At 47.3% G+C, this 72,089-nt stretch overlaps 1 protein-coding gene across 1 annotated transcript; it reads right to left on the minus strand.

The window, feature by feature from the left end:
- Nucleotides 1-13,183: 13,183 nt before the first annotated feature.
- Nucleotides 13,184-58,252, minus strand: MED31 (mediator complex subunit 31). The gene is made up of 4 exons (XM_086954542.1): nucleotides 58,138-58,252; nucleotides 33,194-33,268; nucleotides 32,188-32,284; nucleotides 13,184-15,414 (listed from the first exon to the last, which is right to left on the minus strand). The coding sequence occupies exons 1-4, from the start codon at nucleotides 58,160-58,162 to the stop codon at nucleotides 15,219-15,221; spliced, it is 393 nt and encodes a 130-aa protein (XP_086810668.1). The 5' UTR covers nucleotides 58,163-58,252; the 3' UTR covers nucleotides 13,184-15,218.
- Nucleotides 58,253-72,089: the final 13,837 nt, after the last annotated feature.

A 72,089-nucleotide genomic window follows, 5' to 3' on the forward strand; every position in this document is an offset into this window, starting at 1 on the left:
ACCATCGTTGTAAAAAACCCTCATATACGGACACAGGCTTTGGGCGGTATATGTTGATTCCTTTGTATACCGTAACAGCATGATCATTGGGTCTTTTCCTTTGTTCGGTATGCTGACCTCCGCATGGAGGAAGACCAACCGGGGAACCACGATTAGAGTAACAAGTTGTTCTTACAGAGTACCGTAAGAGGTCCTTCCGGCTCGTTGGTGTCTTGAAGTAGCAATATATACCAGGTTCGGAGGTAGAGATACCATAGATCTGACCTTAAACAACAAGGGTGGTGAGTACAAAAACCCCCCTTCTTTCACCTAAAGAGCCACAAAAGAGCTCTTAACCCACTGGTCCTGACAAAATCCTCTAGAGGTCCCAAGAGGCTGAAACATGTTGACCACGATCACCAGTGCGATAGACCAGTAACTGGGTCTATACACGCACAACTTTGTTTTTAGTTTCCCCATCATAGAACTCAGGACTAAAGTACACGAGACTTGGTGTTAGGAATTTTGTTTCACATTTTTTAGCACGGGCACGCCCTTCTTTTTATTCCTGGCCACTACTGTCAACCCAGTTGGTCTTCCTCCATGCGGAGGTCAGCATACTGAACAAAGGAAAAGACCCAATGATCATGCGGTTACAAAGGCGGAGAATCAACATATACCGCCCAACGTTTGTGTCCATATATGAGGGTTTTTTTACAACAATGGTCTCCCACGTTAACTAAGACCCAGGTGACACAGGAAAAGTGGTCCATTCTCCCCCCTACTTGATCTTTTTACGGTAATGGGCATATTTATTATGTACTGACTTTGGGCACACAGCTGTGAGCCCATCTATGTATGCACTTGCTAAGCGAATGGGTATAAAACGGTCTGGAATCATATGCAGGGTGAGAGGGGGCGGTGTTGGGTCAGTTTTGGAGGATTTCTGGGCGAGACCAGGAGTTTTGTGCATCTTGGTGCCAATAGTGGGTGGTTGTTGGACGTGGACGTGAGGGTAGGGTTAGGCCAGCACCAGCATAAGAGGTGATGCTATGGTGATGGGACCTCTATCGCTCTGGGACGGGTCAGTCCTGATTGTGCCTTGAATCGGAGGGTGTGGTATTCTGTTTTGACTCTATGAAAGTTAAGTATTGGTGCCAATCTAGAGGATCAATGACTGTGGGTAAGTTTGCAATAATGTCTTGGGTCAGCTCGTGCTCTGCCACTAGCGCCCTCCGAAAGTCGGAGAGCCAGGCAAGTGTTCAGGCACCAGTGCCGACTTCCATGACCTAGCCAGCCTACGTTTGGCAAGGCCGAGTGCTAGGTCTAGAAATTTGTTGATGTTTTTGCAGCCTGATTGCGCTTCATTATGCCTAACGTGAAGCGAGGAACCTGTGCCGTAATTGTTGTGTCTGTGGCCTCAGATAGTGAGACAGCTACCTCATTCCAGTATGCCATTAGTTGGGGGCATGTCCATACGATATGAATGAACATGTCTTCAATTACAGGATGTGAAGTTAATGTTTTTCAGGCAGCCACAGAGCAGTTTTAACTTGCATTTTAACGTGGATGTTTTTATCTGTATTTTATTCCTGTTCTTTTATGGGTTTTTTAAAGAAACCGAATAAAGATTGTTGACTGACTGACTGACATACTACAGCCTTTCCTTTCACACTCCCTCTACCCTAGAAACATTGTCACATAATTCACTTTACTTTTCTTTCTCTGACTGCAAAGTGAGAGGCCTTTGTAAACACCAACCCCCATTTTACATAAAAAATCAGTAATTTGTCAGAAGATAGAGCCTGACATTTTACCTCGGTCTTTGAAGCTCAGGAAATATGACAAGATAAATACAGAATTTAATGACATCTTTATTTATTGCTTGGTCTTTCGCAACCCACCAAAAGTCCAGTTGCAACCTACAATCTGTGAAACACTGTTCTAGCAATCAGTTCAACTCCTACGCACACAAACATCAAACAAAACACGTTAGACAAAGCTCCTAACAAACACTCAGCCCAGACTAGATGTGCCATGTTGTCTGGTATTAATTAGTGTCTAGCAATGGTGGCTGTCACCAGGAAAGCTCAACACAAAGAGTACATTAGAAAGACCATTGTACAAACAAATATCATAATCACATTGAACATATCCCGTTGGACACCATACACAAATCTAACAAATGCCTATGTAAAACACTCATGAACAGCATACACAGACAACCTCCCTCCGCCTGATAAGGGACAGATGCACCAACTTATACTAGCAGTGGTGTAGCCAATAGGTCTCACCTTTGGTACCTACTGGTTTCGCAAATGCCTTTTGGTGATGCTGAAGTGCATCAGTAAAAGAAAATAATGCTTTTAGCTGGTACGGTTCAGTATGGGCAAAAAAAAGTTGTGATAACATGGTCTTTGTAGGGAGCCACATCATTCTGTAGGTGTGCAAGTGCCATTACACATGCACACACCTACAGATTGATGCAGGTGCTACTTAGATCAGTCAATAAAATAAGAAATTATAAAAAGCAAAGATGCTTTTTTGCAGACGGCTGGCAGCAATTTGCTGCCTGGCCCTCATAATAAATATATATGTAAGAATATATTTAAACTAGGAGCAAAGGAGGTGGGGGAGCGGGTGGAGGGAGCATATAGGGGTAAGCATCAGGGAGTGGGAAACATGCGGGGGCACACAGAAAAAAGGCAGCGAATGGGAGAGCAGTCAAGGAAGACAGTAGCAGAGGCGTCAGTCAGATGCAGGAAGAAGTATACTGAAGAGGGAGCGAGCAGCAATGATAGAGAGAGCACATACATATACAATTTCCACACAGCACAGGTATGGGAATTTTAGGGGATTGTAGGGGTGAGAAGATACACAAAAGGGAGAGAGACAGAAAACACGTGCACGCTGTTGGAGTGCTTGACCAAAAAGAAAACAGTAGTTCCCTATAAGTGAGCAGTGGAAGTACAAAAGTCAGTGAATCAAGAGGATGTGCTCTCGGGGAGGGGCAAATGCAAGATGGACAAGGACAGCCATCCAATAAAAAGTAAGCAAATGAGTGACAATGAAGCCAACCAATGGACGCGGTCTAAGCTCCTGTAATTTCTAATGCCTACAAAATGTCTCTCTCAACCAAATATATTGTGCTGTTTGGTAAGCTTGTCCTAAAAATAAAATTACACATTGATAGACCTACGCCTCCTGAATAAAACAAACACAAAACAGAGAGATGCATCAAAGCAATATCCGTGGCATGTCATCAATAGCCAAATCAGAATCCGATGTGCAATGGAAACCGCTGAACTGCTGGAAAGTTACTCCTAGACTATAGAAAGTACTACTAGACCACACATACTAGTGAAAGGGCCATAAAAATACCAACATACATTTTAATAAAGTCTATTACATGCAGAAGGAATCCATTTTATGGTCTGCATTGTATACTCGGTGAATGGCATTAGAAATATTATCAATGCAGCACCGTGATGGGTAGCTTTAGGGAGGGAAGTAAAACTAAAAGACATCTAGCGCATAACACCGGAGCACTGACCCTCCGTTCCACTCCCCAAATTCATGTGGGTCTGACTGTTATCCCTGTTCACAGCAGCATCCCAAGAGAAATTGGAAGGACAGACACTGATAAGCAAAGAATTGTATTATGTTTGTACAAAAAGCGGCTACTTTCCCGCCTTTTAGGACATTCTCTGTATATACAATGTACATCACATTATTAACATAAGTTCTTCAACTCAATATGCAACAAGACATTTGTCTTCTCAATCTCATCATGCATAATCGAATGATCTATTTGCTTCAAAGGTCAGCGTCAGTTTCATTCACTCCCACGTCCAACATGATTTAACTGAGGCACTTTGGGCAGCTCAGCACTCATTTGCTAGAAGTGTTATTCTGCTGCTGCTGCTGTTCTGCCAGGGCCTGCTGCAGGCGCATTCTCTTCCGGGAGTAATGTTGCCAGTGAAGGATCTGCTGCTCGTCAATGAATTTGGCGCACTGGGCATTGACAAGCTCTTTCCGGAAGTGTTCGTACTGAAGGAGTTCCAGCATGTGCAAACACTGAGGGTACCTTGAAAGAAGAACATAAAACATCGTTGTGAATTTTAAAAAGTGGCAGCAGTGTTTCAAAGGTGTACCTTGAGGTATCTACAGACATTCTCCAGAAGGGCACAGTGGTAAAGGTACTATGTTGCCACGTGGTGTAAGAAGGGATTCTGGAATGTTTGGAGGTGGGGCAGCCCTTACAGTACTCTCGACAGTATGTGTAATTTTAAAAAAAAACGCACACTGCTGCACAAGTCACACCCTTAAAGACAGTTGGATTAATAGAGTTGTCCGCATTATTTAACAGTGGCTGCAGTCTGCGTATTCGTGTTCACATTTCCACCATCTTTGGTAGAGAAAAAGGGAAGGCCCAAACGGGGTCAACGCATAATAAAAGGGCCACAGTTTGTACTGGATTAACAGCTCATGGAGAAAGGGGCATTAGGATGCATGTAAACTTAGGAAAACTATTCATTAGAGGGAAATTCAAAACAGCTTCACTTTTAAAATGAGATTACTTAAAAAAGATTATTATTCTCAATAACTATATTAGTTACCATAACGTCTTACTTTGCAAACAAACAAAACAAGCATTTACAATGCAACGGTTTCGCCTTTGGAAAAGTTAGAGCTATTGGCATTGTAAATGACAAAAATTTTATTTATGTGTTGGTTTTAAAAACAGATAAATAAATGGCATTGTCATTTACATTGCCAATAGCTTAATCTCTCGCAAATGTGAGACCTATTGTACCGGACAGGACATAAAAATACAGCCCAGCAGACTCCCTTTGTTAGATGTTTTCGTTGTGCTGGAATTTGACTGTTATCCAAAAGAGAGTCAATCTCACACTTTTCACAAATTAAAAACGGCAATAAACATCCCTTACTGTAATGACTCCTGCCGGGACCCGTGGCCTGAGATTAGGAGCCGGAGGAGCCTGGCAACAATATCCAGCATTAATCCCTCGACGTCAGCGCCTCCGCCTGATCCTCAAGTGCGAGGCACATCTGGAAAGAAGAATCTCGGGCCATCTGCAGCTCTAATGGAACTTTTGGACCACAAATCTCCACTTAGCATTATGTACCCCTGACTGCTGCACGCGTGCTTCGAAATCACACACACATTGCTCTGTCTGCTCATCTGCTCGCTTACAGATACTTACATACCACAGTTTAAGTTAAAATACACTAGTCAGGAATGTTCAGAATTACATATACTGAGCAGAAGGACATAGGAGAACCGCGCCTCCTCATCCCCCCCAACATTAATTCTAGAAAATAATGTGAAATGCATTAAAGAGAACTGGACACTTGAGCATGCGAAGTTCACATACACGCCTTCCAAATGCCAACATTTGGCGTGACACCGCCAGGAAGTGCTTCCTTTCACTGAACTCAAACTGCATTCTGGGAGTTGTAGTTTCTTCCGCTAATACAAGAATCTAAGCACTCCTGAAGGTGTCGTACATGATTGGCCCGCTGGCATCTTTGCGCCCCCCCATACACACGACCCATTCACACACCAGAACACCCCAATCCTGCGACCCCAGAGACTCTGAGATCGGTGGAAGAGTCAAAGCAAGACCTAGAACGGTTCTAGCTCAGAACCCTAGCAAGGCCTGGCACGCATCCTTCAGTGGAAGGTCAAACATTTACACAGGAGGATCCTTCGCTGAGGCAAAGCGCCATGACTCGGCCCAACACAGGACTGGCGCTAGGAGGTCCTGCCAGACAACAGTAACTGGAAGCAGGGAGCATGCAGGCGAGCAGCATACCGAAAGCAAATTAACAAAGATTTACAAAGTAAAGCCAAACAAAATGTCTGTCTTCCCTGTTATTTTGACATATGCACTTAATACAATTTTCCAAAACATACTAAGTGTTCAAACCAATTCGATTGGCAGCTTCACAGGTGCGCATGGTCCGGAAGGCGACCAGCTACATAATGCAATAAGCTTCCATTCCTACGGCGGTTTGGCGCTATGCACATGTGACTACCGGGCATAGCCTTCTACCCTTTCCGCGCTGGACATCTATTGCCATTTAGCTAAAAAGTAAAGACATGAAAGGAGCGAGCCCAGTGGTGTAGCTTCCATTGGTGCGGCAGGTGCAGTGGCACCGGGGCCCAGAGGGCTGAGAGGCCCACTGATCCCTTATTATTGCTGTATTCAACAGAGGGCCCATTACACACTGGCTAAGCCTCTGAGCCACTCTATGTAACCTAACCACGCCTACCCCTGGATAGTGAATGAATGCGCTGTTGGCTGTACTATATAAGTGGTTGGAATTCATGGCTCGTGCTGTTCTGCAGACATCACATTAGCTCCTGCGTCACGGGGTGGGAGGGTCTGCGACAGAGACAATCCACGGATGCAGCCTCCTACCCTGGGGCAGGAAGCCTGACCAGCCCCAAGCCCTGGGGCAGGAATTTTTATTTATTTATTTACAGGCTTGTATCGCGCTGGCTTCGACTCCCGAAGGAGTATCTCCGCGCCTTTGACTTCTGCCATATTGAATTCAGGGGAACGCTGACTGTCTAATAACTGAACAAGAATGTTTTCAACATTTTCCTGAAAGGGAGGTGATCTGTACATAGCCTAAGAGTGTTAGGAAGACTGTTCCAGAGGGACGGACCTGCTATTGAGAGGGCTTTGCTACCCTGTCTGGCCTTCTTAGCTCTAGGTACATATAGAAGGCCTTGTGCGCTCGACCTAAGTGACCAGGAGGGTTTATAGGGGATACATTTAGTTGACAAATATGCAGGTCCCATTCCGTTGAGATTTTTATGTATGGTACAGCATACCTTGAATTTGGCCCTCTGTCTGACCGATAGCCAGTGGAGTTTTGTCAGTAAGGGCTTTGAAGGTGTACGGGGAGGAACATTCAAGACCAGGTGGGCAGCCATATTCTGGACCACCTGCAGTCTTGTCATGACTCCCTCGTTGGCAGATAGCAGCAAGCCGTTACAGTTGTCTAGACGACTCATGACTAAAGCTTGTACCAGCATCCTCCTGCTGGCATCTGGTAGGAGGGGGAAGATTTTACGCAGCATGCCGATTATATGGAAGCAGGATCCCACCACCTGGTTGGCATGTTGTTTGAGGGTAAGTCTTGGTCTAATCGGACCCCCAGATTCTTGACAGTTAGTTTAGGCTCCGGTACTGGGCCAAGATCTTGTGGCCACCAGTCCGGAGTCCAAAGTCGTTTTACCTCACCAAACAACAGGACTTCCGTCTTTCCAACATTGCATTGCAAATAGTTGGAGGACATCCAGTGTGCCACTGCTTTCATGCCCAGGGAGAAGGAGTTCCTAACCTCGGGAGTAAAGGTCTTAAAAGGAAAGAGGAGTTGAGTATCATCCGCATAGGATATTGGAACAAATCCATATGCTCTCAAGATGTTAGCCAGGGGTGCCACATATATGTTGAAAAGAGTTGGGCTCAAACATGAGCCCTGTGGCAACCCCTTGGAGATTTCAACCTCCTCTGACCGAAAACTACCCATGGTTACTTGCTGGGTCCGATTGGTTAGAAAGCTTCTCAACCATGCAAGGGCCTCGTGTTTCAGGCCGATGTTATGTAGCCTGGCCATGAGGATAGAGAGTGATACAGTGCCAAACGCCGCAGACAGATCTAGTAGTACCAGGATAACGGAGAAGCCCCTATCCTGGTACATATGCAGATCGTCTGCGACTGACATTAGGGCGGTCTCCGTACTATGTTTGGGCCTAAAGCCGGATTGTGAGAGGTCCAACACCCAGGAAGGGGAGTAAAGATATCGGTCTGAGATTACTAAGCTCGTTCCAGGGGATAGTGGTATTTTTCCTAAGCGGTTTAACCAGTGCCTTTTTCCATCCACGTTGTACTTGCCCGGTGATTAGCGAGAGGTTTATTAGTCTCTGGATGGTGGGTCCCAGATCCATAGCTAGAGTGGGCATAACACGTGCGGGGATAATATCCGTGGGGCAATCACTCTTTATTTGGGACGTGAGTGCCAATATTTCCTCAATCTGAATAGGGGAAAATGCAGAGAAGGAGTTCTCAAGAAGAAGTGGTATATCAAAGTTTAGGGTAGAGTCGTTGTCATTTTTACAGGTAGAATTAGAGTGTAGGATTTTATCGTAAATGGGGTCGATTTTTTGAGTAAAGAAGTGGGAGATATCGTCACATAATTGCTGTGAGGCCACTTCTGGACTTTCACAGGCTATAGGCTTAGTGAAAGTCAGTAGAATCTGATATAGTGTCTTGGAGTTGTTGCCGGCCGCCAATAGCTGTGAAGCTATGTGGTTTTTCCGTGCTAAGTGAATGTCTTTATGGTATGCTCTCAGAGATTTTTTGTATAATTGTTTGTCGCTATCTAGGCGTGAAGCCCTCCATTTCTTTTCTAATTTTCGTGTGGCTTGTTTAAATAGTCTTAGGTTTTCCGAAAACCAAATCTCCTGTTTGGGTGCGGGTTTGGGTTTGAAAGTTTTTAACGGAATGATTAGGGCGGAGGAGTGCCGCCCCACTGCTCTCTTGCAGTGCGAGAAGCAGAAACATAAAATGGTATTTTTAATACCATTTTAGGTTTCTGCTCCTCTCACTGCGAGAAGGCAGCAGACAGGGGTATGCCTGGTTGGGGGCGGGAGGGAATGCCTAGTTTGGAGGGGGGGACGCGGGGGGGGGAGAGGAGTGGCTTGCACCACTGAGTACTCTGTTTGGTCGGCCCTGGGGCCGACCAAAGCTGTCATGTGTACTCTGCATTTACTCTATGTAGGCTGCATACAGCCTACATAGAGAAAATGGCCTCCCTACAGGTGCCCAGCTGGGCGCTGAACGAGACTCCGCACCAATCACAACGCTGCCATTGCAGCTGCTTACAGGAGGGGAGGGAGCATGCCTGTTCCTGTTTCACTTCAGGAAAATACAGAGCGCGGAACACGGTGAGGTAGGTTTTCTTCTATTATTTTAACCCCACCCCCGCGAGTATTGCAAGCTGTGAACACCAAAAACAGTTCCGGCACGGCATGGACTGAAAAGTCAATGCTGAGCAGAAACTTGGGTGCATGCACACGGGGATACATGTTGTGCTCCCTTTGCATGCAACCCCATGCAAAGGAGGCGCAGGGGGCTCTGCAGCCACCTTTGTTTCCTCTTCACCACAGTGTTCATGGAGCAGGTACCTCCATGACACCACCGGCAGAGAGGAGAGTCGTAATATGCTTGGGTGGACCACGGTGGTGCCAACAAGCATATTGCAGCCTCCTGACTGCTGCAACACTGCCAGAGAACGGTGGTTCCGTAGTGGCTGTGACGCAGCTGTTCATTCCGACTGCGCTGCTGCGGTGCCCCCACAAGTCTGGCAGTCCATGGACCACCAGACTTTTAAACGGCCCCTTAGTGTTATAGACCCATCTCTCAGATCAGGTGCCAGCTAAGATTGTGGGCCAAAATTTAATGAATAGATTAGTGGATTGGGCCACAGAACAGAATGTTCCATCTGATACTCAGTACGGTTTCCGCCAGGGTCTAGGCACCATTGATCAGGGTCTGAGTTTGTATTGGCTTATTGCTAAATACACTATTGCCAAAAAAGCGGCGTTGCATGTTGCATTGTTGGATCTTAGCACAGCTTCACATAGTCTGTAGGGAGAAGCTCTAGTCTATCATGCTGGAGATGGGGGCCGCCCTTTTTTGTGTGATTTATATAATAATACGACAGCTTCAGGGAGATTCGCGGATGGCTTGCACTGCACGGAACATAATCTGGGAGTCTGCGAAGGTGGAATTTTGGTTTCTTTTTTGTTTACTTTATCAACTGCCTTGAGAAGTCACTGATTGAAGTAGGTAAAGCTCTTCCAAAAGTTGGTTCCTGTCAGACTCCTTAACTGTTTTACGCAGACGATGGTATACTAATTTCTCGACCTGCCTTTGCCTTAGATGTTTTGTTCAGCCATTTTGTGGAATTTATGAGCTGACTCAATTAAAACATTAATTTTACCAAGTCCGTTGTCTCAATGTTGGACTCTCTTGGTATCTGCTAGAACACATGTTCTCCAAGAGCTTTGCTTCCATGTTCGCCTTTGCCTCTAAGATGGGCCATAAGCCCATCAAGGCTATGACTGATAATTGCAGAGCCAAATGTGTTGCCATAGCATCTTATGGCAGCAACATATTGGGGGTACACCAATGCGTCTTTGCTGCAAGTCATTGAAAACAAGTTTTTAAGAAACCTACTTTCTCTTCCCCAGAGTAACCCTTCATAATTGTCCATGAGGAACGTGGAATTGAGTATCTAGAAGATACCGTGGTGGCAAGGACCTTACTACACTGGATCTCTGTGTGGGTTCACCCAGCTAAGCATTTGAATCGCTCTATTTTAAAACACTGCTTAGCCCTTGATAGTGCAGCTAGTATTCCGTGGATCAGATACATTAAGGCTGGTTTACCTGGTTAGGGATTTCTGAAATGTACAGTCACCTTTAATCTCTAGTTGTGGAGGACTACACCTGGAACAAAAAAGCCCTGGCGGAATGGAGAGCCAATGAGAGAGCTTCTCTGGCCAAGGAAAAATCATCCGTAAGACCATATTTACCACTACAGACTACTGTAACTATAGAACCGTTCTTCAGGTTTAATATGTCTGTCTGTTACCGTTTTCTTTTGACATGCTTTCATCTGAATTTAAAACATAATTTATTAGCAGTTCCTCGTGGTAGCTCCTACGGTTCTACCCCAATCTCCTGTAGTTGTAATAATTATTCAGCGCAGAATACAAAGAACTTTATTATGTTTTGCACTTCCTACAATAGTCTAAGAAGGTCTTTCATCATACTGTGGTTTACAGATAAGCATTTTGCACAAATTCTCCCTTTATTACTTAATATTGTTACCTGTCAGTTTACCAGTCTTAATCTAGCTTTATTTTTATCAGGTGCTGTCAGTGTGAAAAGTGTTATTTGATACATGATATGAAGTATTTTTTAAAATACAGTTTATTACATTTCAATATGGTTAACACAGATCCTAGGACAGTGGGAGTTAGGCGTGTAATATTTTGGCCGTTTAGAGAAAAAAACTGTACATATAAGCAAAGTAGTATTCTGATATTAGTGCTGTATTGGTATCCTGTGATTTCAGAACTTTCCGTTTACATAACAATAAACGTTTCAACATCTGTCTTTTACGGTAATGCAACTCAAAATATCAATGAAGGGGGAAAGGGAAGCTGTGATCCATTCGGCTTCCAATGGCTAGTACAAAGGTCAAGTAGGGGGAGAATGGACCACTTGTCCTGTGTCACCAGGGTCTTAGTTTTTGTGGGAGACCATCGTTGTAAAAAACCCTCATATACGGACACAGGCTTTGGGCGGTATATGTTGATTCCTTTGTATACCGTAACAGCATGATCATTGGGTCTTTTCCTTTGTTCGGTATGCTGACCTCCGCATGGAGGAAGACCAACCGGGGAACCACGATTAGAGTAACAAGTTGTTCTTACAGAGTACCGTAAGAGGTCCTTCCGGCTCGTTGGTGTCTTGAAGTAGCAATATATACCAGGTTCGGAGGTAGAGATACCATAGATCTGACCTTAAACAACAAGGGTGGTGAGTACAAAAACCCCCCTTCTTTCACCTAAAGAGCCACAAAAGAGCTCTTAACCCACTGGTCCTGACAAAATCCTCTAGAGGTCCCAAGAGGCTGAAACATGTTGACCACGATCACCAGTGCGATAGACCAGTAACTGGGTCTATACACGCACAACTTTGTTTTTAGTTTCCCCATCATAGAACTCAGGACTAAAGTACACGAGACTTGGTGTTAGGAATTTTGTTTCACATTTTTTAGCACGGGCACGCCCTTCTTTTTATTCCTGGCCACTACTGTCAACCCAGTTGGTCTTCCTCCATGCGGAGGTCAGCATACTGAACAAAGGAAAAGACCCAATGATCATGCGGTTACAAAGGCGGAGAATCAACATATACCGCCCAACGTTTGTGTCCATATATGAGGGTTTTTTTACAACAATGGTCTCCCACGTTAACTAAGACCCAGGTGACACAGGAAAAGTGGTCCATTCTCCCCCCTACTTGATCTTTTTACGGTAATGGGCATATTTATTATGTACTGACTTTGGGCCCACAGCTGTGAGCCCATCTATGTATGCACTTGCTAAGCGAATGGGTATAAAACGGTCTGGAATCATATGCAGGGTGAGAGGGGGCGGTGTTGGGTCAGTTTTGGAGGATTTCTGGGCGAGACCAGGAGTTTTGTGCATCTTGGTGCCAATAGTGGGTGGTTGTTGGACGTGGACGTGAGGGTAGGGTTGGGCCAGCACCAGCATAAGAGGTGATGCTATGGTGATGGGACCTCTATCGCTCTGGGACGGGTCAGTCCTGATTGTGCCTTGAATCGGAGGGTGTGGTATTCTGTTTTGACTCTATGAAAGTTAAGTATTGGTGCCAATCTAGAGGATCAATGACTGTGGGTAAGTTTGCAATAATGTCTTGGGTCAGCTCGTGCTCTGCCACTAGCGCCCTCCGAAAGTCGGAGAGCCAGGCAAGTGTTCAGGCACCAGTGCCGACTTCCATGACCTAGCCAGCCTACGTTTGGCAAGGCCGAGTGCTAGGTCTAGAAATTTGTTGATGTTTTTGCAGCCTGATTGCGCTTCATTATGCCTAACGTGAAGCGAGGAACCTGTGCCGTAATTGTTGTGTCTGTGGCCTCAGATAGTGAGACAGCTACCTCATTCCAGTATGCCATTAGTTGGGGGCATGTCCATACGATATGAATGAACATGTCTTCAATTACAGGATGTGAAGTTAATGTTTTTCAGGCAGCCACAGAGCAGTTTTAACTTGCATTTTAACGTGGATGTTTTTATCTGTATTTTATTCCTGTTCTTTTATGGGTTTTTTAAAGAAACCGAATAAAGATTGTTGACTGACTGACTGACATACTATAGCCTTTCCTTTCACACTCCCTCTACCCTAGAAACATTGTCACATAATTCACTTTACTTTTCTTTCTCTGACTGCAAAGTGAGAGGCCTTTGTAAACACCAACCCCCATTTTACATAAAAAAGCAGTAATTTGTCAGAAGATAGAGCCTGACATTTTACCTCGGTCTTTGAAGCTCAGGAAATATGACAAGATAAATACAGAATTTAATGACATCTTTATTTATTGCTTGGTCTTTCGCAACCCACCAAAAGTCCAGTTGCAACCTACAATCTGTGAAACACTGTTCTAGCAATCAGTTCAACTCCTACGCACACAAACATCAAACAAAACACGTTAGACAAAGCTCCTAACAAACACTCAGCCCAGACTAGATGTGCCATGTTGTCTGGTATTAATTAGTGTCTAGCAATGGTGGCTGTCACCAGGAAAGCTCAACACAAAGAGTACATTAGAAAGACCATTGTACAAACAAATATCATAATCACATTGAACATATCCCGTTGGACACCATACACAAATCTAACAAATGCCTATGTAAAACACTCATGAACAGCATACACAGACAACCTCCCTCCGCCTGATAAGGGACAGATGCACCAACTTATACTAGCAGTGGTGTAGCCAATAGGTCTCACCTTTGGTACCTACTGGTTTCGCAAATGCCTTTTGGTGATGCTGAAGTGCATCAGTAAAAGAAAATAATGCTTTTAGCTGGTACGGTTCAGTATGGGCAAAAAAAAGTTGTGATAACATGGTCTTTGTAGGGAGCCACATCATTCTGTAGGTGTGCAAGTGCCATTACACATGCACACACCTACAGATTGATGCAGGTGCTACTTAGATCAGTCAATAAAATAAGAAATTATAAAAAGCAAAGATGCTTTTTTGCAGACGGCTGGCAGCAATTTGCTGCCTGGCCCTCATAATAAATATATATGTAAGAATATATTTAAACTAGGAGCAAAGGAGGTGGGGGAGCGGGTGGAGGGAGCATATAGGGGTAAGCATCAGGGAGTGGGAAACATGCGGGGGCACACAGAAAAAAGGCAGCGAATGGGAGAGCAGTCAAGGAAGACAGTAGCAGAGGCGTCAGTCAGATGCAGGAAGAAGTATACTGAAGAGGGAGCGAGCAGCAATGATAGAGAGAGCACATACATATACAATTTCCACACAGCACAGGTATGGGAATTTTAGGGGATTGTAGGGGTGAGAAGATACACAAAAGGGAGAGAGACAGAAAACACGTGCACGCTGTTGGAGTGCTTGACCAAAAAGAAAACAGTAGTTCCCTATAAGTGAGCAGTGGAAGTACACAAGTCAGTGAATCAAGAGGATGTGCTCTCGGGGAGGGACAAATGCAAGATGGACAAGGACAGCCATCCAATAAAAAGTAAGCAAATGAGTGACAATGAAGCCAACCAATGGACGCGGTCTAAGCTCCTGTAATTTCTAATGCCTACAAAATGTCTCTCTCAACCAAATATATTGTGCTGTTTGGTAAGCTTGTCCTAAAAATAAAATTACACATTGATAGACCTACGCCTCCTGAATAAAACAAACACAAAACAGAGAGATGCATCAAAGCAATATCCGTGGCATGTCATCAATAGCCAAATCAGAATCCGATGTGCAATGGAAACCGCTGAACTGCTGGAAAGTTACTCCTAGACTATAGAAAGTACTACTAGACCACACATACTAGTGAAAGGGCCATAAAAATACCAACATACATTTTAATAAAGTCTATTACATGCAGAAGGAATCCATTTTATGGTCTGCATTGTATACTCGGTGAATGGCATTAGAAATATTATCAATGCAGCACCGTGATGGGTAGCTTTAGGGAGGGAAGTAAAACTAAAAGACATCTAGCGCATAACACCGGAGCACTGACCCTCCGTTCCACTCCCCAAATTCATGTGGGTCTGACTGTTATCCCTGTTCACAGCAGCATCCCAAGAGAAATTGGAAGGACAGACACTGATAAGCAAAGAATTGTATTATGTTTGTACAAAAAGCGGCTACTTTCCCGCCTTTTAGGACATTCTCTGTATATACAATGTACATCACATTATTAACATAAGTTCTTCAACTCAATATGCAACAAGACATTTGTCTTCTCAATCTCATCATGCATAATCGAATGATCTATTTGCTTCAAAGGTCAGCGTCAGTTTCATTCACTCCCACGTCCAACATGATTTAACTGAGGCACTTTGGGCAGCTCAGCACTCATTTGCTAGAAGTGTTATTCTGCTGCTGCTGCTGTTCTGCCAGGGCCTGCTGCAGGCGCATTCTCTTCCGGGAGTAATGTTGCCAGTGAAGGATCTGCTGCTCGTCAATGAATTTGGCGCACTGGGCATTGACAAGCTCTTTCCGGAAGTGTTCGTACTGAAGGAGTTCCAGCATGTGCAAACACTGAGGGTACCTTGAAAGAAGAACATAAAACATCGTTGTGAATTTTAAAAAGTGGCAGCAGTGTTTCAAAGGTGTACCTTGAGGTATCTACAGACATTCTCCAGAAGGGCACAGTGGTAAAGGTACTATGTTGCCACGTGGTGTAAGAAGGGATTCTGGAATGTTTGGAGGTGGGGCAGCCCTTACAGTACTCTCGACAGTATGTGTAATTTAAAAAAAAAACGCACACTGCTGCACAAGTCACACCCTTAAAGACAGTTGGATTAATAGAGTTGTCCGCATTATTTAACAGTGGCTGCAGTCTGCGTATTCGTGTTCACATTTCCACCATCTTTGGTAGAGAAAAAGGGAAGGCCCAAACGGGGTCAACGCATAATAAAAGGGCCACAGTTTGTACTGGATTAACAGCTCATGGAGAAAGGGGCATTAGGATGCATGTAAACTTAGGAAAACTATTCATTAGAGGGAAATTCAAAACAGCTTCACTTTTAAAATGAGATTACTTAAAAAAGATTATTATTCTCAATAACTATATTAGTTACCATAACGTCTTACTTTGCAAACAAACAAAACAAGCATTTACAATGCAACGGTTTCGCCTTTGGAAAAGTTAGAGCTATTGGCATTGTAAATGACAAAAATTTTATTTATGTGTTGGTTTTAAAAACAGATAAATAAATGGCATTGTCATTTACATTGCCAATAGCTTAATCTCTCGCAAATGTGAGACCTATTGTACCGGACAGGACATAAAAATACAGCCCAGCAGACTCCCTTTGTTAGATGTTTTCGTTGTGCTGGAATTTGACTGTTATCCAAAAGAGAGTCAATCTCACACTTTTCACAAATTAAAAACGGCAATAAACATCCCTTACTGTAATGACTCCTGCCGGGACCCGTGGCCTGAGATTAGGAGCCGGAGGAGCCTGGCAACAATATCCAGCATTAATCCCTCGACGTCAGCGCCTCCGCCTGATCCTCAAGTGCGAGGCACATCTGGAAAGAAGAATCTCGGGCCATCTGCAGCTCTAATGGAACTTTTGGACCACAAATCTCCACTTAGCATTATGTACCCCTGACTGCTGCACGCGTGCTTCGAAATCACACACACATTGCTCTGTCTGCTCATCTGCTCGCTTACAGATACTTACATACCACAGTTTAAGTTAAAATACACTAGTCAGGAATGTTCAGAATTACATATACTGAGCAGAAGGACATAGGAGAACCGCGCCTCCTCATCCCCCCCAACATTAATTCTAGAAAATAATGTGAAATGCATTAAAGAGAACTGGACACTTGAGCATGCGAAGTTCACATACACGCCTTCCAAATGCCAACATTTGGCGTGACACCGTCAGGAAGTGCTTCCTTTCACTGAACTCAAACTGCATTCTGGGAGTTGTAGTTTCTTCCGCTAATACAAGAATTTAAGCACTCCTGAAGGTGTCGTACATGATTGGCCCGCTGGCATCTTTGCGCCCCCCCATACACACGACCCATTCACACACCAGAACACCCCAATCCTGCGACCCCAGAGACTCTGAGATCGGTGGAACAGTCAAAGCAAGACCTAGAACGGTTCTAGCTCAGAACCCTAGCAAGGCCTGGCACGCATCCTTCAGTGGAAGGTCAAACATTTACACAGGAGGATCCTTCGCTGAGGCAAAGCGCCATGACTCGGCCCAACACAGGACTGGCGCTAGGAGGTCCTGCCAGACAACAGTAACTGGAAGCAGGGAGCATGCAGGCGAGGAGCATACCGAAAGCAAATTAACAAAGATTTACAAAGTAAAGCCAAACAAAATGTCTGTCTTCCCTGTTATTTTGACATATGCACTTAATACAATTTTCCAAAACATACTAAGTGTTCAAACCAATTCGATTGGCAGCTTCACAGGTGCGCATGGTCCGGAAGGCGACCAGCTACATAATGCAATAAGCTTCCATTCCTACGGCGGTTTGGCGCTATGCACATGTGACTACCGGGCATAGCCTTCTACCCTTTCCGCGCTGGACATCTATTGCCATTTAGCTAAAAAGTAAAGACATGAAAGGAGCGAGCCCAGTGGTGTAGCTTCCATTGGTGCGGCAGGTGCAGTGGCACCGGGGCCCAGAGGGCTGAGAGGCCCACTGATCCCTTATTATTGCTGTATTCAACAGAGGGCCCATTACACACTGGCTAAGCCTCTGAGCCACTCTATGTAACCTAACCACGCCTACCCCTGGATAGTGAATGAATGCGCTGTTGGCTGTACTATATAAGTGGTTGGAATTCATGGCTCGTGCTGTTCTGCAGACATCACATTAGCTCCTGCGTCACGGGGTGGGAGGGTCTGCGACAGAGACAATCCACGGATGCAGCCTCCTACCCTGGGGCAGGAAGCCTGACCAGCCCCAAGCCCTGGGGCAGGAATTTTTATTTATTTATTTACAGGCTTGTATCGCGCTGGCTTCGACTCCCGAAGGAGTATCTCCGCGCCTTTGACTTCTGCCATATTGAATTCAGGGGAACGCTGACTGTCTAATAACTGAACAAGAATGTTTTCAACATTTTCCTGAAAGGGAGGTGATCTGTACATAGCCTAAGAGTGTTAGGAAGACTGTTCCAGAGGGACGGACCTGCTATTGAGAGGGCTTTGCTACCCTGTCTGGCCTTCTTAGCTCTAGGTACATATAGAAGGCCTTGTGCGCTCGACCTAAGTGACCAGGAGGGTTTATAGGGGATACATTTAGTTGACAAATATGCAGGTCCCATTCCGTTGAGATTTTTATGTATGGTACAGCATACCTTGAATTTGGCCCTCTGTCTGACCGATAGCCAGTGGAGTTTTGTCAGTAAGGGCTTTGAAGGTGTACGGGGAGGAACATTCAAGACCAGGTGGGCAGCCATATTCTGGACCACCTGCAGTCTTGTCATGACTCCCTCGTTGGCAGATAGCAGCAAGCCGTTACAGTTGTCTAGACGACTCATGACTAAAGCTTGTACCAGCATCCTCCTGCTGGCATCTGGTAGGAGGGGGAAGATTTTACGCAGCATGCCGATTATATGGAAGCAGGATCCCACCACCTGGTTGGCATGTTGTTTGAGGGTAAGTCTTGGTCTAATCGGACCCCCAGATTCTTGAAAGTTAGTTTAGGCTCCGGTACTGGGCCAAGATCTTGTGGCCACCAGTCCGGAGTCCAAAGTCGTTTTACCTCACCAAACAACAGGACTTCCGTCTTTCCAACATTGCATTGCAAATAGTTGGAGGACATCCAGTATGCCACTGCTTTCATGCCCAGGGAGAAGGAGTTCCTAACCTCGGGAGTAAAGGTCTTAAAAGGAAAGAGGAGTTGAGTATCATCCGCATAGGATATTGGAACGAATCCATATGCTCTCAAGATGTTAGCCAGGGGTGCCACATATATGTTGAAAAGAGTTGGGCTCAAACATGAGCCCTGTGGCAACCCCTTGGAGATTTCAACCTCCTCTGACCGAAAACTACCCATGGTTACTTGCTGGGTCCGATTGGTTAGAAAGCTTCTCAACCATGCAAGGGCCTCGTGTTTCAGGCCGATGTTATGTAGCCTGGCCATGAGGATAGAGAGTGATACAGTGCCAAACGCCGCAGACAGATCTAGTAGTACCAGGATAACGGAGAAGCCCCTATCCTGGTACATATGCAGATCGTCTGCGACTGACATTAGGGCGGTCTCCGTACTATGTTTGGGCCTAAAGCCGGATTGTGAGAGGTCCAACACCCAGGAAGGGGAGTAAAGATATCGGTCTGAGATTACTAAGCTCGTTCCAGGGGATAGTGGTATTTTTCCTAAGCGGTTTAACCAGTGCCTTTTTCCATCCACGTTGTACTTGCCCGGTGATTAGCGAGAGGTTTATTAGTCTCTGGATGGTGGGTCCCAGATCCATAGCTAGAGTGGGCATAACACGTGCGGGGATAATATCCGTGGGGCAATCACTCTTTATTTGGGACGTGAGTGCCAATATTTCCTCAATCTGAATAGGGGAAAATGCAGAGAAGGAGTTCTCAAGAAGAAGTGGTATATCAAAGTTTAGGGTAGAGTCGTTGTCATTTTTACAGGTAGAATTAGAGTGTAGGATTTTATCGTAAATGGGGTCGATTTTTTGAGTAAAGAAGTGGGAGATATCGTCACATAATTGCTGTGAGGCCACTTCTGGACTTTCACAGGCTATAGGCTTAGTGAAAGTCAGTAGAATCTGATATAGTGTCTTGGAGTTGTTGCCGGCCGCCAATAGCTGTGAAGCTATGTGGTTTTTCCGTGCTAAGTGAATGTCTTTATGGTATGCTCTCAGAGATTTTTTGTATAATTGTTTGTCGCTATCTAGGCGTGAAGCCCTCCATTTCTTTTCTAATTTTCGTGTGGCTTGTTTAAATAGTCTTAGGTTTTCCGAAAACCAAATCTCCTGTTTGGGTGCGGGTTTGGGTTTGAAAGTTTTTAACGGAATGATCCCATCTATGGTTTTAGGTAGCGTCTCTTCATATTCATATAGGGCCTTATCAATATTCTCGCTCCCAATAGTTTTGGGCGTTACAAATATTTTATGAAAATTTTCTTGGGTTAATCTGTGCCAGGGTCTTCTTTTACTGGGTAGGACGGGGTGTTTCTGGTCATGTAAAGTAGGAGGGGGGGTCAAAAATTCTAAAACATAATGGTCTGTCCATTCTACTTGGTAGGGGGAGGGAACATTTAATTTGTAAGGAATTCGTAAAAATTAGGTCTAACGTGTGTCCTGCCTTGTGGGTGGGCTCGTTATTGACCTGCCTTAATCCCAGTGAGTTAAGGTCTGCGATAAAAGTCTTCGTCTCGGAGCTATTTTCTAGCTCACTGTGGATGTTAAAATCACCTAGTAGGAGAAAATCTGAGTTTTCATATATATGAGGTGCCAATGCTTCCACCAGTTCTACAGATATGTTGGAGCATGGACCAGGGGGGCGGTATATTAACGCTCCCTTTCTGCTTGTTTTAGTTGAAAATTGAAGATTAAAAATCATAAGTTCTAGTTCAGGGGTGCACATCTCATCCAGTATTTTAACATTGATTTCCTGCTTATGTACTATCGCTATCCCACCTCCGATTTTCATGGGGCGATCCACCCTAGCATTCTTGTAGCCTGTTGGAATTCCCAATGTTATGGCGGGAATTAGGTGGGGTTTAAGCCGGGTTCCTTTAAGAAGCATAGGTCCGGTTCCTCACTAGAGATCAGATCCCATACTTCGACGGCGTGTTTGGACAGTGACCTAATGTTACAAAGCAGGTTTTTATTGTTAAGGAGGTTTTTAATAGTGGTCTTATTCGTAGTAACGGTAGAATCATAAGGTAGAGTACTTTTTCCAGGTGGGCAGTTTTAAGGACAAAGTTTGGAGATGTGTCTCGGACCCGTGAGAGCTTCAAATTGAGTTTTGCAATACCGACAGGTAAATGGACCCTCTGTACTGTCCTCCACCCTATTAGGGCACTCCCTTGATGAATGGTACAAGATATTCAGTAGTACCTGTGATGTGTACGTTAGTCGAGGGACCGGTAATATCGCCATAGCTTCCGGCTCCTGGCCACGTCCTGTCGCGGACGGGCGCAGACGGGCAGGTCTTTGGCTGGTCTTCGGCGCTGGCTACGGCGCCCCCACTGCGCGCTACCGCTTCGCGCTAGGGCCGACGAGGGCTATATAGCCCTGTCAAGTGGAGAGCTGGAGCGCTACCCGCTCGCCTCCCTGGGCGTGTCTTGCTCTTGTCTGCCCCGCCCTCCGCTCAACGGTATAGGTTACCGAGTCGGACCGGGTCGGGCAGACTTGAATAATGATCAAGACGCGGTAGCGGGACCGCCCAGGATACCTTCTGATACCTTCTGAGCCCCTCTAAGCCCTGTTAGGCGCTGGTACCTCAGTAAGTTACACAACGTATGTTTAAAAATTCTCAGATCAATTTTAAAACATTCTATCCGGGTAGGTGCAGGGTATTTAAAATTCGACAATCAATTTAAAAAACGGCGAGTGCGGGGTAAACACAGTGACAGTTCAGTTATTCATTCAATGTCAGTCACTCTGCAGCAGCGTTACCGCTTCAACAATGAGGTAGGCGCCAAGCGGGGTCGGGAGATGCTGCCACCGTCGTCCCTTACCGCAAGATTACACTGCCTCCTCGTTGCCTATATAGCCCTGTCAAGTGGAGAGCTGGAGCGCTAACCGCTCGTCTCCCTGGGCGTGTCTTGCTCTTGTCTGCCCCGCCCTCCGCTCAACGGTATACGTTCCCGAGTCGGACCGGGGCGGGCAGACTTGAATAATGAGCAAGACGCGGTAGCGAGACCGCCAAGGATACCTTCTGATACCTTCTGAGCCTCTCTAAGCCCTGTTAGGCGCTGGTACCTCAGTAAGTTGCACAACGTATGTTTAAAAATGCTCAGATCAATTTTAAAACATTCTATCCGGGTAGGTGCAGGGTATTTAAAATTCGACAATCAATTTTAAAAACGGCGAGTGCGGGGTAAACACAGTGACAGTTCAGTTATTCATTCAATGTCAGTCACTCTGCAGCAGCGTTACCGCTTCAACAATGAGGTAGGCGCCAAGCGGGGTCGGGAGATGCTGCCACCGTCGTCCCTTACCGAAGTACCAAACAATGGCCCCTCTGCCCCCTGAAACGCTGATGCATCAGTCTTCCGTGGCCATCAACACACGCTTATTCAGCCTCACGAGCAGGGCCATAAGTGTCTGGCAATAGTTAATGTGTTAAATCAAGGGCAAACTAAACTACACTGCTACAAACCCGTTTAAAATATCTTGTCTCAACCGTGTATTCATTTAATGGGCACAGGCTTTTTGCTTGAGATGTCGAGGCAAAATAGGCTGATGTTCAGCGTGCGTGTTTTTGGGCAAAATGGTGTAGTTCTCTGCATTTGTGTTGTCCTTTTTGTAAGTCGATTCAGAAAAGGGGGTGGTGATGAACAGAGTGTCTGAATTAAGCAGACCACTCTTACCCAGTCCAAAGATCAGGGCTTGATCCATCACCGTTATTTATCTCACTGCACCATCCCAGCTCAGAACCTGGCTATATGCAAATCAGTCTGTCCCTGGCCCAGTGCATCATGGGAACAGGGCAGACTAAACTACCAAGCCAATTCTTCACCAGAAAGGAGACAAGCTACCGGGGACCGGTTTCTGGCATTTCAGCCTTCTTCGGCCCGGCTTGCTTGAATCCTGATGGTGCAGTGAGAAAGGGACTCATGTCTGAGTATACCCTGCCACACCTATAGTGGCCAAAAACGTTTCAGAAAAGGGGGTGGTGATGAACAGAGTGTCTGAATTAAGCAGACCACTCTTACCCAGTCCAAAGATCAGGGCTTGATCCATCACCTTTATTTATCTCACTGCACCATCCCAGCTCAGAACCTGGCTATATGCAAATCAGTCTGTCCCTGGCCCAGTGCATCATGGGAACAGGGCAGACTAAACTACCAAGCCAATTCTTCACCAGAAAGGAGACAAGCTACCGGGGACCGGTTTCTGGCATTTCAGCCTTCTTCGGCCCGGCTTGCTTGAATCCTGATGGTGCAGTGAGCTAAAAAATGGTGATGGATCAAGCCCTTATCTTTGGACTGGGTAAGAGTGGTCTGCTTAATTCAGACACTCTGTTCATCACCACCCCCTTTTCTGAATCATTTTTGTCCACCATAAGCGTGGAAGGGTATACTCAGATGTGAGTCCCTAGCTCATTGCACCATCAGGATTCAAGCAAGCCGGGCCGAAGAAGGCTGAAATGCCAGAAACCGGTCCCCGGTAGCTTGTTTCCTTCCCAGTATAGGAATTGGCTTGGTAGTTTGGTCTGCCCTGTTCCCATGATGCACTGGGCCAGGGTCAGACTAATTTGCATATAGCCAAGTTCTGAGCTGGGATGGTGCAGTGAGCTAAAAAACGGTGATGGATCAAGCCCTGATCTTTGGACTGGGTAAGAGTGGTCTGCTTAATTCAGACACTCTGTTCATCACCACCCGCTTTTCTGAATCCTTTTTGTAAGTCAGCGCTACATACAAGAGAATACGCTTGCACGCTGTTAGAGCTGCGTGCTGCTATCAATCCCATCGAGAGGACAGACGGCGGCTTTGTTTTAACTATCAGCACAAAGAGAGGGAAGCCAGACAGTTGTTTAAATGTCATTCAGGGCTGTGTGTTTGATGTATCAGGAATGCATAAGAGTGAGGGATTACAGAAGAAACATGGCAACCAGCCCACACCTAATAGCAGTCTAAAGGCAATTTGGTGAAATGAATTAACATGCTAATTGCCAGGGGGGGAGGGTGCGGAGGCATATTCTGCTTAGGTGGGAGAAGCCCGCTTCTATAAAAATAGAAAAAAGTGTGGAAAAGAACTTAGGGCGCGTGAGCGCGTGATTTGGGTCATGTTCTCATAGCACAATGGGTGATTATATCACTAACAGTGCTCCTACTCTGGCTTTAAAGCGGAGTCGTGAGCCTTCACGTGTACTAAGGACGATAGCTGTTTTTTTTTCTGTTCATCGTCAAGCTACTGCAACATTTTGCAGCCTTCAGACACATTCAGCACCAGGGTGCACTTCTTGCCTGCGCACTGTGGCGAGTGACGCTGCGCGGCGCTACAGTTTAGGAGAGTCGAGTCGAGTCACATGTTATACACATTTATCCGTGGAGAGAGCTCCCAGCTTCAGTTAACAGCTCGCCTGAATCAGGGTAATCGGCTACGGCAGCGACAGAGGCGCAAACATGCTTCTGAGGAACTTGTGCAAATATTATGACAAAAGCCACGTCTGCCAACTGTTTGGACCAACTAGCAGCGAGTGAAGGCAGCTTCGGAAAGCTGCTGCAGTGCGAGCAAAAAACCAGGAAGTTCACGGATGCCACACAGGAGCTGCTTTCCGAGGACGCGGGCGCTGCAGATGGCCCGATATATGTGTCTGTGATTGTTTGATGTCTTTCACAGATGACGGTGTGTGTGAGGGGCAGTCACTTTAAAGTGGCGCTATCTTTAGACAGTGGCAGTATTCCCAAAAGGGGTGTGAACGTTGCACAAGTATCATTAAACAAGCATTTACAAGTGGGGCCGGTACGTAACGTGTAGGAAAATTAAAAAACTTACCTCCGGGAGTCGGCTCGGAGTAGGGAGCGGGTCGGGTCTGGTCCTCACAGGGAGAGCCGTCCGGCTGGTGTGACGTAGGATGCCGAAGAAAAAAAAAAAACCCGCCCACCGCCGCATGACGTGGCCAAAAAGAGAAAAATTCTACGGAACGCCCACGAATCGCCTCAGACAATGACGGACATATCTCTGTTCCAATGGCTAGCCTCCATTTATGGAGCTAGCCAATGGAACAGAGAGGCGGGACAAAGCCCCATACTGGTAAACAAAAGTTTTCGCCTGCGCGAATGCTGCTGCGCAGCGTATCGCCAGGCAAAACCTAAAAATACCTAGACGAAAGTGGCACATCCTCAAAAAAGGAGTCAAAAAGTCACTTCTAATGATCAATACCAAGGATATAGAATACAGCGTCCCAATCCGTAAACAAATGATGGCTTTGTGCGGCATTGAAGAAAACCTATTGCTAAGCTCCGGCTTACATATGAGAGATAACGAGCCTAGTAGATAATGTGAGAGAAATCCAGTTTTGCAGAGCGTCCCAAATCAGAGGATTGCGGCACCTGCTAGGCTGAGGTGAAACCAAATATTCAGCAAAAATGATAGGTGGCAGTGTAAGAATAAAAACATTCAGTGTGCCTAATAGAACGTGCTCAAGGAAATACAAGAGCTCCTGTTGGAAACCTCATATGTGTAAAAGGAGAAACAAAACGACCCTCGATTAATCTTCGTTTTTACACCATTCCAGCAGGGTTCTCCATTTTCAGTCAAATCCAGGTTCTAGAACACTAATTAAGCAGGGAGACCGTGCTTAGCTGCCCAAATGTGTAGCAAACATACTGAGAGTCTCACACCCCCCAAATAAACCGCAAGCTAGCTAAGGCCATACCATATTAGTACTCGTTACCCCTGAACCCCAAGCCGACTCAGCCTGTGGTTGCTTGGTTTCCCCAAGTCGTAGCCTTCTACCTGCGCCTCCACAGGAGCAGGCCATCTAGACTATAATACCCAAACAAGCTGTTGTTGAAATTCTGTTTGTGATCCAGATAGATGCACACCCAAGAGCCTGTTGCGGGTCCTCTGAAGCACTTGTCTCATTTAAATCTCACCAGGCACTTGGTAGAGTAAAGTTGAGATGACCAAGACCAAAGAGTTCATACTTCCATAGAGCACAGCGTGCTAGGGAGTATCCCCAACATCAAATTTACTACCTGCAACACAACATTTCTATCCTTCTAACAAAAGCTGCACTGATATTTACATCAGCCCGGGCTGCAACACGGTTCAGTTTTCCTTTACGTACAGAATTTAAATATCTAGGCATCACTATAGTCAGAGAATTGGACAAGATTGCCCCTTTAAACCTGGGGAAAGTTACTAAGGAGTTAGACAGTCTGTTCGCAAGATGGAAGAATCTCCCCCTAACCATATCCGGCAAGGTAAACTTGGTCAAGATGACTATTCTGCCCAAACTGACCTATATTTTTAATGTCGTCCCTCTGGCATTCCCCCTGCAAGGTATTAAGAAAATACAGAGTAAGATCAGGAGTTTTGTATGGGGAGACAAAGAAGTGAGACTGTTATGGAAGAAACTAAGGTGGTGGCTGGTCAAGGGCGGGCTAGCTCTTCCTGACATCAGCTGGTATTTGGTAGCATTCCAATTTAAATCTATTCGGATGCTTCTGGCAAAACGGCAGGCTCAGCGTGGGGAGCACTGCTTGGAGAGCTGGTTAAGAATGAGGGGGGCGATTGTACAGAAGGGTTTCTCTATAAATTTGGGTCATTGAAATTTTTTTTTTAAGTACACTTGAAGGTCCTAAGAAATGCATTTGAAATCTGGCTTAAAGTAAGGAACAGGTGCGGGCTAAGTTACTATTCAGATCATGCTCATGTCTGGGATTCCCCGGGGACCCCTCTCTGTCGTAAAGATGGGTTGGCAGTACCTATTAGGAGAGCAGGAGTCTCTATTTGGTCAGATCTGGGGGATACGAATGCTATACATCCTTGGGAGGCATTAAGAGCTAGGATAGCCCCTATATCCAAGTTAAAGTTTTTGCAATTAAAATCTCGGTTTGAGGCAGAGTGCGGGGGGATAAGGGGTGACTGGGACAGAGCTTTTTTTTTATCACCACAACCATTGAAGAAAGAAGTTTCAATTTGGTATAGAAAACTGGTAGAGGCAGATGACCAGAATATTCCAACACAGGCCTCTGCATGGAATCAATCTCCATTTGAGTCTACAATAGGGGACCTCTTGGAACCTTCTATAAAACTTCTTTATAAATTCACAAAATCAGCCAGCTTAAAGAAGAACCACTTCTTTGTCACCAATAGAATATATTATACTCCAGCAAAAATCGCGAAATTTGCCCCAAGTGCCATAGATGTCACGACAGGCAGACGACATCCATGTTTTTTATGAGTGTCCCGCACTGGACTTGTTTTGGAAAGTGATTGGGAATTTTCTTTGCCAGATTTTCGATTTGAATATAGTGGTAAATGGATCTTTGGTCTTTTTCACCGACGACGGCATTTCAACAAAGGACCTGGCAGCAGGGGAGAAAGTACTATTACTAGGTCTTATTTTGTTGGCATGTAGAGAAATCTGTGCAAAGTGGAAAGAACCAAGCCCGCCAAGAACGGCAGAATGGCTCAAATCAGCACTGGCCATGGCCCGCCTCCACCTTGCTGGTCCCAGCAGCACTCTGACTAATCTTTGGCAACCCCTCATTAACATGGGCCAAGATCTAAGGCTGCTTAGGTAATTAACAACACAGGCACCCGGTCCTATAATTACACCTTAGCTCCAATGAAAGGAGTTGGTCGGGAGACCTAAGCAATTGCAGTTGTCCGGAGGGAGCCCAGAGACAACGGCTGTAACACTCTGCTATATGCTTATAGGGGAGATGATGATAAAAAAAAAACCAAAAAACAATGGTCTCAGCAATATTAAAGGTAGAGCTATTGGCATTGCTCATGAATTGTTTTCATTTTTTTTTAACTTAAATAAATGGTATGGTTATTTACAATGGCAATGGTGGGAGCCTGCTTCGGGATTCTGAAGAAGCTGAGAAAGGTCCTGGACTTACTCCCGCTTGAAGCACGTCAAACCCTGGTTCATGCCCTGGTGACAGCTAGGGCGGACTATGGGAACCTGCTGTACCTGGGGGCTCCAGAAAAAAGCATGGCCCGGCTGCAAGTGCTGCAGAATGCGGCAGCGCGTCTGATTCTCAGACTGCCTAAAAGGGCGCCTTCTAAGGCGGCCCTCCAGCAGCTACACTGGCTCCCGGTGAGGAGAAGAGTGGAGTATAAAGCCCTCTGCACCTGTCATCGCATTTTGAATGGCAGGGCACCCGCCCCTCTGACGAATTTGATCAAAGCGTACATACCAACACGGGCGCTTAGATCAACAGGGGGTGGCCTACTGAGGACTCCAAGAATTAAGAAGGCCCGCATGGGAGGCAGGTCTTTCAGTTACTTGGCGGCAACCAACTGGAACAAACTGCCAACGGACCTGCGTTTGGAACCAGATGAGGCTAGATTCCGGGCAAAACTAAAAACGTATCTTTACAGTAAATAATGGCCCGCGTAGTTTTTGTGTTCCCTGTCATCTGCCTATTCCCACTTTTCAGCGCGTGGACACGCCGGTGTGCGTAATCGCAGCGCTCAACAAATGTCCCAACAATAATAATTATAATAATAATAATAATAGGTGAGCATTAGAGAGTAGTAGAGAGTATTCGCGGACACAAAGCCACACACACACACACACACACACACACACAGACAGACACAGCCACGCGCACACACACACACACAGAGCCACGAACACACATAGGCAGAGCCACGCACACACACAGGCAGAGCCACGCACACACACAGGCAGAGAGCCACGCACACACACAGGCAGAGAGCCACGCACACACACAGGCAGAGAGCCACGCACACACACAGGCAGAGAGCCACGCACACACACAGACAGAGAGCCACGCACACACACAGACAGAGAGCCACGCACACACACACAGAGCAACACACAGAGCCACGCACACAGACAGAGCCACGCACACACACAGACAGAGCCACGCACACACACAGACAGAGCCACGCACACACACAGACAGAGCCACGCACACACACAGACAGAGCCACGCACACACACAGACAGAGCCACGCACACACACAGACAGAGCCACGCACACACACAGACAGAGCCACGAACACACACAGACAGAGCCACGCACACCGGGATGACAAGCAGGAAACAGAGGCAGAGAAAATCGGGGTGACAAGCAAGGAACAGAGGCACAGAAAACCGGGGGAACAGAGGCACAGAAAATCCGGGATGACAAGCAGGGAACAGAGTCACAGATTGCATAATGAAACATTTTCCTAAGAAGGTGAAAACAAGCTGATGAGCAATTCAATAAAATGTTTGCTCAACTAACGTCGGTTATGTCCTAAAAGACAATTCAGGGAAGGCAATTTCAGTTCACTGGTTTTGAACAGATAATGTATTTTCAGGATAGGACAGAGTGCTTAACGTACTTCTATTTAACTGCATCACTTTAGGTAAATAGCATACTTACGTTTTGTATGTCCTCTGTACCTTCATCACAAGTGTTTCGTTTTAGAAGGGGAGCACCCCTTTTGCTACACATGGCAACTTCACTTTCGTTGCGGTCAGCTTTGCACGTACCTATACAGGGTATTATTTATTTATCTCGATTAAGACGCTTATTTACAATTTTACACTAGATCAGAAATGGTGGATCTTTCTTGCTCGCGCAGCCGGGTCAGTTTATTGACACCCCATTACTCCGGCTTCAGAATACAAATTGTAGAGACGGAGCACGCTGCCTTGGGTACTAAACTAACGGCCATGTTGGGACACATAAATCGTTTCCACCCTATTAAAGGCGAAATAAAAAAAAGCGTTGGTCGCAAGGAAGAATGAGGAAATTCTGGATAAAAGTCACAAAAAAAAACAACTTTCAGCAAGCGACATTTTACAACGTTGTAACTTTATTAAATGCATTGCTAATTAATTATTAAATACTTTGCAGGATAACAACTGTGTTCCTGTTGTACTAACGCCCCAGCCCTGCACATTCTTCTCCTGTTATGCTTCTCTGTGAACAAGCTTACCTCAGAAACCAGCACTTAATAACGTAATAAATTACACACGCAGTTGCTGCAGTGAACTCACATCCCTCTTGTCGCGGCTCTCAGGATGACGCTACTGCCCCTCACGCCGGCGTCCAGTCACAGCCCGCGGCGGTGAACATGGGGGAGTTTCTTATGGTGTGACTCCTTGTGCCTCCAGCGGGGTTTACGGTGCCAGTGTTTCATTATGCTTCCATTCGGGTCCCAGTACAGCGCAGGCACCGCGCTCAGCAGCACCACAGGGAGAATTCCAATATTTTGTTCAGTCAGGACCTCGTAATTTATTACCAGCGTGAGCACTCAACACCAACCATCTTTCTCCGAGGCGAAGCAGAAATGCCTCGAAGAAAGCATAATCTTTTTCCGATTCGGGGGCGTGGTTTTTGTTCTCTCCTCTTCCCATTGGCTGGAAGGTAAAATTCCAGCCAATGGGAAGAGGAGAGAACGAAAACAAGAAAGAAGAGAAAAAACACGCCCCCGAATCTGGAAAAGACGGGGCTTGAACAGAGTGATGCCCCTCTCCTCCAATGGCTGGCCTCCATTTAGGAAGACAGCCAATGGAGAAGAGGGGCGGGTTCAAGCCCCCTACTAAGAAACATTAAACCTATCAATCAATCAAAGACATTTATAGAGCGCACTACTTACCCGTAGGGTCTCAAGGCGCTGGGGGGTGCCGTTACTGCTCGAACAGCCAGGTCTTCAGCTTCTTCCTGAAGGAGAGGTGGTCTTGGGTCAGGCGCAGGTCGGTCGGGAGGGAGTTCCAGGTCTTGGCGGCCAGGTAGGAGAAGGACCTTCCTCCTGTTGTCGCTCTTCGGATGCGGGGGACGGCGGCGAGGGCGTGGTTGGCTGATCGGAGGTGGCGTTTGGGAGCGTAGAAGTTGATTTGGTTGTTGAGGTAGCTCGGGCCTTGGTCGTGTAGGGCTTTGTGTGCGTGGGTGAGGAGGCGGAAGGTGATTCTTTTGTTGACGGGGAGCCAATGCAGGTCTCTCAGATGTCCGGAGATGTGGCTGGTTCGTGGGATGTCGAGGATGAGTCTGGCTGAGGCGTTCTGGATCCGCTGGAGTCTCTTCTGGAGCTTGGCGGTGGTACCGGCGTAGAGGGCGTTGCCGTAGTCCAGTCGGCTGGTGACGAGGGCCTGGGTGACGGTCTTCCTGGTCTCGGTGGGGATCCACCAGAAGATCTTCCGTAGCATGCGTAGGATGTTGAAGCATGACGAGGAGACGGCGTTGACTTGTCTGGTCATGGAGAGGGAGGAGTCCAGGATGAAGCCCAGGTTGCGTGCGTGGTCCGTTGGTTTGGGTGCGGTGCCCAGGGCGGGGGGCCACCAGGAGTCGTCCCAGGCGGAGGGCGAGGAGCCCAGGATGAGGACTACCGTCTTGTCCGAGTTCAGCTTCAGGTGGCTGGTCGACATCCACTCGGCTACCTCTTTCATTCCTTCGTGAAGGTTGGCTCTGGCGGCGGCGGGGTCGTTGGTCAGGGAGAGGATCAGCTGGGTGTCGTCGGCGTAGGAGATTATGTTGAGGTTGTGTTGGCGTGCGATGGCCGCGAGGGGGCTCGTGTAGACGTTGAAGAGGGTGGGGCTCAGCGAGGATCCTTGAGGGACGCCGCAGATGACTTCGGTGGCCTCTGTTTTGTACGGTGGTAGGCGGACTCTCTGTGTTCTTCCGTCGAGGAAGGAGATGATCCATTCCAGTGCCTTCTCCTGGATTCCGACGTTGCTGAGGCGCTGCACTAGGGTGCGGTGGCAGACAGTGTCGAATGCCGCGGAGAGGTCTAGGAGGATGAGGGCTGCTGTGTCTCCGTTGTCCATCAGGGCTCGGATGTCGTCGGTGGCGGCGATGAGGGCGGTCTCGGTGCTGTGGTTGGCTCGGAAGCCAGACTGTGAGGGGTCGAGGGAGTTCTGTCCACTGCTACACAGTGCGACGCAGTCCTCGACCTAAAAAACGACTCAGCCTGTGGTTCCTTGGTTTCCCCAAGTCGTAGCCTTCTACCTGCGCCTCCACAGGAGCAGGCAATCTAGACTATAATACCCAAACAAGCTGTTGTTGAAATTCTGTTTGTGATCCAGATAGATGCACACCCAAGAGACCGCAGCCTGTTGCGGGTCCTCTGAAGCACTTGTCCCATCATTTGTTTCCAACAAGCATCCTGGACCAAAGACAGATTGCTACTCATCATTTTTCTGTTTAAATCTCACCAGGCATTTGGAGTAAAGTTGAGATGACCAAGACCAAAGAGTTCATACTTCCATAGAGAACAGCGTGCTAGTGAGTATCCCCAATATCAAATTCACTACCTGCAACACCACATTTCTATCCTTCCAACAAAAGCTGCACGGATATTTACATCAGCCCGGGCTGCAACACAGTTCAGTTTTCCTTTAATTGGAACTTTTTATCATGCCTATCTGGACTCTGACATGGTCACGAGGCATTTAATTATAAAGCCCATCCCAGAAAGGTATCTTGCTTACTTTGAAACAATTTAAATATTACTTACTTGAGGTACTTGGCATATTCCGGCTCTTTCCAGTACAGCAGGTATTTCAGATAATTAACAAATGCCTTATCTTTGAAATAACCTCTTTGGGCCAGAACTAGGAAGAGAAAATGTAAAAATGTCAATTAAAAGGGTGCTACACAAAAAGTACTGATGAATAATGCTGGCAAAGGGAGACCATATGGAAAATAGCCCATGCGATTCATATGATTTTCAATTTCTTTAAACAAGGAACGGCAGCAAAGTTGACTTTTTCAGGAAATAAAGGAATATAGTGATGAAATTTGTAGTCTGTGTCCAGACCTGTCCCACCCACCCCTCTCCCACTCCCGCCATCTTTTGATTGAAAACGTTCACGGATGGCAATACTCATAGATATCAGTGGCCAGTAATAATGCTCAATCAGTCTCCAAGTACAATTTCACATGGTCAGGATTTTACTGGCAATAATAAAAAACAGAGTCAAAACTGATTTTTAGGCGCACAACTGTATTTTATAATCTTATAATTGTCTGATATAGCAGTAAGCGCTGGAGTACAGGCGTAGTATGATTTGTAGGGTCCAGTTCATATTGCAGATTAGAGAAAACAAGATGTGATGGGGAGGAAAGAATGCAATCAGGACAGCCATACACAGGGCTTTCATATTTAAATTACAAACAAGTCGAGTCACTGACAGATAAAGCAATTTGGCCAAAATCACAATTTTGGTAAGTACCATTAGAACAAATTGTTCCAAGTTTTAATATAAGCAGCTTACTCTTGAAACCATACCTCTCTAAAAAATGAACTGAAGTGACTTTCATATACACTTTCTAATCCTAAAAACTGGACTGCAGTGTATACAGAGTTTGTTGCAATCAACACTCGCACACAAGTCAAATTCGCATCGTGGTATGATTTAGCTACTCAATGTTATGTCCACTCCCTGTTTAAACAAAAATAAACGCATCCCGTTCGTACACGTGAAGAACGTTTAACTGGGGTTTGAAGTGCATATACTTACAGTTAAGATAATTTGGGTTCGCCAAACACTGAACAAATTCCAGCTCCAGCTGAAACCGGATTCGAGTTTGCTCATCTAAATAAAAGGAGAAAAGCGTCAAAGAGAGGCAGACAAGAAACGAAAGAGTGTTAAAAAATATCAGAGGCCATTCTGACAAACACCATAAAGCTCTAATCTAGAATCCAGAGAAGACAGAAGTTGAAGATGCCAACCCCGTTGGGCTTGGAACTGTTCTCTTACAGAAACACCAGCAAGAACATTCCAATCCCACTGAGTTTGTTAGCAGAGAACAAACGGACAGAGAAAAGACATACCAATTGTACGTAAGGCTCAGGCGAGCCAGTGAACCTACAATCACTTCTACATCTACCTCTTCAGAAGAAACTTCATGGTCATAACCGAACACAAGCTGCTTGCCCCACTATAGCATTAACCAAGGGAACTTTACAATTCTATCAACTCTGCATCAAGAAGTCGGCCTTCCAGCTCCAATACTACAACTTCAAGGTTAAATACAGGCATGGGGCTGCCAATCCTGTGGACTGCCTCTATAGACACAAAACTGGGAGCACCACAGAAGACCTTCACGGGACAGATGATATAGAACATTTTTGTCAGAAGACCTTCACCCAACAGATGATATGGAACATTTTTGTCAGAAGACCTTCACCCAACAGATGATATGGAAATATTGTATGGCCTGCCCCAAAACAATTTCAGCAGAAGAGACAGACCATACCACAAACATGCATGCAAGTGGCAAAAAGGTAATTACAAGAAGACCAACGGAAGACATTACTTCAGGGTCACAGCTCCCCAGAACACGTCTTCACAGAAGCGGTGTGCACAGAACCTAGGTTAATGGCGAGTGCCGACTGTGCAAGCGGCATGTTTTTCTATCACCACCACACCTGAGGATCTCACGACAGAGGAAGTTGCAATTTCGATGGAAATTGTATTTTTAAAGCAAGGGCTCACCCAGATACAATGAATAAGGAGCAATAAACTGTACAGATTTTTCTTGTGATGGGTTTTATTTTAATGTAAGTAGTTTAACCTTCAGTCCTCATCTTTTATGATTCAACTGTTATTGGCATAGCACAAACCTACCTGTGCATGTTACTTCTTGTGAACACTCTCCCACCACTGAGAAACAGTGAAGTCCGCTTGGACATCTTCCCATGAGCAACAATATTGCGCAGGGAATGCTGGGATAGAGGTAAGTATGCAGGTAGCGTGGGGTCACATAGCGACTATCTTTAGTGCATTACTGCATGAGAAACAGTAGTTGCTTAACATGAAAAAAACTTTCCTGCATTGTAATAGAAATATTACACTCTTCTCAGAGCTACACCCTAATAACTTCAGGACTATTTTCACGGAGCGCGGTTGAACTATCACTTCAAACAGTAAAAAACTTATTTCTAGAAGTTTACCACGTAATACCTTGTACATAGCAATTTTTTAGCACAAGGAAACCACAGACCCATCAGGTTTCATATACATTTGAGAATTCCTATGAATTTTAGAGAGCTGTTATTTTAGTTCATTGAGTTAACTTAAGGTGCTGTTAACATGTCTTAACCTCCATCATTTTTCAAAGACACTGGAGAACCACTTTTGCTATGGAAAATCTTTTTGATTCTTATTTAGTGGCGCTTGGTGGGGACAAATTTTCAACAGTAAGAAAACAAAGTGTACTGGCATTGAAGGCAGGACCATGTATTAAAGCCTGGAAGAAATATCCGTAGGTGGGGGTTGAAGGTGAATCTCCTGGCATTATGCAATGTCAGTATGGTCACCACTGCTGATCTCATGGGATATGTTCCCGTGCGGATAGTGCAGGCCTAAAAAAAAAAAAAAACACAAACACATTCAGAAACATGTGACCAGACCCCAGACCTGCAGGTCTACTGAACTAAAAAATGTACTTGTCCTAACTGCTTTTGGCCCACAAACTCACCGAGCCTCCTTTTCCTCCATTACGAAATATAAGAGCACCTTCAAATATGCAAGTGCAGCATGTCTACTCTACAAAAGAAATTCTTGTTTGATTTAATAGCCTATTCTTCCATGTATAATAAAAGTCTAGACCACATATGGGGTACACATGACCCCTGACTTTCCTTTTCGTTCACTAAAAGCATTACCATCGGGTGGGGGAAGGAATGATTCTCAGTTCATGTTTAAAAACTGTCAAATATTCTCAATGCAGTGATGTAATCTGATGTGATAAGGTTAAACTTCCATATGTTATTGAATTACAATTTTTTGAATTCTGAATACACTATATCATATTACAATATGATCTTTGGCGTATGATTTAAATGCCAAATATTTTTTGGGCTCGGCTCGTGCAATCAGAAACAGAATCGACCCTTGGCTCAGCTCGCTCTGCTAATTTGTTGACTCGCCCACCTGTTCAGAGCAGTAGGTGGGCGAGATGCAGTAAAAAAAACAGCAACAGGGATCTCTGGGGAGAATGGAACTTAAAGCTCAGTTATATGAGCTCACGGGGAACCACTTACAACTACATCAAGTGTTTAACAAACAAAAGCAGTAGTTCAGCATTGCGTCTCTGCAAATAACAAAATTCAAGGGTGATGTAAGTAGCCAGTGGTGAATTCTGGTGGCACACCATCACAAATATATTACTAAAGCGCGATGTGGTAATGCACTCTCATTTGCAGAGAACACATATTAAATGAAATGGCACAAAATTTCCCACTCATGCAGGTTTACTGATAAAACTATAAAGCAATCAAAGGATAAGGCGTGGAAAATGACCTTCAGCAAATATTTATCACTTGTACACTATCAAGTAAAGTGTTCTGATTTGTTTTGATTCGGTTCATGTCAATAGCTACATCTTTGTTTCCATCACACTTCTGAATTACAAAAAAAAATTTGCTTTCTTAGCTCATGGGAAATTTTTGAAATTTCTGTACAGTTTAATTAAAAAGGTATTCAATTTTTTGAATAAGAGAAAAAAAAACTGACATTCTATCGCCTTTCTTTTCAGACTCCTTGTACCCCTGCTCAATTATCAGATAGTTCACTTTACAAACTCCTCTAACTTTGCAGTCAGAGACAGAAAACTAAATGCCAACCTCCAGAATTAAACAAGCAGCAATTAGTAAGATGACATTAACTAACATTTGACCTCGGTGTTTGAATGCAGAGCAAACGAAACAAGATTCAAATGTGTATTTATTGCTCATTCATTTTCAGAATAAACAGAACACTTGTTCTTTGCTAGCTCAATCTCTATGTCCAGAATGGACTACTGACCACTAAAAATAGCTCACCTGAATAAAACTGACTTGCCATTGCGAGTGGGATAGTAGATTGTTCAAGGCCTGTAACATTTAAACCTGTAACATTTAAGCGGTGTGAAACTATCAGCAAAGTTTATGTATCTAGGAGGGGAGAAAATCTAATGGGGTGGCGTCACCAACATGATCTGGGAATTACACTGAACCAGATGCCCCTGACCAACTTATGATGGCTGGCCACATCAGTGAAGAAGGGGACTTAGTGAACCATTTTATGCAGATGTTTGAGATAAACTAGGACTGATAAAAAACAACAGTGTCCTTAAGAAAGCTGTGAAACTTGTAGTGCATAAGGTTTGTGAAGTTCCTTTTATGATGCTGGAACCACTAAAATATGAGTTGAGTATATTGAAAAATGCTGGAGTGATTGAGGATACAGTGTGTCCACAATAGTCGGTGCCAGTGGTCTTGGCGCGCAAGGATGGCACTAGAAATTTTCGTATGTGTGTGTGGACCTTCAAGATCTCAACAAGGGAACTTTGGTGGATGCCAGCCATTGCCCAATATTTCAGAAGAACCTTCTTTGCTGCGTGGGGTGCAAGTTTTCATTTCCAGTGTTATTGTATTTGTTGTCCACCTATCACCAGATTGCTTTAAGTGAAGATTCCAAACCATTGACTTCTTTCATCACGCCACTGGTGGCTAATCATTTTGTAAGAATACCATTTTGCTTGTCGGCTACTGCTTGTTTCCAGCGTTCATGAGAATGGTCTTTGAAGGTGTGCAACCCGTCTGGTTTTCCAGGATGATATATTGATTTATGGAAGAGATAGGTGAGAGCATGCAAAGTCCTGTCTGAAGTTACATGAAAATGGTTTGACTCTGAAACGAAATGTGTGTCAATTCAGAGTAGGCGCGTTGACATATATGGAACACACAATTTGAGGAAAGAACAAGATGAAAGCCAGATTTGGCTCAATCAGTAGTTAAAGCTCCCCTCCCTGTTGTCAAAGAACAGCTAAGGTCATTCTTAGGGCTGTTGGAATACTATGACGAATCCATCAGAAATGTTGCTTTATTGGTTCATCCCATGAGGCTGCTCTTGAGGAAAGGAGAATAATTTAATTGGAATGCGGAGTGTTCCGATGCGTTTCAATGGGTCAAGAGCAAAATGTCTACATGAGGAAATTTTTCTTTGCACAAGAAGGCCATTTTGATGACTTGATACCAGTGTTAAGGGGTTGGGAGCTGTTCTTGCCTAGTAAAATGACGGAGAGGATAGAAATGTTGTATTTGCTTCACGAGCTTTCAAAAGGGCTGAAGTGAACTACTCTGTAATTGAAGGAGAAGAGTTAGCATAGCCCGGGGCAATAATCCCTTCAACTTCTTTTTGTGAGGGTAGCCTTTTCGTGTTAAGGGTGATCATAAGTCCATAGTGCAGGTATTTATGAATACACACATCCAAAGTGTTACCACAAGGATTTGATTGTGATTGAAGGGAGTGAGTTCAATTGCAGAACATGGTTGTTCTAAAAATTAAAGTGTAGACTATTTGTTTATTTTACAGTTGTACCAAGATGATTTTGATGAAGGGTCTTTATCTGTAGTGGATCAGGAGTCAATACAGTCAGTTCTGTGGGTACCGTCTGATTTTTTTTTTTTTTTTTAAGACCAATGGTCCCAAACTTTATTTAGTTTCACAGGTAATAAGGCAGTTGATCACACAATGTCATAATTACTACAAACATTACCCAGCTAGTAGCATGCTTTGACATGTCAGTCATACATAAGTGAAAATAAACAGTAGCCAGGGGAGATGCATTAGTCCGCAAACGGCAGTGCCAGGAAAAGTCTCGGGTTGCGGTGCTCGTAGCCCGCAGCACTGCAAAAGGACCAGGGTGGTCTCGTAAGCCAACAACCATTGTCTTAGGCCGCTTTTCCTGGTCGGCACAGAAGTAGTCAAAGGCAGGATCACATCCCACACTGTTACATGGGTCGCTGGGTTATAGTCTCCTGATCTTGGCAGTGTCCAACAGGCATTGTGTGAAGAGCAAACGGGGAGGGGAAATCGGACATCATCATGGGTACAATAGAAACAAGCACACTGCCAACCAGGAAACACAACAGGGAAGTAAAAGATGGGGGGAGGGAGAAACATTTAAACAACAGTCGGACTAGTATTTGCGTGTACAGTAATGTATCAGTGATCCTAGCTGTGTGTGCTGCACCCTATGTGGGCCGTGTGGGGCGGGGGCGGCTGAGTATGTATGGCTGCTGCGGTCGCGGGTCGCGGGGGGGAGGGGGGGGAACGACAGGGAGCTCCTCCCGCTGGGCAGGACTTCGGTGGCCCGTGGAGGGAAGGGAGGGGGGGGGGGGCTCGCTCCACAACCGGACGGTAGACGACAGGACCCTCGCTGTTCCGCGTCGGGGCGGTTACCCTATACCGGCCCGGGTTCACGCCCGGTGGTACGCGGTCAGGGCAGCGTCCCAGTCTTGGGCAATCGGGTACTTCCGGAGGCCCGCGGTCTCCTCCCTGTGTAGAGACACACTCTACGCGCAAGCCCAGTTGTCAAAAGAGCGGCGCCAGTCAACAGGGCGCGGGGGGCGGCACTCTTCCATCGTTTCGTGATGAGCCGCTTAGCTGTAATGAGTCCTAGGTCCCAGAAACGTGCCCTTAGTTTGGTCTGTTTGGTTCTCTTGTAGAGCCCCAGTAGGCATGCTTCCCACGTCTTGGGGAGGGTATCGCCCGTGGCCGCCGTCAATGTGTCAGCGACCGCCGACCAGTACAAGGTGAGTTGGGCGCAACTCCAGAGTGCGTGTAGGAAGTCTGAATTCTGGAGGCCGCACCTGGGGCACGCCGACGACGTGAGTCCGAAGTAGCGATTCAGTTTGTCTGGGGACAAATACGCGCGGTGTATTATGTAATATTGGATGATCTTAAATCGCGCGTTGCGTGGAATATTTCCGGCGCCTGCCAATACCGCAGCCCACTGTTTGCCTGACCAGACACTTCCCCGGTCGGTCGTCCACTTCTCTCTCAGCCTTTGGGAGGAGAATTGAGTATGACTGTGCAGTGCTTGTGCCAACCAATGCACTATATGGGAACCGTCGCCCATCACATGTAGATACTGGATTAGCATATGTGTGGAAGGCTCGTGGGCCAAGTCACCCCATGCCTTCGTTAGCTCGCGGAGAAGCCTGGCGTGCGCCAGAAATTGGCCCACTGGCAGGCCGGTGTCTGCTGCCAAGGTCTCGAAAGGCAACAGCTCTCCGTCACTATACAGGCCGCCTAGTTCGTCCAAATCTGCCGCAGTCCAGCTGCGTAGCTCGGTTGAAGACAGCGCACCAGTACCCAGGGGGGTCCCCAGTAGAGGCAGGTTCGGGGCATAGGGTACCGTACTGTTGGTGAGTCTGAGGCTCCGCACATAGCACTGCCTCGCGACTGCCACATGGATCTGAACGGGGGGGGGGCGGGGGGGGTCGGCCCCGCGTCAGGGGGTGGAAGAGTGTCAGCACTTGTACGGGGGACAGGGTAGTGTCGATCGTGGCCGTATCCATCAGGTTCTTACCACTCAGCCAGTAGGCAACCCATTGTAGCTGGGCCGCTAAATAATAAAGTTCCTGATTGGGAACTGCCAAGCCACCAGAGTCCGAGGCCGCGTAGAGGGTCCTCAATGCTACTCGGGGGCGCCCTTTATTCCAGATGAGGCGCCTGGTGAGGGCCTCCAACCCCTTGAATATGCGTGCCGGTACATACACTGGTAGGTTAGCATAAAAGTAGAGGAACCGGGGGAGCATTATCATCTTGGTTAGCGCCACTCGGGCCGGCACATTCAATGGGAGGGAGTTCCAGAACGTGACCTGGGCCGATAGCGAGGATATGGCTCTCACGAGGTTGCCCTCCAGGAGATCTATAGGGTTCCGATATATGAGGATCCCTAGATACCTGAATACCGTTGGGTGCCATCGGAGCGTCTCTCCCATCATGCGCACATCACATTGTGGCATCGTGTCACTGAACGCATAAGCTCCCGATTTAGCCCAGTTAACGCGGAGTCCTGACATGTCTCCGAACGTTTGAAAGATATCCGTGATTGCCGCGGGTATATGGGCGAGGTCCCTGATATATAACAATAAGTCGTCGGCATACAGAGACACCGAGTGGACGCCATCCGCCAGCGGGATACCCCAGGTGTCGCCGGAGGCACGGAGCAGTTCTGCCAATGGCTCCATCACAAGGGCAAATAATAGGGGGGAGAGGGGACAGCCCTGCCTGGTGCCCCTCCCAATCCGAATCCTGTCAGAGAACAAATCGCCCAGTCCGGACTCGTACCTCGGGTGTCTGGTAGAGGAGCCCCACCATCTGGACATAGGTGTCGCCCAGCTCGTACTTCGAGGACTCGGAGGAGATAGGGCCATTCCACCGAGTCAAACGCTTTTTCCAGATCAAGTATTATGCATCCTGAACGTGGCCAGGTGGGAGTCGCATACCGTTGGACTCTGAAAAAGCGGCGCAGATTGTAAGACGTGCTCCGGGTGGGCACAAAGCCATTCTGGTCAGAGTGTACCAGCGTGGGGACTAGTGGTGCAAGCCTCCGGGCCAATGTCGCTGCTAAGATTTTGTAATCGGTGTTGAGGAGCGCGAATGGTCTGTACGAGCCGAGCTCGGTTGCCTCTCTACCTGGTTTTAGCAGGGAGATCACGTTGGCTTCATTCAAGGACGCTGGGAGTTCAGCATCTTCCGATGCCGCCTTATACACCTTCAACAGTTCCGGTATTAACACCAATGAGTAGGCCTTGTAGAATTCAGCCGGGAGTCCATCAGGGCCCGGTGCCTTGCCATTGGAGAGGGAAAAAATCACCTCCCGTAGTTCCTCGCTGGTAAGCGCAGCACCGAGCTCCGTCTGGTGGGCAGGAGTGGCTGTCGGAAGTTGTAGTGTCGCCAGATAGTCCGTGATCTCCACCACGGTGGCCCGCAGCCGTGAGCTGTATAAGGACCTGTAATGCGACGTGAACGCTTCGTGTATCTGTTTCTGGGTGTAGACTTCAACGCCCTGAGTCGTACGGATCGACAGCACCGACACGGACCGGGTGTCCTGTCGTATCAGCCACGACAAGAGCCTGCCAGGTTTATCACCTGCGTAATGGGTGCGTGCGGAGTGCGCCGCGAAATTAATGTTCTTCAGCCTCTCCATCAATAGAGCGTGATCCGCCCTGGCCGAGGCCAGCCGGGAGTCATCGCCCTCCGCCGCCTCCCGTTCTTTGTCTAGTAGCGCCTCTTCCGCCCGTATCAGGTCCCTCTCCACCTGTCCCCGTAGGCCCGCCTGTACTCCGAGGCAGCTCCCCCTGATCACTGCCTTGAAGGCGTCCCACTCAATTTCGGGGACGAGGTCGAGTCGCTATTGTCCTCAAAGTACTGCATCACCCTCCTAGATATCTCCTCTCGGAATGGGGTGTCGAGAAGGAGATCCGGTTGTAGGCGCCATGTGGGTACAGGAGGGCGTGGTCGCCTCCATCAATAAACTAGAGTGTGTGGGTTGTGGTCTGAGTGTGTCCGCCCCAGATAGTCAGTGTCTGTCACGGAAGGGATCAGGTCGCGGGACATCATATATCTATCTAGTCTGACATGCAACGAATGGGCCCCAGAGTAGTAGGAATACACCCGGGCGGTGGGGTTTCTGACTCGCCAGGCATCTTGTAGGTTCCACTGCGCCGCCCAAACAAGTAGGGCCCTGGAGGTTGCTTGCGCAGGGGCGATCATCGCCGGGGGGGACGAGCGGTCAAGGGAGACATCTAGCACACTGTTGTAATCCCCACCCAGCAGCAGGGGTACGTCAGGCCAAGGTGCAATCACTGCCGATAATCGTGTTAGAAATTTTCCCTGTTCGACATTAGGTGCGTAGATGGAGGCTATAACAATCTGTTGCCCGTCTAGTCTGCCCTGTATGAAAACATAGCGCCCCTCAGTGTCAACGCTGCTGTGTGTCAGTGCAAATGAAACCCCCGGCCGTACCCAGATCAGAGTCCCTCGTGCAAACGCTGAAAAGGTTGTGGCGAATATTTGCCCCCTCCACCTACGGCGAAGTGTGGCTACCTCAGTGTCGACCAGGTGGGTCTCCTGTAGTAGTGCAATCTGTATCTGATGTCTTTTAAGATAGGAGTACACCTGGTATCTACGCGAGGGTGTGTGCATGCCCCTGACATTCCAGGTACAAAATTTAACCATAGACATCACAGTATCCATCTCGCCCAAGCACTCGCCCCCCCAACCCGCCCCGCCCACACATGCACAGCAGCAGTTATCAATGGCCATTTTTCCCACCCGCCATCCCACACAGACCCAGGAATGCGCGCTGTAACACTGCAGTGCCGACACTAGTCTCAAAAAGAACAGGAACAGAACCATAATACCAAAAGGGCAACAACAAAACAAGTTGTCGCCCAAACGCTCCAACGAGCTCAATCAATCCGTGAGTTCAGTGGGGGGATGACAAAGTACGTCACGTAGGTAAAACAAAGTAGTTCACTAGGCCAAGGGAGCCGTGGTGGCTCCCCTCCACGGGCAGTGGGCCAAATGGCATCAGTAGTCAATGGCAGTGCCCTCAAGCAGGGCCAGAGCGTCTAATGTCACATGACTCGGATGTTCAGTTCCGGGGGGGGACCTCATCTGCTTTTCCCCAGAGGGGGCACTCACCTCTAGGGGTCCGTCCACCCCTCCAACACAGTGTTTCCGATGTTACTCGAGTGGAACGGCTCCGTCCCCCCTTTCCCAGCGGCAGTGGCAGCACATGGTCCATCTGGGAGGTGGGGGGGGGTCGGAAGCAGAGCACAGGCCCCGGGGATAGAACCGGCTGTGGCCACCGGGGTCTCTAGGAGTGCCGGTGGGGGTCCCCAAGTGGGTCAACCATGGTGGGGTACAAACTTGCTGAGTGTCGCCAGTTGCAGTGGCCCAGCCAGGGCTAGGGTGAGGAGGGTTGCTATGCTATCAGGTCCGCCGTTTGGGGTGTGACATCTGGTAGGCCCTCTGTATTCAGATCATCTGGCACTCCGTACAAATATTCGTCGTCTTCGCTCCCGCGTGATCGCGGGCTTGCGTTGGAGATCAGGATGGGTGACTGTGATCCACTGATCTCAGCTGCTATCCGGAGGGCCTCTTGCTGTTCATTCTGAATTTGCTCCAGCGTGGGGCCTATCTCGGTGTCCGCGGCTGGTGATCCGGCCCTCGAGGTGCGCCGGTGTCTTCGTCTGCGGGTGCCTCGGTTCCTGCGTTGCTCCGTCGGTGCGGACCCGTGACCCGTATCTACCCCAGAATCCAACCAGGTCTCCGCTGCCTCAGGAGTATTAAAGAAGTGGGTCTTGTCCTGTGCCACCACTCGGAGGCGTGCCGGGAACAGTAGTGAGTACTTGAGAGCCAGACGTCTGAGGCGTTGTTTCACCGCTAAGAACGATTGACGTCGTCGTTGGACCTGCACTGTGTAGTCGGGGAAGAACATCACCTTGGCGTTGTCCACCTTTATATCCGATAGTTTCCGTGTTTCGCGAAGGATGGCGTCCCGATCACGGTAGTTCAGTACCCGCATAAGCATTGGTCTCGGGTTGGAGCCCTCCGGGGGTGGACGGGACGGCACTCTGTGCGCTCTTTCCACTACAAAATGCGGTGAAAGTGTGCCCTCTGGCAATAGTTCTCGGAGCCAGGCCTCCATGTGCTCTGCTGTCTCCCTCCGCTCCCATCGTTCCGGCAGGCCTACTATGCGTGCATTGTTTCTCCTGGCCCGTCCCTCCGCATCCTCCGCCCTGTCCTCGAGGAACTCCACCCGGTTGAGCAGGTCACGTACGTGCTTGTCTGTCTGTGCCAGCTTGGGCGAGGTCTCCGTCATCGTCTGTTCCAGGGCCGTGGTGCGTTCGGACAATTTCTTGTGGTCCGCTCGGAGATGCGTCAGGTCCACCTCCACCTTGTCGATCTTGGTCTCCAGCGATGTACGGGTCAGCTGCATGGATTCCTCCAGGCGCTCCATGGCCGCCAGCATGGTGTCCAATTTGGAGGCAGTCTGGTCAGCCTCAGAGTTCTTCACCATCTTCCCTTTGTTCAGTGTCGCGCCGGTGCCGGTCTTCGCTCTGGTACCCCCTGACATGGGGCTGGTCGACGCTGCAAGGCAGCCGGCTGGGTAGGCCCCCGCAATGAACACTGTTGAGTCCTGTGCGTGATGGCCACGAGGTTAGGCGCTCTGTTCCACTCGTAACGGGCGGTGCGCGGTTAGCGGGGGGGGGGACCGTTATGCTGCCAGGCCCTCAGGATCCTGCTCAATGACACCGTCAGGGGAGGGCGAGATGGCGGCGTCTCGACTGGTGTGGGAGCCCTCATGTGCCGCAGGCCGTCACTGTAAGTGTCTCAATGGCAAACCGCCCCCCTGGCAGCGCCATGTGTTGGCCTGCTAGGCCGGGCCGCGTGGTCTCTCCGGTCGTGTCCGCTTCTCGGGCCTGGAAGGGTACGCTTGGCTAGGCGACTCTGGACACCGCCTAGCGCTGTGTGGGGCTCCGTGTGGTTCAGTTCGGGACTAGCAGTGGTGATGAGTGCGGGGCCACACTGATTCCTCGCTCGCGCTGGCACAGGGTAGGCTCCTCTGTGTAGGGCCGGCCGCCGGTGGGGCTGTGTAGTTGTGGTCGTGTTCTGTGTGCTGCGTGGGCTGGGTCCCTGAGTGTCGGCCAGGTCCGTCGCCGGGTAGCGGCTGCTGCAGGGCGGAGGGTAGGGACAGGGGCCCAGGAAACAGGACCTCACAGCCTCCGTTGGTGGTCGCCGGGGCCCAGGGGGCAATAATGTCAGTGGGGGCCCGGCTGGGTGTTCCCGGCTTCGTCAGGCAGAGGTGGGCTGGCGTCACAGCTCGCGGTGGGCCAGGGTGTCGTGACCGCCGTCAGCCTCCGGGGCCCCCCGAGTGGTGGGGTTGCCGGGGACACCAGGCGCTGTGGCGCGATCTCGTTCCCCGCTCCAGGGTGCGCAGGGGAGGATGCACGCTTCGCGGCCTACCTCGTAGGCCCGGGTCCCCGGCCTCTAGTAGTTGGGTCCGCCGCCGGAAGTGAGCCCAGGGCGGGTAGGTGCCGGGGTTGTGGCCGGTCGGAGGGTCCGTCGCTCCAATCAGCCTGAAAATCGCCCTGGCGGTGGATGAGGCTCCCGGGTGCACTCGTTGCAAGTTTGGGCTCGCCACTGCCGATAATGGAGGAGAAATGGCCCGTCGTAGGGGAGCTGCACTCGGAGCTCAGCCCGGGCGCGTCTGCTCACATCGCGCGCTTAGCCACGCCCCCCTGTGGGTACCGTCTGATGCCCAGACCCAAGCTGTTAGGGAAGATGCCAATGGAGTGGAAGTATTGTACTTGAAAGGGAAGAAGTACATTGTGAATGGGTGGGTTAGTTTTGAGATTTTGAGTTTTCAAGAAAAATGTTTTAGGGTAGTGAAAGATTGTTGGACTTGGCATTGTTGGCTAAAGTTCACTTGAACTATTTGCTTTCCACCTAGACTGTTTTCCTGACAGAGAGCTGTGAAGTTAGATGCTGTATGTACTTGCCACTGCTAATCAGTGTGCATGTACAGATGTTCCCTGTATAAATTGTAGTGGTATTTGGTTGTCTATGATTGGTATGTTTGCCTTACTAGCAAGATTCTTAAGTGATGTGCACTGTGTGTGCCATCAGTAGTGATCTAGTACTAAAGAAATGCACAGAGAGGGAACACAGGTTTTCAGTGTAGGGCCTGCGTGCATTATGCTAAATTAGCATGTTGTCCTGACAAGTGCTACCACTTGTCAGGCCTTACTTTCCCTTTTGCATACACATAAGGCACCCCTGTACAGACCCCCCCGGGATTTTGAGGCATAGATTTGCAAATTTAGCGGCACAAAAATGGAAATTTTGCGGCATTATTGCGGCACTTTATTTTACTCTTAATCATTCCTTTTCAGCCTTAAATCAATTTAACCTGATTTATCCGAGTACTCCACTGTGAAATAGGCATATTTAAATTGTCATATATGCATCTCGTGAGAGGGGCCCTATTACTCCCTGGGGTGTTCTAGCACCTATGTATGCAGACCTGCCGGGGCACCTCTACCTCCTGGGCCCGAACAGAATGTGCTACACCTGTGAGCCAAGAGGAGTGTTTGCCTCAGAGCCAGACAATTCGTTTTACAGCACAATTTTCCAAACATTGTTGCTAATGGCCAAAGGTTTTACAAGTATGTATCTAGAATAAAAGCGTGCACAACTCCAGGTCAGTTTTCAAGGCTGGGTGCCTCAGTCTACCATGTCCCGGAGTCAACCAGCTTCATACCAGGGTTTTTCTGGCGTCTTAATTTGAGATGGGAGGCACTGAAGTGTGTGGGTTCCTACAGTACTCTTCATGGATGGGATCTATGTATTGCTTAGTCATGTGGAGGTTCACCCCTGTTCCACACTACGGTATAAGGGATGCAGTCTCCACTGCATGTTCTATTATATCCAATCGGTGCCTGGATACGCTTGGGAACGTGGCAGCCGAAATGTATCTTTCTTTTTCAAATCGATCTATTTTTGTCTGTATGTGTGTGCATATTTAAAAGTTACTGTATGTTTGTTGGCTTGCATGAAATTTCAAGGGCATTTTTTGTGAATTTATCTGTGTGTGTGTGTATACATGCCTGTGTCTGTTCAATATATTTCCGAGATACAAATGACAGCATGTATAAGCACACAATTAGTGAACTGAAGGAGTTTAAGATTTTCATGTAGTGCACTAGCTTACATAATTAATAAATGAAATCTGATTTTAATGAAAACCATTAGCATATTCACAGATCGCCCCTGTTCATCATCGGATCTTTAGTAAGATTAATTCTAATTTAATAGACCAGCATTGAAGCTTTCAAAATAAAATACCTCTCTAAACACAACAGCCGCACAGCAGCTCATTCCTCGAAATATCCTTGTGGAGATATGTTGGCAAAACAGCATGTGCCGTTACAACAAGGGCAGGTAAAACCACCAAAGGATTCAAAAGCCTGTGTAGCCAGATGATTTTGTAGGGCAGCTTAGAATTCAAACTGCTGCAACTTCATAAACATCCAAGTGGCTATGGACGCCTGAAGAAAATATCTGGCAACCTAACGGGTGGTTCTTTTTTCTCATTAATTGCTGCTGATCAAGGCTCCGATTTTCTGCAGACTTGTTCTGAGAAAAAAAGCGACTGTGAAAGCTGTACAAGTATTGTTCTTCTTGATCGCCTCTCACAGCTTGGCCTGGAGGAAGCAGCTATTGTACGGCGGCACGGAATGACGTGTGCGCGAACAGCCAATAAATGGGGGATTTATTTGTTTTGCTGTCTCCCTGTAGAAACGTTTACTTTTTTTTTAAATATCGCGGCCACAAACGTAAATATCGCGGCCATCGCGCTAGTCCCCCGATTTCACGATTTTTTCGTAAATCGCGAAAAGCTGGAGGGTCTGCCTGTAGGACATCCTGGGTAACCTCTAGGCAGGGTGCAGTGTAGGTAAAAGGCAGGACCTGTGCCAGTGTGGGTGCTAGGCCCGACAGTGGAAAATACTCCATTTCATTTTCCCTGGTGAAAGGCCCTTAGGACAGAATGGGGGAGGCTGGGTGCATTATTGTTTCCCTAGTTTCCCAAGAATTGGAAATGGAACAGTTGACGTTTGGTATGTCTGAACTCACAGCGCTATAACGCATCTTTTTGGGTAGATTGTTTTGTTGCTGTGTGTCCAGAAACCTCTGTTTGAGAAAATGGCCGAGTTAGTGCATTAGACCTTTTTGTGTGTCTCAGCAGAATGTGAATTGCCTGCCTGGATCTAGGAGAGGTGAGAAAGGCCGAGGGAGGTCGTGTCCCAGGGGCGGGGTGGAGACCACGCCAGGCTGCCCTGCACCTGTAGCAGGAAGAAGGAGAGGCTTTGTGAGGTGAAGAGGCCTGGTTCAGAGCCATAAAACAATAGACCCATCTCCCTCAGAGTGATTAGAGATCCAGGCACCAAGTATCAAAGAGAGGACGGGGACACTGGGGGCAGGGAGATACGCAAGACTGATTTAGGGAGGGGTCGGGGACCCCTGAGCACAAGGAAATTTCAAAGACAATGAGGGGTATAACTGGAAGAACTGTAACCCCAACACTTTGGTTAGGCTATGTTGATGTCAGAGAACGGTCTCGGTATTGTTCAGCAAAGTGCTGGGAGCGCTTTGAAGACGCCATGGACATGTCGAGTCTCTGGTGGCTTTGACCTGCCCGCGATCGGGAAGAAAACCTCTGCCTCAGGAAGAGTAGCTGAACAAGCTGCGGTAGACACTTGACCCTTGCTTCGTGATCAAGGGCTTGTGGGCAGTTTGTAGCTCTTGACCGAGGAGAGACTGAAGGGGCGCAGCAGTGGGTCATGTCCCCCCTTCATCCTGAGCAGGACTTTGCTGTGTGCTGCGTCCTGTACCCGAAGGGCCAGAGATGAGCGGGCTCCCTGTTCAGAAACACATGAACATAAAAGTTTCCAGAAAGTCTCAAGTGGCGCGGTGATGGGACTGTGTCGCGGCAGCCTGAGACCTCCGTAGTTGCGCCTAAGGTGATCATGGGCACCCAGAGCGAATCAAGACTCTGACGCGCAGGGTGTGTTGGAGCACCTGTGGAAGAGAGCCGAGATTCAGAACGCGCAGGGGTCCGTGTCGCAGTACAGTCCAGGCACTAGTGAAGAGTGCCGGGTCATCGGTGGCACTAAGGAGTAAGTCTCTGACACGTGGGTCGGTGTGTGGTGGTGCAGCCAGGGGGTTAGTGGAGAGCGCCTGGTACCTCGTGTGCACCAGAGGAGAGGTGAGACTCAGACGCGCAGTGTGCGTGTCGTGGTGTGACTCAGGCGTTAGTGGAGAGTGCCTGAAGACCGTAGGGCACCAGGAGACTGAGTGAGTCTCGGACGCGCCTGGGGTGTGTGTCGTAGGTGCCACCGGAGGTGCTGGTGGGGAGTACCGGGGAGCGAAGAAGTCTTAACAGCACTGGAGAGGAGTGCCAAGTGATCGGGCCCTCGAAGGCAACGTGAGGTAGCACCAGCGCCATGTGGAAGGAGTTTGTGCTGAACGTTAGCGGCCCGGACCGGCAGCCCGCAGCTAAACTACCGGTCCGAGCGTGCCTTGTCCGTGGTGACAAGGTTCTGGAGTGAGGCCAAGCCGCTGCGGCAGGAGGGGAGAGTGGGGTCGCGACCCCGCAAGGTAAAGTGGATCATCGGCTGGGGTGCAGGCCCGGATTGACACACTCTCGGCTTCTCGCTGCTGGCAGCTATGTGCACCTGTTGCTTTGGCCCAGATCTCGGTCCGTGCTAGTACCGGACGGGGCAGTACAGGGGCAAGGGCCTGGAGTGGAGTGGAACTTGGGTGTCATCGTTGATCCGTATTTCGGGCAACTGATCACACAAATTCTAAAAAACAGTTGTATAACACTTTGCATATTTGCTGCTAACGAACTATCGAACTATTGAACAACGTCGGACACTAGAGGTGCTTAATAAACTCAGGGATTAGTGCGCTACGCACTATGTTATGTTTCCCTTGCAGGATACAGGATCATAGCATAGAGTACTGCATTGGTTGTTTACTGCACTGTACTAAATTGCACCGTGACGCATTACCTTATTCCTTCCTTGCACAGGGCATGCTGGTGGCGATATGCATTCCATTGTTTTCCTATCGCACTGTATGTAATTTCAGCGTGACGTATTGCTGTATTCCTTCCTTGAATAGGGCATGCTGGTAGCGAACCGAGTTGCATTCTCTTGTGTTGACTCAGTACATGATCTTGAGGCTACGCGTTGCATTGTTTCACTGTGGCACTGTACAGGAACCCATCGTTAAGTAGTGCAGTATTCCTTGTATTTTGCAACGTGCGTGAATCTAGTGATACGACGTACCTAACCTGTTGAGAACGGTTAAAAGTCAGCATAACTGTTAGTTAGAGGCAGTGGTTGGGGATTAGAACCGCCCAACCCACCGGAAACAATACTACCCCAGTGTAAATGTGGGAGTTGTATTGTGTGATCATTTCGTACATCTTTTCATATAAAGTATACTCGTTTTATACAAACCCGCGTGGAGACCATTTGTGGTGACATCATTGGGATAGCTGTGGGCGTGGTTGCACATAGTGAACACTCGTGCCTTGGAGATAAGCCTGGCTGCTCGTGTCAAACTACTAAGGGGGTGAAGCAGGGCTGTCTCGGACGGTGTCATTTCTTGGTCTAACGTGGGACCTGGGGGGGTCCGGGTCGCGCACTTGACAAAAACCATATGCGCGGGAACGCTGGCTTCTAAAAAAGACCAATTACATTTGGTAGACTGCGTTCTGTGTAGCGGTCTGTGGAAGGTTCCACCAGAAGCTGTGTAAGAGAAGGTGATGAGCATATCCCATGAAGGGAACTTAGGAAGTAATTTAACAATAGAAAGGTTGAGGGAATCATATTGGTGACAATGCATGGTTGGGATGTTAGAACTGTTCCCGATGTGCACAATCGGGAAACAGCGAGTAGTAACCCAACCACTTGTATCACATGTTGGGATCCCAGAAGAGCCATGGAAAAAAGTGTGATGTGGACATAATGGGTACTTTTAATGAACTTAAGCAAATGGAAAGATGCATGATTGTGTTAGTGGTCTACACGATGCGGTAGCACCCGGTGAAACATGTGGGGTCAGTAACCACGTGTTATCGAATTTCTATAGAGGAGTTTTCTAAAGCGCATATGCCAGAAAGAATCGTTACAGAAAATGGTGAACAATTTATTTCCAAAGAAATGTATCCATTTTTTAAATGGTTAGCTATTATGCACCAGCGTACAGCATTGTATTTGCTGAAAGCTATGGTTTAGCTGAAGTGATTAATAAAATGGCAAAGGCGAGTGTTCAAAGAGCTTCACAATTAAGAGTGCCCCTAGGTGGAGTTTTGAGGGAAACTTTGAGGGCTAACAAAACTGCAACCCACCATATCGCCTTTGGAAGGGATGAAGAGTAGAATGGCAGTTTCAAAGTTGAATCCCAGTTGGGTACTGATGAACCACAAGGTGAGTTCTGGGAAGGTAAGGAGTAGTTCAATGCAAAGATGACAACAACAGAAATACAAAGGGTGGTAAGATGTTCACAAAGAGTAGAGCATGGACTGTTGGGGACAAGGTTTGTGTAGAAGGGTTTACCTGCAGACATGGGCCCTTTTGTAATCAAGAAGGCGAGGAAACATTTGGTAGTTGTGGATTACAGTTATGTGTGTAGCATCGATGGTTGGTCAAGTGTGCAGAGAATATACGCAAGTCAACTACCAACTCAGAAGACAACGCATTGGGTTTGAATGGTCATAGTAATAGTTGCATGAATACAAGTCAACAGCTGAGAACAAAGAAGAAATCAGGGTGGCTGAAAGATTTTACCCAACCACTTTAAGGTTTGTGTAGTTAATGTGGTTCCTGCATCACTCATACCTGTTTTGCTGAGTGTAGTTTTCTACACTCACGCATAACTACTGACAAATTATGAGAGACTTTGTGCAGTACTAAGAGACTTGTTGGTTACCATTGTTTGTTTTGTATGTCTATTATGTGTTTAGTAAGGGATTTACTGTGCCACCTGGCACTACGTAAGATACACCCCCCCCACTCCTTTACTCCGCAGTCATTCGTCCTTTGGACATAAATGGAGAATGTTTCTCCTTAATTGTCGGTCTTTACCGAAACACTTCACCGAGCTGTACTTGTTAATTGAAGAACTTAACCCTGATGCCCTGTTTCTAACAGAAACCTGGCTCCAGCTAGATAAAGACCCTACGGCTGTATGGGTCACTCCCCAAGGGTATACACTAAAACGATCAGACCGCCAGACTGGGAGAGGTGGTGGACTGGCTATTATATACAGAGACGGTTACAAGTGCCGTGTCACTCCTACCACCACACCTGTTTGTGAGAGTCTCCACTTCTCGCTAGAACTTTCTCCCACTACTACTTTTTCGGGCATCCTAGCATACCGCCCACCTGGTCCCCTCAATAATTTTATTACCAAGATAGTAGATCTTGTCGCAAGCGTCGTCCTGACCTCTTCCAATCTCACTCTGCTTGGTGATATTAATCTACATTTAGACGACCCCTATAATTCATCGGCTAACAATCTCTGTTCCAACCTGCAAGCCATGGATTTATGCCAGAAGGGCTTTCATGCTACGCACAACAAAGGTCATCTTCTTGACCACATTTACAGCAACATAGATAACCTCTTGGTGGAGACTCCGATTCCTCTACCCTGGACCGACCATTTTTTAATTCCCTTCACTTGGTGTACTAACCCCTCCCCCTCCTCTCAGAACACTACCAAGCATCGAAGCAGGAAATGGCCCTCTCTTCCCTTGCCTGACTGGGAAGTGGCCCTCGCCAAAAATCCTCCTGCAAGGGCAACCAATCCTAGTAAGGCAACTAATAATTTTAACCATTGGATTTCCAGTACCCTCGACCAGGTCCTTCCCGAACATGCTTGCAATACTATAAGAAGACCCAAAGTTGCCCCATGGTACACACCTGCCCTTAGACTCAGGAAATTAGCCTGCCGAAAACTTGAGAGAGCCTGGAGGCAGGACTATTCTCAACCAAAAAAAGCTGAGTATAGGGCTGCCATAAAAATCTACAAAATGGAGATGAAAACAGCACAAATTCTTTTTTATGAAGGGAAAATCAATGCGGCGGCGAATGCCCCCAGGGAAATTTTCAAAATCGCTAAATCCCTTATTTCGCCTCCGGTTGAGCGTCCCTCTGCTGAAGGCGCCCAAAACCGTTGTAATGATCTGGCCGTCTTTTTTTCTCAAAAAATTTAGGCCATATACTCCTCATTTAACAACACCACGGACGATCCAAAATTCCTCATCACCTCTGATTCCTCTGTTCCTTGTAAGCTGGAGGAAATCCCACTTCTCGACACCCCTGGACTAGACAAACTGATCCCTAAGATCACTTCTGGCTCTCCCAATGACCCAGCACCTCCTCAGACCCTCATCAAGGTCTTGGACGTCGTTCGTCCAGTCATCTTAGACGTTCTTAACGCGTCCATTTCTTCCAAATCTGTTCCACCATCTTGGAAATGTGCGATGGTGAAGGCTTTGTTAAAAAAACCCAACCTTGACCAGAGCAACTGGGCAAACTATCGCCCCATCTCTCTTCTTCCGTGGCTGAGTAAATTGCTTGAGAGGCACGTGAATAACATCCTAATGGACTATTTAGAGTCCAATAGTCTATTGCGTGCCTCTCAGACAGGCTTCCGTCCTCAGCACGGAACCGAAACCGCCCTCCTTGCGGTAACGGAAGAAGCGAGAGCCGTGCTGGATCGGGGAGGAAAAGTCGCCATCATTCTACTAGACCTCAGCGCCGCGTTCGACACGGTTAACCATGCCACGTTATTACATCGTTTGGCGGGCATGGGCGTGTCGGGCGCGGCCCTAGAGTGGCTGACATCCTTCCTGGATGAGCGTTTTTTTCAAGTCTTTGAGGGTGAAGTGGTGTCTCCCAAACACCCACTTAGGTGCAGGGTTCCCCAGGGCTCTTCCCTAAGTCCTACCCTTTTTAATGCCTACATGGAACCTCTAGACAGGATAGTCCATCCCTTTGGTGTGCGTATCGTCACCTACGCAGACGATACCCAATTGGTGGTCTCTCTAGACCACTCTGAGGGATCGTCCCCCACCTTAGGCCCCTGTCTAGAGGCTGTCGCCAGATGGATGCAATCTTCCTGCTTAAAGCTTAATGGGGAGAAGACAGACATCATCTTACTGGGCAACCCTTCTCCCTCTGCCCTTGCATCCATCTGGCCTCCATGTTTAGGCTCCTTCCCCGTCCCCAAGTCCCAGATAAAGAGCCTTGGGATCTGGCTCGATAGAGCACTCGATTTTTCGGTCCAGGCTACCAAGACGGCCGCCACCTGTTTTGGGCTAATGAGGATGCTGCGGAAGGTGCTCCCTTTGCTCCCATTCCAGGCGAGGAGGGTTATGGTCCAGGCCCTGATACTCTCCCGCCTGGACTATGGGAATGCTCTTTATATGGGAGCCCCCATCTCCGTTACTCAGAAGCTCCAAATCACACAAAACAGTGCGGCGCGCCTACTCTACAACATCCCCCGCTGGCAGTCAGCTAAGAACACCCTGAGGGAGCTCCATTGGCTCCCTGTGGCGGCAAGAGTGCAATTTAAAGCCATGTGTATTTTACACAAATCGTTCCATCGAACGGGCCCTGTAATTCTACACCCTATGGTCACGCCATATGTTCCGTCCCGTTCCCTTCGCTCCTGCACCCTCCAGCTGGCAACGTCCGTCAAAATCAAGAAAGCTCGCTGGGGAGGCCGCTCTTTCTCTCATACGGCGGCGAGACTATGGAACTCTCTCCCGCTCTCTCTTCGGGAACACAACAATCACATGTCCTTCAGGAAGGCCCTGAAAACGCACCTGTTCGCTAACATCTGCTAATCTACCCCAAGCCCGCACTAAGTAATCATTCACAAGCGCTGCGAGGCCTCCGGGTAGCTATGCGCTATACAAGTGCAATTTTCATTTCATTTCATTTCATATACACAAACATAACTATGTGTATACGTCACCATGCCAATAAAAAAGACTGGTGCAGGCAGTGCACCAGAGTCAGAGACCACCAGAGTGTCCAGGTGTGAGCCAGTGCTCCCTTTGTGTTGCCCCGCCACGATGTCCCATTTTCTATAATCCTGGTTAGAAGCACAGCTATTATAGGATAAGTTAATGAGATGAAAGATTAAACCAGAGGTGTTATTTATTAAGGCTTTGTGCGGGGGCTTGAATAGTGCAAAGAACTCTGTCACATTACTTACAATTAAAAAGACTGGGTGGAAACTGTGAATCACCATGTAAGCTCCAGAACACCCCTTAATACATAACCTTCCAAGTTTCACAGGTAAACGCGGGCAGATCATGAGGTGTATGGCAATATCAGCAGTTCTAACTACACATATCCCACTCTCTTTATCCACATCTTTTTATTCCTTCTACCTTTCCACCTATAAGACTTGCCTCCTATTTGTTCTCTCTTTAGTCTTTGAATGCACCCCCATTTGAACCTCCAGTTCCTACCCACATTTCTGTCCAAGACTCCTCTCGACTTATGCACTTTCCCAACTACTCTTGGCTAGCTGCACAAGTGCTTCAAGAATTAGTGCTTAATGTCCAGCCTGTCAAGTATCACACATGGGAAGTTAGACTAACACATTTGGATATTATATCAGTATCATCGCACTAAATATATATTGTCATGCTAATCAGCAAGCCTAAAAAAGGAGACACCATAAGCTATTTCAGTTCTGATTCCCAACACAATGTAACCTCACAGCCAATCAGGAGGTTGGTTACAGAATGATGCGCCATAGTCAGAACCTGTCTCTGATTGGAGAAAGTGCTGGCTTGTCACCGCATTCCTTGGACTGGTCTGTATAAAGTTTAATATGAGTGCATGTGGGGCTGACATGGACCTGACACTGCCCTCGGGCTGTCTCCTCTTGGACCATGGAGTTACAGTGCAAACACTGCTCATATGCCGGACTGGGGCCAAACAACGAGCAATCTATGCAGCTTAAGGTCAATGACTAGTTGGACTGGTGTGCAACCAATATTATTTGCATCAAGACGTTACCAGAACTGCAGTGTGATAGGGTGGCTTGCTTTGGACGAGAAGCTAGGTTTTTATGGAACAGTGTGCACCTGTTAAGAAATCACCTTCTTTCCTGCATTAGGTCTAAAAACTATTTTATCTGCAGAAGCGGAATGATTGCATTTGTGTTCTTGCGAAACGTTTTTTTTTTAAGTAAGTAAACCAGTAATACAACGAATGTTTTGCTCCTTTTAATAATTACCTGGCTGTACTTGTGATACTTGAGAGCAGCAGTAGTTACCTTATGTTAATGCATTCTTACAATGACCGGACTACATGTGGGGTTTGGTATGTTTTCACCGAGTGAGGTTAGTTGTTTCACTATTGTTTTATGTTGGTTTTTGCTTCAAGCAGTAGGACTCCTGAAGTTGTATAACTTTCAATCTGAGTGAGAAACAGATTTAGTTGCATTCTCTGGGTAGATGTACGCGAGCCATAGAGCTCTGCAACAGGATTAAGGTGCAGTAACAAAACCTGATTGTGTGGAAGAAATAAGGAAGGACAGCAGAGGAATATTACTTTATACAATATTACACATTTCTTTACTATGAAGGGACGAAAGCAGTGTCCCTTAGTTTTTCATTCACATATAAACAATGCACAGTCCTTTTTCAAACTATGCACATCTTTCTCATTTCGGTGCAAAAAATTGCCCATTTCAGATAGGGAAGTAAAAACTCTTCTCAGTGAAAAGGCTAGAGGGGTTAGTTAACCCGAAGATAACAATATTTGTGGCAAAAAAATCTGTTATGAATTATACAGAAAACTTATGAGATGTGGGTATATTTCCCTACCTCTCCAAAATTCCAGAAAACAGAATTAGAAACCGAATATTACTGATTCGTATAGGCATTGGACCCATTTGGAGTATCTGTACGCTTTGAAAGAAAATTGATGTTAAAGAGTTTAATTTTAAATGATACCATTATTCATGGGGGAGAGTGGCGACCAATGCCACTAGTTCCTGAAAGTGGACACTTGTTTCTATTACAGAATAAACATACAAATCCATTACATTTCCAGATGAAAACTACAAATGTCCCTTTTCCATCACTAAATAAACCGAAGTATATTTTGTTAGTAACAATTTAAATAAACTAGAATTCTGCCAGTTTACGGTGAGCATATTTTTTTGACTGACACCACTAATATTTCAGGACAAATTTGTTAGTAAAAAAAATGTGGGTCTTCGTCAAAACATTTGCAACTTTTTAAGGCAGTTTCAAGACCATCACTGTTCACAAAGGTTCATTTCTGTAACGTAAATCATTACATGCACCTAACTGCTTTATTCTATATGAAAAAAAACTATCACTCAAAGAGTCAGGCATAAAGCAATAAAGTGTCATACAAGCACAGTGAGAACATGTGAATGGCAGACAATGTGGAAACTTGGAACCTATGGCAGCCTAGTAGTCAGGATTTCAATCTAAAGCAAATCTGCTGATCTTTGCGGCACATCCTTCAACAACCCCAAAACCTATCCAGACCTCATCTCTAGTCCGTAGTGTTACATCCCCTTTCGCATACATATCCACTTTCCTCTCCCGTGATCAGACTTTTTGTGAGCGAATAATCGGATACCTGTGGCATTTTTTTTTTGGTTTATTGCGCTCCTTTAGAAACGTCATGCCCCGTTCAAAGATGGCCGCCGCGTTATCACATTCGCATCGATAAGGGGGGGGACAAAAAAAGTAAACTCCGAAAAAGCCAGCGGTGGGCTACTAACTACCCATATTAACTTAAAGCTTCCTTTTAAAGATACTTCAATGAAAGTCACGATTGACCGATTCATCAGTGAGCTCATAGGAAATAGACACTAGGCAGTGATCTTGAAAGTCACAGCCTACTCAAACCCATGTACCCTGTCTCAACTACCCCATGTACAATTACCGCGTCACAAGGACACTTCGCGCCCCACTACCACAGCACCTCCACCGAGACCCCCAACGCATGCACGCCGCGGTCACACCACAGTACCTAAGATTACATCCGAATCCTCCATGATGGTTCTGTGCAAAGAGACCCAGAAGAAACACAACGCAGGAGCCCAGTGGAAACAAAAGAGGGACTAAAATCAGCGACGTCCGTGAAGATGAAAAGAGGACAAAAGACCTATTGAGACATAACAATGCCAGTCAAATAAGTATAGTTTATCCTTTAGCGCGTAGGCTGACTTGCTGACTCGGTGGCAGCGGGGTAATATTCTAGTTTGATCACCTGTGTGAGGCACTTCACCACAAGTAGCTGTGTATTTATGCAGCGAGCATTGTTCATGTGCCTGTTATTTCAAATACAGTGGCTGGTATCTCAATTGGGCAGCATCAACACAATTTTATTTTTGGGCTTATAGGCCGGGTTGTTCAGGCGAGTCCTGCCTCTGTTCTTGCTCCAGCTTCATTGTACCATGTACATACATGCCAATAGACCTGATTATGGGGGAGATCCCAAATTTATGAACCAAAAATGGCTTAATTTGGGCTGTCTCCCAATTGAAATTGCCTCTCTTTGGATTGAAGTCAACTGGAGAAATACTTTCTCCCTATTATTTTTTTTAAATCTCCCACTTTCCTTTTTAGGTCGAGGTAATATCCGGTCTGCCGAAGGCAGAACCGGAAGTACCGAGAAATTATGTTCCTTAGAGGGGCTCTTCGTCCCGCCTCTCATTTTGGCTCTCTCCAATTGGCTGGCTTCCTAAATGGAGGCCAGCCATTGGAGGAGAGAGCCATCCCTCCAAATAGGCTCCGTCCTTTTAGGTTTTGGAGGTGTGTTCGGTGTTCTTCTTTCAACTTTTTAGCCACGCCTACTATTGAACACCGAACACGCCCCCAAATCCGGAAAAAAACTGAAGCTTGTGTCCGCCATTGTTTGTCTCGCCTGGCCGTGAGAGGACATGAGGCAGCCCGCTGCCACTTTAGGTAAGTTTTGCTCTAGCTCAGTTTGTTTGCGTTTCAGAAGGTACCTTGTTCACTCGTCCACACTATAGCTCTGTGCAGTACGGCATGCTATTCCATTTTCTCTTAATTTGGGTTCCCAGAGATATGCTTCTTTATAGGGCCGTGGATCTGATGCAGCTGCGCTCTCGCTCACTCTGGCCGTCAGCCTTGCTGTCTTTGTCCTTAGGCCTATGGGCCTTGGTGCTCCCAGGAACGTGAGGGGAGAGGGTTTCGGCAATACGTGTCAGAGGTTAATAGTTGCTGTGTCCCCCACACTGAACGCTCTCACCTGTGGAATTGCGCTTCGGAACCACGGTCAGGATAACTGGCCCCTGCGGACCGCGTTCTAGGCCTCTCGACCGTCATGCACTGTCTTCTGCCGGTGTTACGCCTCAGGTGCTGCGTGTAGCGCCAGTCACTCTCCACAGCTTCTAGGGTCGAGGGCCATCCGCTGGGAGGGTCCACGAGTGTCCGGTCTCAGATCAATCACCTGGGCGGCCCCTGGCCCAGCACCACTCTCCGGCAGCCGCCACAGATCGCGTGCGGGTAGTCGGGCTCAGTTTCAGGGGAGCTCTTGCCTCAATCAGGTTACCAGTCCTGGGCACAATCAAAGAAGTAATTCTGTGTTCCTCGGCCGATGCAAAATTGTAAGCATACTTCTATGTTTTGTGAATGCCTGACAGCTTTGGTTTTAAAAATCTTATTATTATTATTATTAACAAATTTTGTACCGCGCACGGTTACCCAGGGGCATCCCAGCGCTTATAGAGACCTAGAGCGAGCTGCACATGCAGAGCAAAAGAGCTAAAGTTATACCGGGAATAAATAGGTTTTTAAATGTTTCCGGAACCTGAGAAGATTTGGTTCAGAACTTAGTGAGAGTGGGAGGGAGTTCCAGGCCCGCGCTGTATGGATGGAAAAGCTCCTGCCGCCTGAACGAGCTCTCCTAACTCTCTTCGTCTGAAGGAGGTGTTTGTTGTCAGAGCGTAGAGCTCTTGTAGGCTTGTAAGGCCGGATCATATCCTTCAGGATGGCTGGTCCTGTCCCCTGTATGCTCTTATGGGCAATACAGAGGGCCTTAAAGGTGGCTCTCTCTCGGATAGGGAGCCAGTGGAGTGCTTTTAAAGCGGGCCTGGCTGACTGCCTGGCCGGAACGTTCAGCAGCAACCTTGCTGCCGCATTCTGCACTTGTTGCAGGATCTTGAACGTTGACTCCGGCGCTCCGAGAAAGAGCGCATTACTGTAGTCCAGGCGCAAGATGATTAGACCTTGGACTAACAGCTTCCGAGAGAGTTCTGGTAACAGGGGAAGAACCTTACGGGCCGACCGGAGCATTCCATAACACATGCCAGCGGTCTTCTTGGCGTGTGTCCTAAAGGACAAATCCGGCTCCAGCCAGACCCCCAGGCTCTTGATCTCCTTCTTTGGGTCAGGCGGGGTGCCCATGCAGTTGGGCCAGCTGCTCGGCGAGAGGGCGAAACTTAACTGGCCCAAGATCATCAGCTCTGTTTTTGAGCCATTCAGTTTGAGCGATGACCTGGACATCCAATCAAACACCTCTCCCAAGCATGAGTGGAGCATCTCAGGCTGTTTCTCCAGCTGTGTCAGACCCACCACTAGCTGGGTGTCATCCGCATAGCTTATGGTCTTGAAGCCAAACGGAGACACCACACCCTCCAGGGGTGCCATATACACGTTAAATAACGTGGGGCTCAGGGATGAGCCCTGGGGCACCCCGCAGTGAAGTGGGAGGGGAGGAGATTTTGCGTTTCCTTCCCAAACCTCGAAGGTACGCCCCTCCAGAAAGGAGGCCAACCATTCCAGGGCCACTCCTGTGACACCTGACTCTGCTAGACGTTGTATCAGCACTCCATGATTGACCGTATCGAAGGCCGCACTAAGGTCCAGGAGGATCACTGCCACTGACCCCCCTGCGTCCAAAGTGCTTCTGGCCTCCTCTACCACTGCTAGCAGAGCCGTGTCTGTTCCATGACCCGGTCGGAATCCCGTCTGGGAGTCCCTCAACCGGCCATTCTCCTCGAGAAAGTTGGATAGCTGTCGATTTACCAACCTCTCGGCAACCTTACTAACCCCTGGTAGCAAGGAAATGGGCCTGAAGTTGGCCAGGTTCAGCGGGTCCAAGCCGGGCTTCTTCAGAAGCGCTTTGACGACTGCACTTTTCCAGTCAGGCGGCACAGTCCCGTGGGCGAAGGAGAGATTGACCAAATCGGTCAAGGGCTCTCCTATCGACAAGACGGCCTGCTTTAAATACCGCATTGGGACGGGGTCCCGGGGTGAGCCACTTTTCAGACTCCCGAGGTGTTTCAGTACTTCGCCTGAGGTTACAGGGCCAAATGACGTAAGTCGCTTTTCCGAGATGCTCGAGTCCCCAAAAGAGGCCGGAGTCCCCATAACTGGGGGAAGAGAGCTTACAATGGTGTCAATTTTATTCTTAAAATAAGTGGCCAATTCCAGACATTTTTCCTGTGGTCTGTCGTGGACAAGTGGGGGATCAGGCGGTTTAAGAAGCTCCTTCATCACTAGAAAAGCTTCCCTGGATGAGGACGCAGCGTGCTTGACTCTCTCCCCATAAAAGGAGGCCTTTGCAGCACGTATTGCAAGTTTGTATGTCCTTAGTTCCATGCGATATTTTTCCCTGCTATCTGTCCCCAAATTCCTCCTCCATGTCCTCTCAGCCCGTTTACAGTTCTTTCTCAGGGTTCTGAGCTCTAGGGTATACCATGGGGCGGACCCCACTCTCCTATCCCTGATAAGCATCTTCTTAAGTGGAAGCACATGGTCCACTGCATTGGTCAGCCAGTTCCTCACAGTGGCATCTGCAGTCACCGGATCCCGACCCTTCTCAGGCAGGGTGACCTCCAAGCGGGCATTCCAGGCCTCTACAGGGAGCCTTGACCATGCCCTGTCTATTCTAAATTTCCTGGATGGGAGTGTGTCGTCACACTTTACTTCCCAACTAGCCATAATCAATAAGTGGTCGGACCAGGGAAGAGCGAGGGGGGGCATAACTGATATACCCGCCATATTCACGAAGAAAGGGTCCAGAAGGTGACCCTTAACATGTGTGGCCCCAGTGTTCATTAATGTAATCTGCAGGGCGCTCAGCTCGCTCATCAGATTAGTTGCCATTGGGTCAGTTGCTTCATCAAAGTGGCAATTGAGGTCTCCCAACAGGATGAAGTTGGACGAGGCCGAAGCCAGGAGCGTGGTAGTTTCCATTAGTGAAGATATAAAATCACCCGCACTCCCAGGTGGCCGGTAGACTAGGAGGCCTGTCAGCGTGCTGGTAGGGGAGAATTGAAGGGAGAATTGGCAGCTCTCACAGTCTTTCACCCCTGCCTCCCGTGCCTTACAACCCAGTGAATCCCTGTAGATAATGGCCAGACCCCCCCCCCCTCCCTACGCCTCTGTCAAGATGGTAGATCAAATATCCCGGGGCCAACGCTGTAACCACGTCCGGACCCGAGGTGTCAGATAGCCAAGTCTCAGTAAGAAACAAGGCATCAACCTTGTGGTCCAGGACTAGGGAGTTAATCTCCGTAGCATGGCAGGGGAGAGACCTACAATTCAGCAGGGCGAGACGACGCAAGATGGTAGGGGTAGTTTCTCCTATTCCTGGTTGACAGACTCTACATCCCCTAAAGCGCTTTCCCCCTTTTACAATATAGCAGCATGTGTCAAACTTAGGTAGTCTATAGGATAAAAGATCATTCTTCGTGTACCTGATCCTAGCGGCTTGTTGGGGGCTCGCATCAGGCCTAGCAGCTGGCCCTAGTCCCGTCTGGGCCCGGACGGGCACAGACGGGCTTAACTCTGGCGGAACTCCGGCGCGAATCCGGCGCGTCCGCTGAACGCGTCCGCTGCGCGGAGCCATAAGGGACCGTTTATATAGGGCGACTAGACCGCTCGGCGAATGTGACCCCACCTAAGATGGCCGCCAAAACCGGATCGAGCCCGGGACCTGGTAGAAATGCACCACCCAGGGATCGGGGACCGAGGGAAATGCCTCGATGAAGTCTAAGCCCAAATGAGGGTAGGAGCGTTCAATTAAAAAGATTTTTAAAAGAATTAAAAAAAATTCTTAGCCTGAATCCTAAATGTAGTGCAAATGCAGGGGGGGGGATCGGACACAAAGGAAAAATCAAGAGCAATAATTTTAAAAGCTAAAAACGACTGAGCGCTCAACTAGCAGCCTCTCAGTAAATCTCTATCTCCCGGTCTGGTCGCTAAGCCCTCCTTTTATAGGGCGACTAGACCGCTCGGCGAATGTGACCCCACCTAAGATGGCCGCCAAAACCGGATCGAGCCCGGGACCTGGTAGAAATGCACCACCCAGGGATCGGGGACCGAGGGAAATGCCTCGATGAAGTCTAAGACCAAATGAGGGTAGGAGCGTTCAATTAAAAAGATTTTTAAAAGAATAAAAAAAAATTCTTAGCCTGAATCCTAAATGTAGTGCAAATGCAGGGGGGGGGGTCGGACACAAAGGAAAAATCAAGAGCAATAATTTTAAAAGCTAAAAACGACTGAGCGCTCAACTAGCAGCCTCTCAGTAAATCTCTATCTCCCGGTCTGGTCGCTAAGCCCTCCTTTTATAGGGCGACTAGACCGCTCGGCGAATGTGACCCCTGATAGAGCGCGCAGTTCTCCCGGGTCACCTGAGTTACCAATTCTTTACACGCACTGGGCCCTTGGCGTGCAAACCTTTACTACCACACTAATTAATTTGGGTGAACCGGGTGAGGATTTCTCCTCCTGCACGCTGCTATGAGTAATTAAGGTTTGGTTTCACCTCTGCTTACCATGCACCTGACTTACCACAGGCACAATTCATATGACAGATCTGGAGCTAACAGGGAAATAGCAGACAGGCCTGAGATCAAATACTCTTTATAATTAGTACAATATTTATCCACAATTTCTGTAAAATGACCACAGACACCTGAGGATGTTCAAAGTTTTATATAAAGTTCAAAGAGAATATGACAAGGCAATAAGTGATAGGCAGAATAATGCATCTAACATCAAAATCAAAACCATAAAGTAGCTATAGATAAGTGCTAAGACCATTAGTGTATATGGGAAGACTAGAGGTAGGATTTTTAGAACAAACTAGTCACTGCAACTTTATACTAGAAACAATAGGACATGGATGGGACCTAGAACATGTACTTAACCTATGTGTACTAGGCTATTCCTGCTAAGATCACTGCAATCGGCTAAAAGGAAGGGAAAAATTGGAACATACTAATACAATATAACAATTGGCGATTCTCTAAAGGTAGGGAGAGAAGTGGAACAATTCTAATAAACAATTGCATATAACTTGTTCTCAATGTGATAGAGCAATATCTCGGCAAGAGAGCTTTATTTAGAAAGTAGAAAGAGAAGACGAGAAAGAGGGAGAGAGAGACGCAAACCCACAGATTGATATTTACCTAGGTCTGAGAGAAGACTAACCCTGGCCACGGGTCAGTTGGAAGGACGGGGACAAGGACCCTCAGGAAGGAATGCCAGAATGCGAGCAGGTACAGCTCACGGGCAGTAAGGACAGGATACCCCTCAGGATTTGGGATCAGGACTGGGCTCACCAAGGTACGACCAACACCCACAGCTTCAGAAGCAACGCCAGCGTTACCCTTCTCTGCAAGTAATCCGCCAGTAACCCCGATTTGGGTTTTCGAATTTCCCAGCAAAGTGCTTCGCCAGCACTTAGGATTATTTCCACCCCTTAGGAGTTTGTGGAAAGTATGGACAGAGTGCTCCGCAGCACTTCAGATTGAGCACCTATAGAGTTCGTAGGGTCAGTGACAGGTCTGCTACTCGGACAAGTCGGACAATTTTCCTAAGCTAAACTAGGGCAGTTATACTGTTTTGGGGGCTCTTAGACCACCCACTAATGTTGCAAGTGACAGTTTCCCACATTATGATTGGTCAGGAGAGGTGGTGCGGTCATTACCACCTCCTAGAGTTCAGCTTTCTCATCATTAATATTCAATTTTGCACACCCGCCCCTCGGGTTCACGTTCCCAGGCATAGGAATACAGAAGACAATACAAGAGTACAGCATATAGCAACAGTGTATGACATTTCAAGGTGCAATCTTGCATCTTCGGGACGGGTTCCCAGGCGCATCGGGCTTCAGGAGCCAGCTGGCTAGTTTTAGCTTCTGCGCAGTTAGGACTTTCCCCGGTCACCTGACAGGGTTCAGAGGAGCCTCATCATGGCGTCGCTCATGTATGCCCCAGCCCACAAAGACGCGGTACATGAAAAGTAAGCGAGAACAAATTAAAATCACATATAAAATGATCACACTGTATACCATGATAAAATTCTAACCAACCCTTACTTTATAATGACTATAGCATTATGGTTTAGTGCGAAAAGACAGATAGGCTAAAGCAGCAGTAGCAAGCGGAGAGCGTGGTGAGAGACAAGCAGCCATGTTTGCAACAGTGCGCATGAGCACAGAATCCCTCCAGAATGCGAGTGCGTCACATCACATGGGTATGACCGACGCATGCGCAGACTGAATTTCGGCGAAGCAGCCATTTTTAGTGCAAGCTTCGTTTAGTACGAGAAAAGACAAACAAGCAAGCATCCTGGGGACACCCGCGTGTTGGGAAAAACACTTTATGAATGACGAACAATGATGTTAATATTATTATGCAGTTTAGACAAGGGTTTTGCATACGAGCAGGGCGCTTTACATGCGAATCCCAGCTCCATCAATCCCCTCTTTGATGATATTTACTATCATCACCACATAGAAGGAAACAGATGCCAACTTTTCTCCTTCATCCACATCGTTCATTTCAATTTCAATAAACTTATTGTTTAGTTTTCTTTCAGCTTCCCTATGTGAGTGGTGATTTTTCGCCTTTTTGTAAATTGCACTCTTTAGCTCTTCTAGTTCTAATTCATCAATGTTTCTTTTCACCCCCCTCTGATTTACTGTATATTTCTTTTTGCACCTTTGGCATTTGCAGCAGATAAAAATGATCAATACAATTACACCTATTACAACTATTGGCATCAGTATTTTCCACAAAAGATTTCTACCTAGGTTAGTAAACCAACTACCTATAGAGGAGAGACCTCCAGTCAGTCTCGTCCAGGCACTGTCAACCTCCAATGGTTTGAGTTCCCTTTCCAAATTTGTTATGTTCTTCACATATTGTTTTAATTCGATACTTTTATCAGGAATGTAAGTGCAACAATGTTGCGCCTTCAGCATTCTACAGACTCCGCCCTCTTTTGCTAATAGGGTGTCAAGGGCAAGACGGTTTTGTAAAACCATTGATCTGATCGCAACCATTTCAGTATTGACCAGCAGGAATCCAGCAGCAGTGTCCGTTGATAACCGGTCCACCACTGTAGACAATTTGCAGATTCTATGAGTGTTCAGAACTACCCCCATTCCAGGTATCAGTGCACTAAAAATATCACCTATAATTTCACCTACACTTTCACGTCTACTACGCACTAAGCCATTAGTTTCTTCATCGCTTCCAGCTGCGTTATTCACATGGTATATTTTCGGGAAAACAATGCCAAAATAGCAGCTTCCATACCAGTGATCCGGCAATTTGAAATAAGCCTTGTTCCCACATATATAATATATTCCGGGAAACACAGGTTCTGACCCATTTTTGAAACCCCAACCTCCAATTACCTTGTAATTATGTTCACACTCGCTGGAACCGATGAATACATTGTTATAGTACTCTGTCTTCTCCCTATGGATACAAAGTTTCCCTTTTCGTTCAAAATCCAGCAACAAGGCAGGACTAGCTTCGCTTTGCGAGGTGTTATCCACGTGCTCAGCCCACCTGGGGACTCTATCCTTTTCGTCATTTGCCTTTTTCTGAAACTTTTCTCTCCTTCTGTCTGCCATCTTTATAAACATCTTTTCCTGCTCTTGCAGAGAACAGGTCAGATTATCTTCTCTGGCTTTATCTAAATCTATGTTACCTATAGTCAGGAAATATTCTCCCATATAGCGGGTCACGTCACTTGTAGTATGTACACGGTTCAAGTGTCCTCTAATAGGAAGTTCAGAAAATACTACGTCATCATTTGAATAATAGTACTGCAAGGTGCTTCTATAGAACAAGCTAGCTAGTATACTACAGGAGATTCCGTACGTTAAAGGCAAATGGTGGTATGTCACGCCTTCAGCCACTGAGGTTGGTAGCTTCATGCAGACATAACAGTCCTCTATTTCCATAGCTTCTACGTAATGCACTAACAAGTTAGCAAAAACATTTAGATGCGTCCTGTTTCTCATTTTGTGAAAATGTAGTCCCTCCTCATCTGATGTTTCTAATTCTGGTCGTGTGTGTGTCAGTCCTACTCGTTTGTCGCGTCTTTCTAAACTTCGTGGTGTTTCTGCAGTCTGTACAGCCCCTACGTCTACTGCTTCTGGTTCAGTAGGGGACAAGTTAGGATTTCTACTTATCATAAAAGGTAAAAAAACTGTTAGTCCTATCCACATGACTATTAGCATTGCTATACTACACAAGCATATTTTACAACAGGTTTTAAGACACCCACACCGGGATCTCCCAGAGACATTCGGATCAGACATTTTTAGCTTACAGGTGGCTTTTGCTACCCCTCTTCGTTTCTTGGCACCAAAGGCTCACTTCGGGGCTCTCTCAAGGAGGGTCTTCGTCCGAACTCCGATCAGCAATGGACTCGTCGTCACTGTTGCCACTGTGGTGTGGCTCGTCAATTTCCTCCAACACAAAGTACGTCCACTCAGGGCTCCGATACAGTCGGTTCTGTTTCTTTATTCTGTCGCTCTTTCTTAGCGATTTGCCTTGGGCTGCATTTCTTTCACTTTGAGCCCTTTTTCTGTCTTTCAGGTTTTCTTCGACTGTCTTTAATCTGAGCCTCAATCTCTTGACGTATCTGGGTGCACTTCTGCCTCCGTGCCTCCCAGTCGTTGAGGAAACTTGGCCTTCTTCGTGCACTCTTTTTACTTTTTGATGTGGCACCTCTGTTTCCCTGCCTGTCTGACTAGTTCCAGGTCTTTCATCTATTTCTTCTGCCTGGTCCCTAATCTGTCCCTGCTCAGATTCAAATCGCACTTGCTTTTTGTTTCTGGTTACTGTTGTTTCCGTTGTCTGAGCACTTTGATCTAGTTCTATCTGTTCCTGTTCATGCTCTTCGATCTCTTCGCTTTCTTCTGCATGAACGTCAGCTCTAATTTCTAACTGTCCCTTTCTAATTTCAGGAGTGTCAGGAGGAGTTTCGATGTCTTGATCTGACCCTACTTGGCCTACGTCCTGATCAGGTGTATTGTGACTTTCGTTGACCTGACCTTCTTCCTCTATTTCTAACTCACCTGGACTATCCCACTCACTGTCTAAGTAAGAATATTTCCTGGTTCGTATTGGATCATGAACCTGGTCGTCGGCGGGGTACCATCCAACGTCTCGACTTGTGCTCGGCAGTTCGATGTCAGCTAGCTCCGGACTCTCTTCCTCGGAAGCCTCTTCAGCTGCGCTGCCTTCAGCTCCAGTCGCGTTTTCTCCAGATACCCGCTTTGTGTGGCTGGCGTGGATCCACTTCGGTACACCAGCACACTTTACAGCAGTAGTAGTGACGAGGATCACTTGTCGTGGCTTTCCCCACCTTGGCTTCAGGCAACTGCTCCGGGTGTGTTTCTTTAACGCCACCCAATCTCCTGGTTGCAGTTTATGCGCTGGAGTCTTTGGCCATTCGTCTTCTGTCTCTCCAATCTGCTGAGAGAGAGAACGCACTTGGTCACCCAACTGCTTGCAGTACTCTAATACCATATCATCAGAAATGCTTAGCAGTTTGTGTCCGGGTACCCATGCCTGTCGCATCACTCTTCCCATCAACACTTCATGGGGACTCAGGCCAGTTTTTCTGTTCGGGATACTTCTCAAACTCATCAGCACAAGGGGTAAAGCCTCTATCCAGTTCATCTTTGTGGAATCACACATTTTTCCCAATCTGGACTTCAGGGTGCCATTTATTTGTTCCACTACCCCAGAAGCCTCTGGATGGTAGGCACAGTGTAATCTTTGCTTCATTTTGAATGCTTTACAGAGTTCTTCTAAGACATCGTTGGCAAAATGCCCACCTTGGTCCGTTTCGATTGTCTCTGGGATTCCGTACCTAGGTATCAACTCCCTGAGCAATAACTTGGCTGTGGTGAGAGCATCATTTTTCTTAGCTGGATATGCTTCCACCCACCTGGAGAATAGACAAACTATGACTAAGATATATCTATATCCTTTGCATTTGGGCATGGTTATGAAGTCTGCCTGCATTCTAACGAAGGGACCTACTGCCTTTCCAATAGTACTCTGCTCCACTACAGTCCTCTTTCCTGCATTGAATTGCTGACACACTAGGCACCTCTGGCAAAGCCTTTCCGCCTGGTTCCTGAACTTTGAATTACAGAACACTTTGTCAAACACCCGACACATTGCGTCTCTTCCCATATGTGTTGGCTCATGTATCATTCTGATCATGGGGTCGACCAAGCTATCAGGCAGTACAGGCACCCCAGTCGAGTTTATCACCACACCATCATCTCTCAGTTTGCATCCATTTTCTGCCCACCTTCCTTTTTCTTTCCTGTCTGTGGCCTGTTGCAACTCTTTTAATTCTTCCCACGTTGACACATTCTCAAACAACATAAGTTGGCAGCTGGTTCCATCCCACAGTGCAATTTGTAGGGACATGTGGTGTCGGGCACAAAACTGTGCAATTTGGTCAGCGTACCTATTACCGGCAGTCACATCATCATTTCCAGATTTGTGAGCCGCACACTTGACCACAGCCAATTCTTTGGGTAATTGGATAGCTTCCAGTAAGTCATGCACTACCTTCCCATTTCTGATAGGTGTGCCTGAGGAAGTCATGAATTCTCTTTGTAGCCACAACTGGCCGAAGTCATGAACGACCCCGAAACAATACTGGCTGTCTGTGTAAACAGTTATTCTCTTGTTCTTACCCCTCTTACAAGCTCTGGTTAACGCGATGAGCTCCGCCACTTGTGCAGATTTCACCTCGCGCATGTAAGATGCTTCTATAGTTCCTGTCAGTGTAACCACAGCATAGGCAGCACTCAGACTCCCACTCTCATGTCTCAAACACGAGCCATCCACGAACATTGTTTTATCCCCATCAAGTAGCGCTATTTCACGGATGTCTGGACGGGGTTTTGTGCTAAATTCAGTTAGATCGATGCAATTATGTTCCCCTTCCTCTTCAGCTTCTACATCCAGAGGGATAGGTAACAGTGTCGCAGGGTTTAGGACATTGCACCGGGAAATAGTTACATTTTCAGCACCAATCAAAATTCTCTCATACTTAGTCAGCCGACTAGGTGTGAGGTACTGGGTCTTAGTTCTAGTCAGTAGGATGACAACAGAGTGAGGAACATATACAGTGACGTGATGTCCCATGACAATGTTCTCACTCTGTTCCAGACTGACGCAGGTAGCAGCAACGGCTTTCAAGCATCCAGGTAATCCAGCAGCCACCGGATCTAGGGTGGCCGAAAAATAGGCTACTGGTCTTCTAACTAATCCGTGCTCCTGGGTCAGGACTGAAAGAGCACAATTCTCTCTCGTGTCACAGAACAGCTCAAAGGGCTTAGTGTACTCAGGCATACCCAATGCAGGAGCGGTACATAGACAGTTTCTCAAAGTTACCCAAGCATTCATGCTTTCACTGTCCCAATGGACGGGGTCTTCTACTCCTTTCTTCGTCATATTTATCAGGGGTCTGGCTAGAGCCGCAAATCCTACAATCCATTGTCTGCAGTAACCCACAACTCCCAAGAACATTCTCACCTCTTTCTGAGTTCTGGGCAGTTCCATTGCTTTAATTATTTTGATTCTTTCGGTAGTAACTTTCCTGATTCCTTTTTCTATCTGGTGCCCCAGATACTTCACGGAGTTTTTACAAAATTGCAACTTGTCAGGTGACACTTTATGTCCTCCTTTTCCTAAGTGATTCAGCAAGGCAATGGTGTCCGTGACACAGTCAGTCTGGGTTTTAGATGCCACTAACAGGTCATCTATGTACTGTACCAAAACAGACTCTCTTGGCAGCACTAGGGATTCAAGGCACTTTTTCAGTATCTGGTTGAAAATCGATGGACTTTCGGTGTACCCCTGGGGGACACGATTCCAGACATAGATATGGCTGTCAAATTCAAAACTGAAAAGGAATTTGCTTTCTGGATGTAATGGGATGGAAAAGAATGCGTGGCACAGGTCAATGACAGTGAACCATTCTGCATTCCAGGGAATCTGATATAGAATCACTGCAGGGTTGGGCACAATAGGACAGCAAGGCACAACTATTTGGTTTACTTTGCGCAAATCTTGCACCACCCGGTACTTTCCACTAGGCTTTTTGATCCCAATGATTGGCGAATTACAGGGACTGCTCAGCACTTCCTCTATTATTTCGGCTTCGAGCAGCCTGGTAATCTCAGTCGCTACTCCTGCTTTTACCTCTGCACTCATTTTGTACTGTCTGGTTTTTGGGTACATTGCATTAGTTTTTATTGCTATTTTAACTGGGTCCACATTTGCCATCAAGCCTACATCTTTTCCTGTGAAATCCCATACTTCTGGAACTACTCTTACTTGGAGCTCTTCAGGTAAATCCTCAACTGTCAAAGGCTTAATATCAGAATCTTGTCTGACTAACATCAGCTTGTACAAACCATCTTCATCTGGGGTCTGAACTTCGACGCCCTTTGGTGTGCAATAAATGGTACAATTCATCTTGCACAACAAATCGCGTCCTAGCAGGTTCACAGGACTGGAATCACAGACCACAAATCTGTGCATTTCTTTAAATTTTCCTATAGAAATTTCCATTGGTTCAGTTACTGGAGTACTTATTATCTGATTGGAGACACCCACTACTTGGATCGCTTCTCCCGAGAGGGGTAGGTTAGGAACATCCACTGTT

The sequence above is a fragment of the Lissotriton vulgaris genome, chromosome 2_1 (genome assembly GCF_964263255.1).
Source record: "Lissotriton vulgaris chromosome 2_1, aLisVul1.2, whole genome shotgun sequence".
Classification (NCBI taxonomy): domain Eukaryota; kingdom Metazoa; phylum Chordata; class Amphibia; order Caudata; family Salamandridae; genus Lissotriton; species Lissotriton vulgaris.

Excerpts from the sequence above, each read along its gene's own strand:
- MED31 (XM_086954542.1), bottom strand. The coding sequence starts at position 58,162 with ATGGAGGATTCGGATGTAATCTTAG. Across the intron at positions 33,269-58,137 it reads GGATTCGGATGTAATCTTAG|ATGAGCAAACTCGAATCCGG; the intron begins GTACTGTGGTGT and ends CCTTTTATTTAG. Across the intron at positions 15,415-32,187 it reads GAATATGCCAAGTACCTCAA|GTACCCTCAGTGTTTGCACA; the intron begins GTAAGTAATATT and ends TCTTCTTTCAAG.